General features: G+C 42.4%; 1 protein-coding gene across 1 annotated transcript; it reads right to left on the bottom strand.

Moving 5' to 3' along the window:
• Positions 1-12,004: 12,004 nt before the first annotated feature.
• LOC114649869 (stomatin-like) lies at positions 12,005-64,233 on the bottom strand. The gene is made up of 7 exons (XM_028799231.2): positions 64,004-64,233; positions 34,707-34,810; positions 28,684-28,756; positions 24,956-25,038; positions 22,287-22,490; positions 20,632-20,766; positions 12,005-15,641 (listed from the first exon to the last, which is right to left on the bottom strand). Exons 1-7 carry the CDS (start codon positions 64,095-64,097, stop codon positions 15,450-15,452), a joined length of 885 nt encoding a protein of 294 aa, XP_028655064.1. The 5' UTR covers positions 64,098-64,233; the 3' UTR covers positions 12,005-15,449.
• Between the last annotated feature and the right edge of the window lie 7,856 nt (positions 64,234-72,089).

Genomic DNA, 72,089 nt, shown 5'->3' with positions numbered 1-72,089 from the left:
GAGACAACCCCCAAAACAGGAATGGTTTAACAGGTGAAGGCCACTGACATTTTTTCCTCCTCATCTGCTTTGTCACTCGTTTTGCATTTGGCTATGGTCAATGTCACTACTGGTAGCATGAGGCCATACCTGGACCCTACAGAGGTGGCACAGGTAGTCCAACTTCTCTAGGATGGCACATCAATACGTGCCATTGCCAGAAGGTTGGCTGTGTCTCCCAGCACTGTCTCAAGAGCATGGATGAGTTTCCAGGAGACAGGCAGTTAATCTAGAAGAGCTGGACAGGACCGTAGAAGGTCCTTAACCCATCAACAGAACTGACTGGTATGTGCTCCTTTGGGCAAGGAGGAACAGGATGAGTACTGTCAGAGCTTACAAAATGACCTCCAGCAGGCAGGCCACTGATGTGAATGTCTCTGACCAAACAATCAGAAACAGACTTCAAGATGGTGTCCTGAGGGCCCAACATTCTCTAGTGGGCCCCATGCTCACTGCCCAGCACCGTGGAGCTCGATAAGCATTTGCCATAAAATACCAGAATTGGCAGGTCCACCACTGGCACAGGGCATGCTTTTCACAGATGAGAGCAGGTTCACCCTGAGCACATGTGACAGACGTGAAAGGGTCTGGAGAAGCCATGGAGAATGTTATGCTGCCTGTAACATCGTTCAGCAGAACCGGTTTGGTGGTGGGTCAGTGATGGTCTGGGGAGGCATATCCATGGAGGGACACACAGACCTCTACAGGCTAGACAGTGGACCTTGACTGCCATTAGGTATTGGGATGAAATCCTTAGACCCTTTGTCAGACTCTATGCTGGTGCAGTGGGTCTTGGGTTCCTCCTGGTGCACGACAATGCCCAGCCTTATGAGGCAAGAGTATGCAGACAGTTCCTGGAGGATGAAGGGATTGATACCATTGACTGACCCCCATGCTCGTCTGATCTCAATCCAATAGAGCACCTCTGGAGCATTATGTTTCAGTCCATCTGCCAGGTTACACCTCAGACTATCCAGGAGCTCAGTGATACCCTGGTCCATCCGTCATCTAATTAGGAGCATGCCCCCCCAGCCCACGACATTGTCAGGCATGCATACAAGCTACTGAGTACAATTTGGAGTTGCTGCAATGAAATTTCGGCAAAATGGACTAGCCTGCTGCATCATTTTTTCACTTTGATTTTTGGAGTGTCTTTGAATTCAGCCCTCTGTAGGTTGATCATTTTCATTTTCATCAAACGATGTGCCATCCTTTCATTCCTAACACATTACCATATCAGTCCATATTAGCAGAGATATCCAGCAGGATTTTTTTCCCATTGAGATCTGATGTGTTTCAAAGTGTTCCTGTAATTTTTTTGAAAAGGACTGGAGAGGTTAATTGGGGAAGAATGAGTTTGACAGTACCACACTGCTGATTTGTGTACTGAGAGCAGTGTGGATAGCTGGAGGAGTTCTGGGTGGTGGCTGTACTCACAGCAGAGCTGGCGAGAGGGAAAGAAGCCAAAGGAGTAAGCGGAAGGAAGGGGACCAGACGTGGCAGCATCCAAACAAAGGCATGGTGCCCAGGAAGGAGTTGGAGTGAAAGTCTGAGATGGTTGCTCGTGGTCCATGAAGGTGAGTGATGGTCCCAGCTGGCTCCATGCTCCCTGTTGCATTTGGGAGCCTCTTGAACCCCTAGCTGTCGATAGTCATGAACAGAGATGAGCCATGTAAATGAGGATACACACATACCAGCAAGAGGTAGATACAAAAAAATAAGAGTACTTTTATTGAAATCCCAAAGGCTGAGAAGGCTCTGAGAGAATGTTTTGGAACTACAGACTGGGATAATCTGCAGGGATTACATAGTGAGAACATTGAGGAAGTTGTTGACTGCACTACTGACTACATCAACTTCTGTATGGACATTGTAGTTCCAGTAAGAACTGTACGCTGCTATGCTAACAACAAGCCATGGATTACAAGTGGCATCAAGGGCCTTTTGAACCAGAAGAAAAGGGCTTTTAAAAGGCGTTGATCAGCATGAGCTCAAGCGCATGCAGAAGGAACTCCGAGTCCAGTTCAGGGTGGTGAAGGAGCAGTACAGGGGAAAGCTGGAGCAGAAGTTGCAGAATAACAGCATGAAGGAAGTGTGGGATGGGATGAAGATCATCACTGGCTGCAGCTCAAAGCGAGGTACCACCATCAAGAGAGACGTGGAGAGAGCAAACCAAATGAACAACTTCTTTAACAGGTTTGACCACCCTGACCCACTCTCACTCTCACCTCGGAGTACTGCACCCTCCACACATCCTTCTGCTGATACCAGCATAGGAGAGACATCCCCACCCATAATTACAACAGCACAAGTGAGCAGAGAGCTGAGGAGACTTCGTGCCAGCAAAGCAGCGGGTCCAGATGGAGTATCGCAACGACTGCTGAAGGTCTGTGCATCGGAGCTGAGGGGTCCTCTACAGCGCATCTTCAACCTGAGCCTGGAACAGGAGAGAGTCCCAAGGCTTTGGAAAACATCTTGCATCACCCCAGTCCCAAAGGTATCACGTCCTAGTGAGCTGAATGACTTCCGGCCTATTGCTCTGACATCACATGTGATGAAGACCATGGAGAGGCTGCTGCTTCACCACCTGAGGCCACAGGTTCAACACGCCCTCGACCCTCTGCAGTTTGCATATCAGGAGAAGGTGGGAGCGGAGGATGCCATCATCTATATGCTACACCGATCCCTCTCTCACTTGGACAGAGGCAGTGGTGCTGTAAGGATTATGTTTCTAGACTTCTCTAGTGCCTTCAACACCATCCAACCTCTGCTCCTTAGGGACAAGCTGACAGAGATGGGAGTAGATTCATACCTGGTGGCATGGATCGTGGACTATCTTAAAGACAGACCTCAGTATGTGCATCTTGGGAACTGCACGTCTGACATTGTGGTCAGCAACACAGAAGCGCCACAGGGGACTGTACTTTCTCCGGTCCTGTTCAGCCTATATACATCGAACTTCCAATATAACTCGGAGTCCTGCCACGTGCAAAGGTTCGCTGATGACACTGCTATCGTGGGCTGCATCAGGAGTGGGCAGGAAGAGGAGTATAGGAACCTAATCAATGACTTTGTTAAATGGTGCGACTCAAACCACCTACACCTGAACACCAGCAAAACCAAGGAGCTGGTGGTGGATTTTAGGAGGCCCAGACCCCTCATGGACCCCGTGATCATCAGAGGTGACTGTGTGCAGATGGTGCAGACCTATAAATACCTGGGAGTGCAGCTGGATGATAAATTAGACTGGACTGCCAATACTGATGCTCTGTTTAAGAAAGGACAGAGCCGGTTATACTTCCTTAGAAGGCTGGCGTCCTTCAACATGTGCAATAAGATGCTGCAGATGTTCAATCAGACAGTTGTGGTGAGCGCCCTCTTCTACGCAGTGGTGTGCTGGGGAGGCAGCATTAAGAGGAAAGACGCCTCACACCTGGACAAACTGGTGAGGAAGGCAGGCTCTATTGTTGGCATGGAGCTGGACAGTTTGACATCTGTGGCAGAGCGACGGGCGCTAAGCAGGCTCCTATCAATTATGGAAAATCCACTGCATCCACTGAACAGAGGAGCAGCTTCAGCGACAGACTGCTGTCAATGTCCTGCTCCACTGACAGACAGAGAAGATCGTTCCTCCCCCAAACTATGCGACTCTTCAATTCCACCCGGGGGGGTAAACGTTAACATTATATAAAGTTATTGTCTTTTTTTTTTTTTTTACCTGCATTATTATCAATCTTTAATTTAATATTGTTTTTTGTATCAGTAAGGTACTGCTGGAGTATGTGAATTTCCCCTTGGGATTAATAAAGTATCTATCTATCTATCTATCTATCTATCTATCTATCTATCTATCTATCTATCTATCTATCTATCTATCTATCTATCTATCTGTCTGTCTAAAAGAAAAACAGTGTAAATGGTTCCAAGAGTGTGGTGCAAGTTCAATCAAAGTCTCCAAAAAATAAATAAATCCAAAAATAAAGTGACCATGGAAGTTAAAATCAGTTCCATAAATACTAAAAGGTTAAAAATCCAGAGATAGTTCTTAAAAACTCATAAGTCCCATTGCTTCCCTTGAGACACAACATTTTTGGTCTTTGTTTCGCCTTATACAATTTCTTGTATTAGGAATTTGGTAGTTTTCGCATACCCCTTGGGGTCAGAGCGCAGGGTCAGCCATTGTACAGCGCCCCTGGAGCAATTACAGGTTAAGGGCCTTGCTCAAGGGCCCAGCAGAGCAGTGGCCTTTTTGGCAGTGACAGGGATTCGAACCGGCAACCTTCGGGATACCAGCGCAGATCCTTAGCCTCAGAGCCACCACTCCGCCCAAACATGTCCTCTGCTCACCCCGCATGGGATTCTGCAGCAAAGGAGACATCCTTCTGACAGGTGCAGTCATCCCTCAGTATCCTGGGGAACCACACTGAGCCACACTCACGTCTCCAGTCCCTCGGTGTCCGTGGGGCACACTGCATAACGGCTCACTCCTACTCCTCAGTATTACTCAATAGGAGCATCCCTTCAGCCCCAGCCTCCTCTCCTTGGGGTTCGCACTCAACCACCTGCCTCCGTTCCTCTAGCATGGGCTCCCTTGATCCTGCAACTCTCTCTCACCTCAACATAAGTCTGTCTTCTTTTATTTCTCTGTTCCTTTGTTTTTCTCTCTCTTTTCTTTCTCTTTTGTAGTCACCCACCTCTGCCATGCCGGCTCCTATTATGTTGTCTTAATTGGGCACAGATGTGTCCCTCAGCCATCTCCAAAATGAGAATGTGGCATGTAACTGATCTGCTCGCATTTGCATGTGAGTGTGCAATCCGATAAGCACTGCAATCAACCCCAGAGCAGCGTGATCATGCACACATCTGCACTCATTCTGAGCCTGCATGCTCTAGGGACTTGATTATCTCTTTATTACGTTAAAAAAGTTTTCTGTTGTGTTCACATTATTCAGCCTTGACCACTCCCCTCCACACCACTCATTGCTCGATCATTACTCCTACTGCGTACATCCTCTCTCTGTACCACCGCCTGACATTCACAGTGCTAACTTGCTCTTCAACACAGTCAGTTATAATGGCAAGGCAGAAAAGCAAATTATCTATTCAAGAACGTCAAGTTTTACATCACGATGGAAAAAGAGCAGCAGGAGTTGATAATGAATGGCGCTGATACTCTGTGTTAACGCACCCACCACATGACGAACCACCTCAGGATCCTAAATTAGTATCTGAGAGCAGCCATGCCTTGAGAGGAGCTGTTGTATTGTATGAGGAAGTCGGGAGTAGCAGAGAAGTACGTAAGAGTTGTACAGGATATGTACGAGGGTAGTGTGACAGTGGTGAGGTCTGCGGTAGGTGTGATTGATTCATTCAACGTGGAGATGGGATTACATTAGGGATCGGCTCTGAGCCCTTCCTTATTTGCAATGGTGATGGACAGGTTGACTGATGACAAAACCTCAGTCTGTGAGACTCAAGGTCTGTGTGAGCAACATTCGAGCTCCACAAGGAACAAGCCCATGTCATTTTCTCTTCAGTCTGTAGACCTCAGATTAAAAATACAGTATAACAGCAGGTCATGTCACTTGTAGAAATTCTCCTATGATTTTGCACTTATGGGATATATTGATAAAGTGGATGAGACAGAGGAGAGGAGTCAGTGAAGAAGTTTGTTTCTTGGAGCAAAGAGAATTCTCCACATCTTTTGCTGCACCAAGAGCCTCTATGTCCGCTCACCATTCAAGGAATGGATTTAGAGGTGGTCGGCTCCTACAAGGGCTTAAGGGTTCACATAAATGACTGGTTGAACTGGTCTTGGAAGAGCAGGCTCTTCTTCCTGAAGAGATTGCATTCCTTTAATATGGGAAGTGACATCTTTCACATCTTCTATAACTGTGATGACCAGTGAGATGTTCTATGTTGCAGTGTGCTGGGCTGAGAGGCCCATCAAGTTAACAATGCTGCACACAAAACTGAGGACTTTCAGACAATGAATCGTTCAGCAGACATGTGTCAAAAACGTGGCTGGGTGTCCTTTATACCAGCAGCAATACACCTGGGACTGGGACTTTTCTTTTAAAATTTTTCTTCCTTTTTAGTTATTCTGATGTTTGTTCAGACCATATTGTGAGTGTATATATATTTACTTATCTATTTATGTGTTTATCCATATTACTAACCGAGAATGCTAAACCGGATGATGGACGCAGGCACATCCGGCCATGGGCCGTAGCTGCAAAAAGACGTACTGCGCAGGCGCAAAAAGAGTCCGCGAGAGTCGGCTGAGGAGCCGAGAAAGGCGGACAAAAGAGGGCGAGAGAGGCGGATGAGGGGCCGCGAGAGGCGCAGGCGCAAAAAGAGTCCGCGAGAGTCGGAGAAAGGCGGAGAAAAGAGGGCGACAAAGGCGGATGAGGGGCCGCGAGTGGCGGACAAGACCACAGAAAAAAGGAGTGAGCACATACAAAAAGGAGAAATGAGGCGCAAAGTCAAACGCAGGAAAAGCACGAAACACATTGCACACGAAACTAGACCCGAAAAAAAAAAAAAAAGAGGCTCGCACACAACAGCAAGGCACACCCCCCCCCCCCCCCCCCCCCTACAGGCACCGGACGGGACACACACCAAGAGGGGGCTTCAACAAGCCCATGGAACACAAAAAAAAGAACACAAAACCACCCCACAGACCCTACAAGTGAGGGACGGGACACACACCAAGAGGGGGATTCAACAAGACACAGGAACACAAAAAGAAAGAAGACGCTCGCGCGACAACAATCCTCAACAACCCCCCCCCCCCCCACATCCATAAGAAGTCACACCCAAAGCCACATATTCTAAAGTGAACGTCAGCACCTTCACACTAGACAGCATAGGTGTCAGCATTGGTGGATCTCCTTACAATAAAGCACTATTAACCGTTCAACTGCAGAAAAGGAAACATATTGAAACAAGTCATGAATACACGGTCACGGGTACAAAACGAAAAGGAAAGGATAACAGGAACAAACACACGAACATGAAAGAAACAACAAAATAGACGGCTATGCAGCATAGGTGGATCTCATTACCATAAGGCACTATTAACCGTTCAACCGCAGAAAAGTCTCCATATTAACAGTGAGTGCAATACTTCTTATTACTTATCCATATTTCTAAAAGAAAAAATGTCTCGACTCCAAAAACGCAAAGCTCAACTACAGCTTCTAACTAACGATGTACCTAAAAGTAAAAACTTTATGAACTGCGTTAGATCCTACAATAGTTCATTTGCTTTTAGTAAATATCAGGCCACCAAAAGGCAATGGCCCATACTGCTTTCCCATATGTGCACAAATACTGCATCGCATTGGAACAGTGCACCCTGAAACAAATCAACAACGCAAATATGCACAAATCTACATCCTAGATCCACATTACGCAATCTATCAATCAAAGTGCTGCATCGCAACAGGCACGGATTCAAAACGAAACACCTCCCGTCTCAGACATACGTTAACGGCAAGGAAGGCTACAACGGGCGTCTCACACAGCACAGGCAAATCGATTACAGCTCCAAAACAACACGTCCCAAATACTACATATGCAACAACGCGCCTCTCAAACGGCACAAGCAAAACATACCCTGGAAAAATTCATTCCGATTAATGAATGTCATTTGCAATCATTGTCATTCAGTTCACTTCCCTGAAGAAACAACTGGCAATACAAGTAATTCATTTAGACGTTGTTGTCAAAAGGGTCAAATTAGACTGCCTTCTTTACATTTATATACTGAATATCTACAGAAGATTCTAACTGACGATGTACCTGAAAGTGAAATCTTTATCAACTGCATTAGATCCTACAAATCGGTATCCACTATGAACATTAACGGTGGGCACTGCACGTGACATCCGTCTTCAAAAAATGTTGTTTATTGATGAATGTACAATGGCATGAAGTCACTTACTCAACACCATTCATAAACTTCTACAAACGTTTATGAATAATAATATTCGATTTGGAGGAAAGGTACTTTTATTAGGAGGAGATTTTAAACAGTGATTAGCTATTCTTCCAGATGCCATGCACTCAGCTATTGTTCAGTGCACCTTAAAATACGCAGACAATTGACATTGCTTTCAAAAGATACAGTTAGTAAAAAAGATACGATGTCCAGAACCAGATCATAACAATTGCTTATTACAACTGAGAGATGGTACACTCACCAATACAGATGGACTTCAGCCACATATTATTACAATTCCTCAAGCCTTTATCTGCGACGACTTAGTTACAGACAGATTTGGAACAGCAATCTCATTAGACCAAATGCCCCTTTTAACACAACGCACTATATTATGTCCAAAAAATATTAATGTGGAAAACATAAATACCCAAGTCATTCCATTACTTCCTGGAGAGACACAACTCTTTCTAAGCTCTGACAAAGTTGACTCTGATCACGATAATGACCATCTTCATTGACCTTACAAGTTCTGACCTGGAATTACCTTTTACACTTAAACGGCGTGTACAAAGAAATTTTCCAATAAACCTTTACACTGTGCCACACACTTTATTGTTTGCTTTCTATTTGCATCATCTACACCGTCACACTATTCTATATCTCATTCATACATCACGCTCTTTGTCATTCCCAACACCAGGGGTTGGCGAGCGAAGCGAGCAGGGGGCGGAGCCCCCTAGTTTAAAGAGGTTATGTAAAAAGCCAAATATCACAAGGGGATAAATAAAGTGCTATCTATTATACAGTGCATTAAACATCTTCTTCTCTTCTTTCGGCTGCTCCTGTTAGGGGTTGCCAAATCAGATCATCTTGTTCCATCTCTTCCTGTCGTCTACATCTTGCTCTGTCACACCCATCACCTGCATGTCCTCTCTCACCACATCCATACACCTTCTCTTAGGCCTTCCTCTTTTCCTTTTGCCTGGCAGCTCTATCCTTAGCACCCTTCTCCCAATATACCCAGCATCTCTCCTCTGCACATGTCAAAACCAGTGCAATCTCACCTCTCTGACTTTGTCTCCCAACCGTCCAACTTGAGCTGACCCTCTAATGTCCTCATTTCTAAACCTGTCCATCCTCGTCACATCCAATGCAAATCTTAGCATCTTTAACTCTGCCACCTCCAGCTCTGTCTCCTGCTTTCTGGTCAGTGCCACCGTCTCCAACCCATATAACATAGCTGGTCTCACTACCATCCTGTAGACCTTCCCTTTCACTCTTGCTGATACCCGTCTGTCACAAATTACTCCTGACACTCCACCCATTCCACCCTGCCTGCACTCTTTTCTTCACCTCTTTTCCACAATCCCCATTACTCTGCACTGTTGATCCCAAGTATTTAAACTCATCCAACTTCGCCAACTCTACTCCCACCATCCTCACCATTCCACTGACCTCCCTCTCATTCACACACATGAATTCTGTCTTGTTCCTACTGACCTTCATTCCTCTCCGCTCGAGAGCATATCTCCACCTCTCTAAGGTCTCCTCAACTTGCTCCCTACTATTGCTACAGATCACAGTGTCAACAGCAAACATCATAGTCCACGGGGACTCCTGTCTAATCTCATCTGTCAGCCTGTCCATCACCATTGCAAATAAGAAAGGGCTCAGAGCCGATCCCTGATGTAATCCCACCTCCACATCGAATGTATCTGTCACTCCTACCACAGCCTCACCACTATCAACCCTTGCACATATGCTGTACAACTCTTACATACTTCTCTGCCACTCCTGACTTCCTCATACAATACCACAACTCCTCTCCAGGCACCCTGTCATATGCTTTCTCCAGGTCCACAAACACACAATGCAACTCCTTCTGGCCTTCTCTAAACTTCTCCATCAACACCCTCAGAGCAAACATTACATCTGTGGTGCTCTTTCTTGGCATAAAACCATACTTTTGCTCAGTAATCATCACCTCACTTCTTAACTGAGCTTCTACTACTCTTTCCGATAACTTCATGCTGTGGCTCATCAATTTTATCCCCCTGTAGTTACTACAGCTCTGCACATTCCCCTTATTCTTAAATATCGACACCAGTACACTTCTTCTCCACTCCTCAGGCATCCTCTCACTTTCCAAGGTTCGATTAAACAATCTGGTTAAAAACTCAACTGCCATCTCTCCTAAACACCTCCATGCTTTCACAGGTATATCATCTGGACCAACGGCCTTTCCATTCTTCATCCTCTTCATAGCTTTCCTTACTTCCTCCTTGCTAATCCGTTGCACTTCCTGATTCACTATCTCCACATCATCCAGCCTCTTCTCTCTCTTGTTCTCTTCATTCGTCAGCCTCTCAAAGTACTCTTTCCATCTGCTCAATACACTCTCCTCGCTTGAGAGTACGTTTCTATCTTTATCCTTTATCACCATAACCTGCTGCACATCTTTCCCAGCTCGGTCCCTCTCTGTAGCCCACTCGTCCTTTTCTCCCTCCTTAGTATCCAATCTCTCATACAACTCATCATACGCCTTTTTTTTAGCCTTCACCACCTCTCTCTTCACCTTATGCCTTATCTCCTTGTACTCTTGTCTACTTTCTGCATCTCTCTGACAATCCCACTTCTTCTTTGCCATCCTCTTCCTCTGTATACTCTCCTGTATTTCCTCATTCCACCACCAGGTTTCCTTTTCCTCCTTCCTCTGTCCAGATGTCACGCCAAGCACCCTTCTTGCTGTAATCCTTAGTACATCTGCTGTAGTTTCCCAGCTGTCTGGTAATTCTTCACTGCCACACAGTGCCTGTCTCACCTCCTCCCTAAACTCAATCTTGCAGTCTTCCTTTTTCAACTTCCACCATTTGATCCTTGGCTCTGCCTCACTCTCTTACTCTTCTTGATCTCCAAGGTCATCCTACAGACCACCATCCTATGCTGACTAACTACACTTTCCCCTGCCACCACTTTGCAGTCTTTAGTCTCCTTCAGATCGACTCTTCTGCATAGGATGTAATCTACCTGTGTGCATCTTCCTCCATTCTTATACGTCATCCTATGTTCCTCCCTCTTCTTAAAATATGTATTCACCAGAGACATGTCTATCCTTTTCACAAAATGCACAATCATCTGAACTTCTTTATTTTTCTCCTTGACACCATACCTTCCCATCACCTCCTCGTCTCCTCTATTCCCTTCACCAACATGTCCATTGAAATCTGCTCCAATCACCATTTTCTGTCCCTTGGGTACACTGTTCATCACTTCAACTCACTCCAGAAATATTCTTTCTCACCCATTGCACACCCAACTTCCAGGGCATATGCACTAACAACATTCATTATCACACCTCCAATTTCCAGCTTCATAATCATTACTCTGTCCGACACTCTTTTCACCTCTAAAACACTCTTGACATACTGTTCCTTCAGAATAACTCCTACCCCATTTCTCCTCCCATCTACACCATGATAGAACAATTTGAATCCACCCCCGATCCACCTGGCCTTACTCCCCTTCCATTTAGTCTCTTGCACGCTCAATATATCAACCTTCCTTCTCTCCATCATATCTGCTAACTCTCTCCCCTTACCAGTCATACTGCCAATGTTCAAAGTTCCTACCCTCAGTTCCACTCTCTTTACCTTCCTCCTCTCTTTCCTCCGGTCATATCTCTTCTTCTTCTTCAGCCAACAGTAGCCCAATTTCCACCAGCACCCTGTTCGCTAACAGTACTGGTGGCTCGACCGATCCGGTATGGAAATTTGTATTGTTTTCTGCATGTTGATCTGGCAAAAGTTTACACTGGATGCCCTTCCTGACGTAACCCTCCCAATTTATCCAGGCTTGGGACCGACATGAAGAAACACACTGATTTGTGCATCCCCTTGCATTAAACATCTATTGATCCATTACATACTGACTATCACAGCATAAACTGTCAATCGACACCAAGATGATGAATCGAAGGTCAGAGGTTTGCGAGTTTTTGTGTGACAGAAAGACAACTCGTTACAGTTTAAAATTTATAGATAAATCTCATTTCAATGTTCAAGGAGCTGGATGGGACTTCTCCTTCTTTGTTCATTCTTGATTTACTATACCAATTACCGTAATAGATTTTATTTTGAAATCACATTTTCATTTACTTCATTTTCTTTTAATAGCATGCAAAGAAAAAAAAATACATGAAATTTAGAAAAGAAAATTAGAAAAGAAAAACAATTTGATGTCTGCCAAAAAAAATAAAATACATTTTCAATACACATAGTAATAAAAGAAAGTAATTCATTTAAAAAACTAAAAAATAAACATTCAAACTTCTATATAGAGTATTAAAATCCCAGAGGTTATGAAATATGTTCATTTAACTCTATTGTAGTTCATATTTGTTACTGAAACATTCATAATATGTCACCACCGATTGATTTTTAAATTAACAAGATATTTACAATTCACAACTATTAGTCCTAACAATACAAACAAGCACTTTGTGTTCTTTAAAATGCCTAAATACAGAATACTCATATAAAGGCAAACTCTTTCATAATATATGGCATAGAGTGAATGAACACACAAGAATTATTTGACTTTCAGAATTAGCAATGGCATATTATTTGAAAATGAAAGGATACAATACTAATTGAAAATAAATCAATAACTATAAAAATAAAAAAATAAACATTCCTTCTTCATCCACGTTGTCATTCACTTTAATTAGCACATCCATAATGGCCACTTATTACAGATGGCTCCCTGCTTGTGGTTCTTATGAATTTGATGGCTCAGTGCAATTCAGTTAACATAACAAGAATATAAAAATTACGTGAGACCTGCATTACCAAAATGTTTCACATAAAGGCTGTTGCTCCATTCAGTGTGGATTCCTGAATGAAATCCACTGCTGCCAGGATAAGTTCTGGCACCTCATCATTTTGAACTACATTAAAGAACTTTGATAATGCATGCAATTAGAGGGTGACTTGATGGTGCCCGGAACCTCAGCTCAGTATCTCCAGTTATGGCTCTCCATATGATCCAACAAGTGTCTTTCCACAGCTGAACGACCCGCTGCAGATGGACTGGTCCAAGTGTGAAAGAGTGTGACGTAAGAAGGCCTTGCAAGGTAGAATGGCTGTGTGTGAATGATGGTGCTCCAAGATAGACAATCATCCATTTCAGCGTGCCTTAAGCTTTCTTTACCCAGAACCAGCTCAGGCTCCTTGCCACATCCTACTGGAAAATGTATGCAAGTACACTTGTCTAAAAAGCCTTCTCTCATTTAGAAAAAAATCAGTTTAGTATTTGGGGTCACTATGAACCCTGGTAGTATGATACCTACTGTATATAAGGAATAAGCAGAAAGGAGGCCACTAGAGCCACGGGAGGCTGTAATACGCTGTGCACGATACGTTGTTGGATGAACAAAGTCTGAGTTAGGGCTTATCTAGTTACTTAGGATGGGAACCCTGACATTTGAATTTAAGGATCGTATATGAAGTATGGAGTGGTGGCACAGTGAAAAGAGACCTGCGATAGAACTGCATCTTGTCCAAGATTCTGAACAGGAAAGGCAGACTGTATGAGTACGTAATGGTGATCAGTTAATGAAGACACAAAGAAGCATAGACACATGGAGTAAATTACCAAGTAGTGTGGTGAAGAGTAAGGCTTTAGGGAACCGGATGTTATTTTGGACAATTTAGGTGACTAAGACAGACCAGCTGGTTGGGCTGAATGGCTTTTTCACATTACAATTTTTCTAATGTTAGAACATTAGAACAATCTGGACTAGAACAGGCCATTCAACCCAACAAAGTTCGCCAGTCCTATCCGCTTAGCTTTTCCAAAAAGCATCAAATCGAGTTTTTGAAGTCCCTAAAGTCGAACTATCTACCACACTACTTGGTGTCTAAGTTCTACAGAGCTTCACCTAAAAAATGAGTCAGAAGTCAAAGCTCTCGATTTATCAGTTGATCTATGTCACTACCCTCACCTATGGTCAAGAGCTTCTGGTAATGAGTAAAAAAATGAGATTGCAAGTTGTGAAAGAAAATTTAACTGCTTGAAAACTACTAAGGGTTAAAAGCTGATAAAGCTGTTTTTCTCTAACGGCAGGTTGTACATACAGGCGTCTGTCATAAGACAGGGTGCAGTAAGCTGACTGAGGACAACTTCCTTTTTAGGAACGCGTCTGTTAGACACAGGACAGATGATCTATCCTTCTTTTGGGCTCCATCTGACACGTGCATAAAACAGAAACGGTTTGCCGATTTGTACAATATAAGATGAAATGCTTAGGTAAACGATATGATTTTTGAGAAGTAAGTGGAAGAGGTTGGGAAGAAAAAGGGAAATCTGCGCTCTTCTGCCTTGAAACGCATGAATCCTATGTACTCACCGGTGACTGAATAAGGACTAATTGATTGAACTATTCCTGTCTTCCTCGAGGGTTACTTCAACAGAGTACAAACGGCCGAACTGAGGTTTCTCTGCAAGGTGGCTGGGCTCTACCTTATAGATGAGAAGCACAGACATCGGAGACAGGCTTGGAGTAGAGCCACTGACCCTCCACCAATTGAGGTAATTCTCCCAGATGGCATGAGAACACCTTTGGATAGCCACAGTATGAGTTGACAAGTATGGCTGGGGAAAAGGACATATGGGCCACAGTACTACGACTGTTGCCCCCATGACCTGGTTGGAAAATTAATGAATATGCTTAAAGACCTAAATGTCTATGCAATGGCTATGGGTGAGCCACAGCAGAAGGCACATGTTAAAGACACCACTGATAATCTGAAATTGCGTCTAAGACAGTAAAAATTGGGTGCAAGCACGCAAAGCCATTGTAAAGTATACTTACACAGAGCAGATTTTTATTTTTGAAGTGGAAAACAGATCTTCTTCCATTATTTAAGATCATCCAACCAATCCCAGTTAGCTACTTCTCTCACTATTGACTTCACTATCGAATCACCCCTTCCTCCAAAACCCCCTCATCCTTCTCACCATCAGGTGATCTGCCACCTTTTGTCATCCTATACTGCCTACTACGCCAATGGGGCTTGCTAATCTTTTCGAAAACCTGTGAAAACAAGACAGCTGTTGCGGAAATAATCCAAATGGCCCGTACAAACTTAATGCTAACACGTGTGCCAGACGTAAACTACCACGTAATGTCACTTTTCTGGCTTTAATACATTTTTAGTTCGCTGATAGACTGGTATTGTTCAAACCAAGAACCCTAAACAAAGAAAGCCTATTATATCCATTATGTCCTTTTTTTTTTAATGCAATAGCTTTTCTTATAGTTTTACTAACCTGAATAGAGCTGATGCTCTTTTACACATTACAGAATTTACTTAAAAAGAACTCTTTATACAGTAAATCTTTATTCACATGTTTAATCTCAATATTCGTAGTTCCAGATTAATCGCTGATGCAGATTTCGCTCTCATTTATTTTTCATAAAGGATGCCATGAAGTCAATGGGAATTGGGAACACAATGGTGGAATTCCTTTCTGAGGCTATCTCCGTTAAAGTCTGCAGGTAGCGGAGCTGCAGGGACGAAGGTGCGTCGGCCATTACCATAGCAGCCTCTTTTAAGGCACGGGATGCATTCATTTCACCTTCTGCTGCGATCACCTTCAAAGGAGAGAAATGTTGGTTAGTAATCTGACTAAGGCCCCCTTATATTTGAATAAAAGAGATTGGTGATTCAAACTTGGCCCTAGTGTGTGCTTGGTGTGTGGGTGTGTTTGTGTGTGTCCTGCGGTGGGTTGGCACCCTGCCCAGGATTGGTTCCCTGCCTTGTGCCCTGTGTTGGCTGGGATTGGCTCCAGCAGACCCCCGTGACCCTGTGTTCGGATTCAGCGGGTTGGAAAATGGATGGATGGATGGAAGAGATTTCGTGGAGAATGCCCAAAGAACAGGAATAGTTATATACAAACAGACTTCTTCGATATGGTCTTTTAATAGAATTTCACACTTACCTGGTCCAGTGCCCGTATTCATCAAACATCTCAGAATTACTTCTAGGAATTGCACTAAAAGTCTGACAAGGGTAAGAATTCATCCTATCCCAGGGTAGGACATGTGAAGTAGCTACAGTGCTCTCCATGTTTGGGACAAAGACACATTTTTACTTTCTTGTATACGAAGTATAGGGATTAAGTATTGTAATCGTCCAAAAATTCAATTTCAAGATTTTAATGAATCTTGACGTTTTAGACATTCCCGAGTCGGAAAATACCATTTTTGGAATTATGTTTGTGTGTGTATGTAAACACGATAACTTGAGTATGCTTTCACTTCGGTCAACCAAATTTTGCATACAAGTATTAGGTACAAAACGTAGATTTCTATCAACTTTTGGGCTATTTCCACTAACCAGAGTGGTACTTTACCTTTTACTCATGCAAGCGCATAGTCCGAGTTATTCAACTTTACTTTTATAATAATTGCTCAATATATTATTGATTTGTTGTTGATGATTCTTTAATGTACATAATATAAAAATATAATCACTGTCTTGTGGTTTACTCCTCTAATATCCATCCCCATATCGGAGTATACAAGAAAGTCAAGGGGAGACCACTCCTGATTTTATTTCCTTGATTTTTCCTTCTGCTCCACTGATTAAAATTACAAATCAAACAATTCAGATGTGATTAACTCTTTCAGGGCGGGTGTCGACCTATGTTGACCCATAAGGTTGAGGCAGATGTCGACATTAATCAACATCTGGGGGTTAGAGGGTGGTTATCAGCTGTAAATGTTGCCATTGGCCCCTGTTAAGTTCGGCTCTATTTGCTAGCAGTATGTTGCTGGTTGCTGCATACTATACCACTGTCACCACCGGCTGTGCAAAGACAGCTGATCAAAGCCACTGCCAACTGACTTCGGCCTGCTGCCAGCTGCTTCAGCAGTCACAGTATGCAGCAACAGATGCCTGAAAGAGCGGCGCCAGTGTAACACATACTGCAAGCAGTGTAATGTGGCAATGCATGTCATGGGCTGCTTCTACTGTTACCAGGATTATGCTGTGTAATACAGTAGGTATGTGAATTCAGGTAGGGTAGAGGCTCATGGAACATAAAACACAGGGACATTTGTCATAAATAAATATTTTATGTTGATTTATCTCTGAAACCATTGCATTGTGTACTTTTCAGAAAACTACAATTTTTTAAAAAAAAATAAAAATATTCTACCTTGGGCCAAAATGGGGGGGAAAAATAAAATTAGCCCTGAATAAGTTAAAGTGCACATTGCAGACTTTCATTGAAGGGGATTTGCATACATTTTGCTCACACCGTGTAGAAATGATACTTTGTCTACACCAGGGGTGCCCAATGCGTCGATCGCGATCGACCGGTAGATCGGAAAGGTAGTGCAGGTAGATCGCGTTGCATTCAAAAAAATATTTTTTAAACGTTAGTCTATCATATATCCTTCCCTATGGCATTTGCCACTTGATTGAAATACAAGGTGGCCAGTCTGAGATCTCTTTTCTTCTAACACACTGGTCATCCCACACGCACGATCAGACGCGCGAGCTATTGCAAAACTCCAGCTGTGATCTAGTTAGCCTTCCAATTTATATTGACTAAAGATAAGATTTTAAAAAAAAATTGTTTGGGGAGGGTATGGGCTGGATATGGAACTGGAAGAGGATGTTTTATCTCACGATGTCACAATCGAAGTGCGTTTGTCTGATCTGTCAATCTATCATTGCTATTCCAAAGAAGGAAAATGTGGAAAGGCACTTTCGAACTGTTCATAAAAACTACGAAACTGACTTCCTTCTGAAAAGCGACCTGAGAAAGAGAAAGGAGAGGGAACTAAAATCGCAGTTAATCGGACAGCCGTCATTTTTCACTCGGCTGAATTCAAAAGCAAAGGCAGACACACCCGCATCAAAAATTGCAACACTGTTTCACCTAAAACTCCTCTGCAGTGGAGGATGAGATTTTGACACTACAGGATGACATTCAGCTGACGTCTGGGGCTCATGGACAGTTTTGGACCTTATTCACAGAGGAAAAGTACCCAAACATGAGGAAATGTGCTACCTCCTTGACTGCATTATTCGTCTCTACTTATTTATGCAAGTCAGCCTTTTCCCACATGAAGATTATTAAATCCAAATACTGTAGTGACCATAAATGTATTGAATTGTTATTGTGCCTTAAAGGTTATTCAGTTTTGCAAAGTACGACAACATATATTTTATGTATAAAGTATACTCAGTATACATATTGTGATATATGGCCGGCCATTCATCCCGGCCAACACCCTCAGGCCGCCAGATGGAGACCTCCCTGCAACATGGAGGTGCCCCGAAGACCAGCAGGGAATCCTGGACAATGGAGTTTTTATCCACAGCCCTGCTGGATACCATGGGGGCCGCTAGAGGACGCTGCAGAGTATTTTCTCTACGACCTGGAAGTGCGTCCTAAACACGTGGACAGAGGAAATGACATGCTTCCGGGTTGAAGAAAAGGAGTTTTTATCTGACCCGGAAGTGTTCCTAGTCACATGGACAGAGAGAGCGGAACACTTCCGGGTCACAGACTATAAAAGGACTATGGGAGATCCCAGAGATTGAGCTGAGTTGGGAGGCAGGGTGACTAAGCGTCTGGGAGTGGAGGATTATTGTATTGTGTATTATTATTGTTTATGAGTATTGTGGAGGGTGCTTGGTGCACATTATTATTATAAAATAAAGTCATATTGGACTTTTATCTGGCGTTTGATCTGAGGGTTCAAGGGAGCGAGAGTGCCCCCTATCTGTCACAATATATATAGCATTTTTAATGTTGGTAGATCATTTTGACCTGGTCATTTTAAAAGTAGCTCGCAAGCCGAAAAAGTGTGGGCACCCCTGGTCTACACGCTCCCCCTATTTTACGGCACCATAGTGATGTATGACACAGCAATGACAGGTCTGTTAAAACCATCATATTTAGGACTTTGTCACACATGCCCTGCATACAATTACTGCTTGGAAGTCTGCAGTTCATAGACATCACCAGGTACAGAGGATCTTCTCCGTTGATGCTCTGCTTGTCCTCTTAAGTTTTCTCTTCAGCATAATGGAAGGCCTGCTCAATTGGATTTAAATTGGCTTGACCATTCAAGAATTTTGCATTTTTTTTTAGCTTTGAAAGACTCCTGTGTTGCCTCAGCAGTATGTTTGGATCATTGTCTTGTGTGGGATGAAGTGCCGTCCAGTAAGTTGCAACTTGAGGAGATCAGATGTTTCTCTACCCCTCAGAAATTATTTTGCCACTGCACTGCCATCACCAATGAAGAGAAGTGTGCCAGAACCTGTGGCAGCCATACACGTCCAAGCAAAAACACACCAGCACCATGTTTAACAGATGAGGTGGTCTGCTTTGGCTCTCGGGCCGTTCCTTTTTGTCTGCATACTTTGTTCTCGCCACAACTCAGAGCAAGTTTATCTTTGTCTCATTTATCCACAAGACCTTTTCCGAAATTCTGCAGGCTCTGTTAATTACTTTTTAACAAAACTGTAATCTAGCCATCCTATTTTTTGTGGCTAACTAGTGGTGTGAACCTTTCAGTGAGGCCTTTGTAGTTCTGTTCATGAAGTCTTCTTCAGATGGCATCGTGCTTTTAAAAAAAAAAGACTCTCACTGAACATGCATCACTCAACCTTTCTGTTCTTGTATGGTCAATATTGAAATGAAATTGTTCCTGATATAAATCTTGCTCTATCACTGTTCCTACCAAATATTGGTCCAAAGTTTGATCCTTCTCAATTTAACTGAATTGGCAAGAAACCCTGCAATTACCATTCTGTTATAATCCGAGGTCTGAGATGGGTATCTTCCAGACCTGAAACTCTAAGACTGGGCCTACACCCTTAGGCCTATCTGGATCTTGCTTGACACTCAATTCTAATTGTCCCTCTTGACTTCCCATCAAATGCAGGCTTTCATTCCCTTGTTCTTGACACATTCTCCCCACCACCTTCTTAAAACTAAAATCTACTCTGTGATCCTCATATACCTTGAAAGAATTAGCACCAAATAGAGCAATGGTTAAGGTCTGGATGTGGATTGTTGCCCTTTGTGATTTGTCAGACCCGCTTCATTTAGTTATTTCCTCCATTTGTTTATTGTCACACGCATGCACATGAGAGACAGCTGCAGGGCTTTGGTGATGGGGACCAGAGGTTGGCACTGTATACTAATGCTTTCTGTTCTCCTCCCTCTGCAGAATGGAAGATTGACAGCCACTCCATCTCTGACATCACTTCCGCATCCATCCGCCTGGACCCTCCCCATCCTGGCCATTTGAACTCCTAACCTGGAAATCGTCCATCTTGTGTCAGTTCTTTTAGGAACTCACGTCTGTGAAGAAGTTTCCAGAATTGTTGCATGTTTTTTTTTTTTTGCTTTAAGCCTTTCGGTTATAAGGAGTCATCAATGTGGTGCCCCAGCTCTTTATCGTTGTTTGTGTCCTATTTTACACATATTACTATTTCTGACAGGATAGGGGTGGAAGGTGTTTTTTATCTTTTAATTGCAAAAATCATGATAGCTAATGTATTTAATTAGACAGTTGAATAAAAAGTTGATTGTTAAAAAAAAAACATATCCATTACCTTTGCTCTGGCATCTCGGGATGCTTCAGCCTCGGCTGCCATCGCTCTTTGCAAAGCTTCAGGGAGTTTGACATCCTTCAGCTCGACTCTCTCAACTTTTATTCCCCATTCCTTTGAGGCATCATACAGTATATGCTAAAGAGAAAAAAATTTAAATAAATAAATAGCAGAACATTTCAAAATCCCTTATCATCCCTTATCATGGTGTGGATGCAAAAAATTCTGAAAGCCACAACTAAAACCAAATTGGAGAAGTTTGATTATTTAATAATATATATATATATATATATATATATATATATATATATATATATATAATACTTTTTAAAAACCACACTTATATTAAGTTAAAAAGTGTGCTGAAAAGTAAAAAATAAGTCTCTCATACATCACTCGTAAAATAAAAGGTGGGTGCTTTTGCTAAGATTTTAAGAATTGTTTTTTGAATATTGATTGATGAAAAGTGCCCACGCTTTTATTTACTTTTACTTTTTAGTACACTTTTTAACTTAAAATAAGTGTAGTTTTTAAAAAGTATTTTTTTATATATCTATCTATATCTATCTATATATATTGTGAAGACTGGCTCGGACACAGACAGGCAGACACGTTCATGTCACCCAACACACGTTTATTATACATTAATATTTACAGTAAAGTGCACAATCCAGTGCCAAAGCACCAATCACCCTTTTATAAGTCCTGGCCACAACACAATGCCTTTTCTCTTCCTGGTCCGCCTCCACTCCTCTCCAACACACTTCGTCTTCTTCCTCCCGACTCTCGCCCTGACTGGAGGGAGGCGGCCCCTTTTATGTGCCCCGGATGGGCTCCAGGTGCATCATTAGGGCCTCCGTAGCCACACCACTGTGTGGCGGAAGCTCCCAAGGTGTTGCCGGAAGTCCACCGGGTGCCCTCAAGTTTCTTCCCCCCAGTACCTCCCGGTGTGGCAGGCCAACACTCCCAAGGCATTGGGGCGCCCCCTCGTGTCCTCCTCCTAGGCGTCCCGGCCGGGCATGGATGCCCGCCGGGCACCACAATATATATATATATATGTGTTCGGATTCAGCGGGTTGGAAAATGGATGGATGGATGGATATATATATATATATATATATATATATATATATATATATATATATAAATTTTCAACTTTTTAGTCTTGGGTTTGTTTTAGTATAATTTTGTAATCAATATTTTAACACTTCCTTTAATATTTCTATCCATTACTAGCGCCATCTATTGGTGAAATCTTGAAGTATTCTTCATATGAAAATTTCATTTCTTAATTAACATGGATTAATTGATCAATTAGTGAAACTGATTATTGATTCATGTATTGTCATCAGAAGTGAGTAAGTGTGCAAAATGTCAAGTCATTTGGACAATAGGAAGTGGGTTAAATATCAATTACAAGATTTGTACCAAACAACAAACAGGTGAAGTTAAAAGAAGCGTGGTAATAATAACAATAATAAAAAAGTTATGGCTGAGTCGTATTATATAATGGTAACCTAATATGCAGTTATTGAATCCACTTGGCCCACCTACGAGCCAAGGACTTGAGCTGTCAAATGAATGGAGTCCACTTGCCACACCACCATGGTGCCACTAATTTAAGTAATGTCAGCATATAACAGAAGAATTTTCCCTACCTCCATCTGATCTGCCATCTCTTCACGGTCTGTGAGGATTTCAGAAAGGTTCTTTGTCCCCAGCATGTTCCTCAGAGTCGTCTGTGCAAGCATGCGTGTAGCCATATCTGCATTCTCCACCTTTGTGATGGCTACTGTAGGATTGAATACACGATAGTACACAACAGCATCCACCATGATGGTAACAGAGTCTCTGGTTAATACCTGAATGGAAAAAATTTAATTTAATTGAAGGTGTTAATTTGTGCATCCATTCCTTTTAATAATTATCAAACTAATATCAAAATATATTGTAGATGCATTGCTAATGGACAATCTTCTTTTTTCGGCTGCTCCCATTAGGGGTTGCCACAGCGGATCAACTTCTTTCATATATTCCTGTCCTCTGCACTTGCTCTGTTACACCCACCACCTTCATGTCCACAGCTTAAATTGAAAAGGCCAGTTTTCAATAGACAATCGCCACACTCGCAGCTGAATGAGGGGGTGTGGTAGTGTGGCCAAAGCAGTTCATGGGCACTTCGTGATGCAGGCGGTCCACACTTAAGTGCACAGGTGAGGAGTTGTCCGCATCCGTAATTGATGCTAGGAGCTGCTAATCGCCACACCTGACCATTTTGCACATCCTGTCAAACAGATTTTGATACTCAATGTTTAAGGACAAAACTAAAGATCTGACATGGATGTAAGCAAAGGGTTGTAAAACCAAAATCGTTTGATCATTCGCCAAAATCCAACTTCATAAAAGGATAATTGTCTGTCTATGTGTCTGTATGCTTGGTGCATCACATTTTAGTAAAGAAAACCTTGCATTTGTCATTCCAACAGATGGTGTATCACAAACATTAACACCACTTTTACGAGCCCCATACCAAATGGTATACTACAGAGACCTATGCTTTGAATTTTGTCATTTCAACAGATGTCACATCAAAAACATACACACTACATGGTGCACTGAAAACATTAATGCTGAGGTCTACGTTGATTACTTAGATTTCAACCCGTCTCAGACAAACAGCAGAGCTAATACTACTTATATAAATATATCCACCTTAATGAAAGGATAAGCGTCTGTGTGTGTGTTTATGTTCCCATCTATACGTCCATCTGGTTGTCATGTTTCAATCATTCCAAAAGGTGGTGCACCACAGACATTTTTAGTAAAAAAAAAAAAAAAAAAAGGTATTGCATATGTCATTCCAACAGATGGTGCATCACAAACATTAACACTGCTTTTATGAACCCCATATTAAATGGTATATTATAGAGACATATGCATTGCATTTGTCATTTCAACAGCTGGCACATCACAAACATTAACACTGCTTTTACAAATCCCATACCAAATGGCATACACATAACAGAGACGTGCTGCAAACGTTAATGCTGAGGTCTACGTTGATTACTTAGATTTCAACCCATCTTAGACAGGTAGCAGAGCTAGTAGTATACATATAAATATATCCACCTTAATAGAAGGATAAGTGTCTGTGTGTCTGTCTACATGTCTGTCTGGCTGCTATGTCTCTGTCATTTCAAAAGATGGCACACCATAGACATTTTAGTAAAAAAAAAAAACAAAAGCACTGCATTTGTCATCCAACAGATGGCACATCACAAACAATGCTGCTTTTACGAATCCCATCCAAAATGGCATATCCCATATCACAGTGCCAGATGCATTGCATGTTGCGCTGCAAACATTAATGCAGAGGTCTATGTTGATTACTTGTCTAAGACGCATTGTAATCCAAGTAGAAGAGCTCGAGCTAGAACTATACATATAAGTATATACACCTTAATTAAAGAATAAGCATCTGTGTGTCTGTCTACATGTCTGCCCAGTTGCTATGTCTCTGAAAGATGACAAAATGCATTGTATTTGTCATTCCAACAAATGGCACATCACAAACATTAACACGGCTTTTACAGACTGCATTACAAATGGCATATGTACTGTATGGTGCACTACAAATGTTAACGCTGAAGTCTACGTTGATTATTTAGATGTCAGTCCATCTTAGGACAAGTAGCACCGCTATTTTTAAGAATAAAATGCAAGTTGACATCCTGGCAAAACAAAAGTCAAAACCAAGGTCTTTTCTTAAATTGTTTGCTCGAATGCTACACGCTTACATGGAATTTCCATTAATTGCATATCAGGGCTATGCTGATGATACACAGATGTCCCCATCATTCCCCCCTTCATGGCCACACAGTCTCAACCAGGAAGAAGGAGCACCATCTGCAACTCAACCTGGTAAAGACGGACTTTCTCGTTATCTATGTCTATTCAACACGCCATCTTCTGTTCAGCTCAGGGCACAACCTTGGGTTGGTAATCAATGACCGGCTGTCATTGTGACTGTGATGGACTGGTAGCACATTCAGAGATGGCCCCTGACTTGCACCTACTTGAAGATTTAGGATAAAACCTAGAGAAAAAACATGCAGACACATGAAGAAAAGAGCCAAGACACTGGATGAGTGAGGTGGCAGCTCTACCACTGCACTAACATGCCTCCCCAAGTTTATCCCACTATATTAAAATATGGTTATGGCACTTCTTATGATTGAAGATAATGAACCCCAAATAATGACAAATTGGTTGGGGGTAACAGCATAAGGAACCATGAAAAGGACTGGAAAAGTAAAATAAGAGATACCTCCTGAGGTGGGATATTGAATGATACAGTTCTCAGGTCAACACGGCGAAAGCTGTCAGTGCATGGAAGGATCCAAAATATACCTGCAAGGAAACAGATCAGGAAACACCAGATTAATAAAAAGATGGAACACTTCCACTTCTGGATACCTAGTCATCTACTGTATATATTTAAGTTTTGGAGTTGAAGGTAAGACCATGTTCTTTGACTTTTTCAGTGCTTTTAACACCATTCTGCCTCGCTGATTGGGGAAAATGCTCAAGGCTTTGAATCTTGATGTTCCCACAGTCTTAAGGATCATGGACTACCTGACCAACAGACAGCAGTTTATGAAGCTGAGGGACTGTGTGTCAGAAGTGGTGGTGTGTGACACTTGAGCACCTCAGGGAGCTGTTCATCTCCATTCCTGTTCACCGTCTACACAATGGACTTCCAGTACAATATGAGCGCTTGCCACCTAAAGAAATTTTCATATGACTCCTCCATCATAGGCTGCATTAATAATGGAGATGAGTCAGAGTACAGGAAGGTTATGGAAGACTTCATCTTCTGGTGCAGGGACAACAACCTGCGACTCAACATCAGAAAGACCAAAGAAGTGGTGGTGGACTTCCAGAGTGCCAAGGAGCCTCTGAGACCAGTTACCATCCAGGGGAAGGACATGAAGTGGTGTAGAGCTACAACAGCAAACTGTCCTGGTCTGACCACACAGTGGAGCTGGGCAAGAAAGGCCAGAGCAGACTGGAATTGCTAAGGAGACTCAGGTCTTTTGATGCATGCAGCAAGCGATTGGAAATGGTCTACCAGTCCATAGTAGCCAGTGTGGCGTTCTACGCTGCAGTCTCCTGGGGAAGCAACTTGACTTCAAAAGAAGCACATTGCCTGAACAAACTTATCAGGAAAGCCTGAACACACTAGAAGCTGTTGTGGAAAAGAAGATGGCGGATGCCATCATGAAAAATCCCCTACACCCCCAAGGAGATGATCTCTTGTAGCACTTTTAGCCACAGGCTCATTCCCTGGGGGTCTTTTCTGCCCATTACTATCAGGCGATTCAATGCTTCCTCTTGACATACTCTCACTTCATTTTGAAATCTGCACACAATTTACATTTATTTACTGACTGACTGGCTGTATTATCTGTGCTATGAGTTCGTATCCTTGGTTTTTTTATGTTTCTGCTGCCGTGGTCCAAATCTGATGCACGTGTGCCCATTTTAGGGCCTTTCAGTGGTCGACAGGGGTCAGCAGGGGCAGACCAATCAATCTGCAGCTACGCAGCAAGCTGTGTAAGGATTAGGGAATCCATTCCCGGGAGCTTGGAATTCCTGGACATTTCCATTCCCGCATTCCCGGGAGTGAAACTGCTGGAATTCCCGGCTGAACGGGAACCGCCAAGCTCGCATATATAGCGTGTAAAAATTGATCAAGAAATAACAAAGTTATAGTTGAAAATAATTAAGGTGGCACCATTGCTGCAGCTTGCACTTCATCAGACAACAGCTTTGAACAGCAACTTGAAATTGCAATGCGTCAGTCTGTTGCATCCGCATTATCTGTGCCAAGAAACTTGCCATCACAGAATGATGACAAGAAACTGGATGCATCAGTAAAAGCTGAAATGGCGGTGTTTCAGAGCAACGGGAAGCGCGGCCATTGTTTAGAACAAGTGTATCAGTATCTGATGACTGTGCCGCCTACTTCAGTGGAGGCAGAGCGTGCTTTCTCAGCGGCTGGCGTACTCTGCATGAAGGTGCGCTCTAGCGTGGACGACCGCACGCTTGACACGTTGTGCTTTCTGCTCTCTTATTACCGCAACTAACTAGACACATGTACTTATATGACAGCATGAACTGCTTGTAGATAAGGTTTGTCTTTTATTGGTGTCAACATATTGCAATAGTTTTATTAAAAATAAGTGTCGCTCGTTCTAAAACCGTTCACATGTGAGATGCCTGTGCACTGTGTCATTCCCGGGAGCCTGGGATTCCCAGGAATAACATACGGGATTCCCAAATTCCCGGAAATGGATAAACCCATCCGGGAATGGGTTCCCTAGTAAGGATGTCCTAAATCTGCAAATTTTGTAAACATGGCTCATTCCATTACAGGGCTCCATGGAGCCAAAGACAGCCTTAGCCATATCAGATAAAAGACAATACAGCCTTTAGATATACTTAGATGTACAGAGCCCAATGAAACAAACAAGTATCCACATGAGTGTGAACATCTACGTGGCGTGAAACAATCAGTTGTCCATGTGCTAGAATGTAATGTTATAAAGATGAGGTCAAGTTTCTGTTAGGGAGGTCTGTTCATGAAATCACCTACAGGGTGCGCACAAAGTCCGTACACCCCTATCTTTGGGAGGATTTTGAAAGCTAAAGGTTACCTCTTAGTAATCCAAAACATCTGTATGGGTCCCTCCATGATCTCTGCATAGCCAAATGCGCTGCCAGGTTCTCCTGCTCATGTTCTGCAACATTTGCGGGGTGAATAACGGCGCTTCCGCACGTCTTCTTTGATATACCCCAAGAGTGCATTATCTGGAGTTGTGAGATCAGGGCTTCTCGGAGGCCACGGAAGAGGTGCAGGATTGTTGTTTGATCCTCGTCCAATCCAACGATTCCCAAAAACATCGCTGAGGAGATCACGCACGGTGATTGCGAAATGGGCATGTGTCCCATCTTGTTGAAACCAAACACTGTCAAGGACGCCCTGGTTTCTCAGTTGCGGGATGAGCCAGCCATTCAGCATTTCCAGATAACTGATTTGGTTAACAGAACCGTCAAAAAAAAAGGGCCAAACAAATGCTGTGCTGTCATTCCGGCCCAGATCATCACGTGTGGTGGGCTATGCTCAATTTCTTCAAAGAAATGTGTATTTTCTTTTCCCCAGAAAAAACACGTTTCAATTGTGGGAGCTGCAATAAATCACGCACTCATCAGAGAACATAACCTTTTCCTTCTCAGCATTTGTTGGAAATTGGTGCAACATCAGATCACAAGCTTCCTGACTTGTGTCACCCATCGCTTTGTCTTGGAACAACCGCCACATTGTTGTAATTTCTTGAGCAGCAGCAGGTGGCAGCACCAGACGGGATGTTGGAAACACACCTCGAAATACCGGGAAGACTTGGGCTGATATCCACAGGAACCAAATTGTCATGGTTATTCCTGTAAATGCTCCTAAAGACAGGGGTATACGGACTTTGTGCGCACCTTGTACAGGCCACAGTGGGGTCTTAATCCGGTGTTGCTTTTTCCTTTCTGCCCCTTTCATCCTTCTCTTACCAAATCGGTACCTGGAATGGTCTGATGGCTGCAGGTTGAAGCCCGACTACCAGAATCACAAAAGAGTGAAGGAGCTCCTGGGGCCATTCTGACAGAACCTCTCCTAGCAGCCCCGTAAGTCCCTGCATTCCTGGACCCCAGGATTTCCAATCCATGGTCAGGCAACCCCTGGGCACTTGACTGTTATACAAGGGAGCAGAGAAACATATATGTCATCTAATGGGCATGATGATAATTGACTCTACTTAAGCCATCAAATAATCAACAGATTCACCCTGTGATGTACTGGTGCCCTACCCAAGGATCTTGTCCCTGCCCCAATGCTTGCTGGGATAGGATTCTAGCTTCCTCAGTACTATGTTTACAATAAAGCGGGTTTGGGAAATGGAAAGATGGTTAGACGATTCACAGATAATTGCAGTTTTGTTTTTTTACCTGGTCCTTTTGCTCCACCTTTTCCAATACGTCCAAGTCGAAAGATGACAGCCCTCTCGTATTCTTTTACAATCTGCAAATACAAACATATTTCATTGAGAAAGACACATTACAGATTGTGAGCTATACACAATAATTTGTGGATTTTGACTTGTCATTCATGACAGTTATAACATCATTTTATATTAGGTTATTAACACAAAAGATCCAGTCTAAGCAGCTCATTTAGTGGACCACCCCAGCCATAGGGTTCCATCTAACAAATTTTGCCATTCAGTAGCCCATAAAGAGGGTCTGTTTTCTAGCCCTTTAATACAACACCAATTCCAAAAAACGTTGGGACAGTATGGGGGGTTTGGGACAAACCACCTGGATTGGGACTCGAGTGCAGAAGGTGACAAATCAACACCACGGTGGAGCAGTGGGAGGTTTTTTACGATGACTAGAGTGCCAATCCTGCCACCAGCCCCCAAGTTTTCCTGGGGGACCTGCTTGCAGGGCTAGATGCAGATTAACATCATACCCAGGACGAAGCAATGGCAGGTGAAGGGCCTTACTCAAGGGCCCAACAGAGTAGAGTCACTTCTGGCAACCTTCCAATTGGCAGTGCAGATCTCTAGGCTCAGACCCACCACTCCGCCCAAATGCTAATAAAAACAAAAAGCAGTGATCTATAAATTCTGTTGACCCTATACTATATTGCAACAACACATAACTCGATGCTTCACCTTATGAATTGAATTGTTTTTGGAAAAAATAGTCATGTGAAATCTGATGACTGCAACACACTCCTAAGACGTTGTGACTCCCACTGTGTCACATCACTGTTTCTTTTACTAACACTTATTAAGCACTTGGGCAGTTCAGTTTAGCAGGTGGAATTTCCCCCCATTCATCCATTATGCAGGGTCTTCAGCTGTGCAACTGTATGGGAGCCTTTGTTGCTGTATTTTGGATTTCATAATGTGCCACGTGGGTTCGGACTGATTGGTAGTCTCGTACCCACACTCTTGCCATGCACCTGTAATCTGGGCAGAATGTGGCTTGGCATTGTCTGGCTGGAAATTGTAGGGATGTCCATGGAAAAGACAGCATCTGGATGGCAGTATATGTTTCTGCTTTAATGGTGCCCTCACATATACCATGGGCACTGACAAACCTCCATACCATGACAGATGCTGGCTTTTGGAACTCATGCTGATAACTGCTTAGATGGTCCTTTTCCTCTTAGGCCCATAAGAACACAATTGCTGGTTTTTTTTTCCAAAAACTATTTCAAATGTTGACTCGTCAGACCACAAAACATTATTTCACTGAGCTGTTGTTCTGGTGGTACTTCTGGACAGCGTTGGTGTATGGATTCTGCTTGTCACAGACATAATTTGCACTACAGTGGTAAATGGTGTTGACCGACAAAGGTTTACCAAAGTATTCCCGAGCTCTTTTCATGATATCCATTACAGCCAGTTTTTTTAAGTCTGACGTATTTGAGATCTTGTTAATTCAAAAGTCGTTTCTGGCCTTGTCCTTTATGCACTGATATTTGACCAGATTAATTATATTGTCTACTGTAGGGGATGAAAGGCCCAAAATCCTAGCCATCCTATTTGTTTTTAATAAACATTGTTCACAAAGTTCGAAATTGTGCGCATCGAGAGGAGCCAATTGAGGTGGTTCAGGCATCTGATACGGATCCCTCCTTGTGGAGGTTTTATTGGCATAACCAGTTGGGAGAAGATCCCAGGGAAGACCCCAGGGTTCACTAGGATTATTACCGTATATACTCGAATATAAGCCGAGTTTTTCAGCATCCAAAATGTGCTGAAAAACGAAACCCTCGACTTATATTCGAGTCAGATCCCGCTGCCCCCGCCAACCTGCATGTGCCTCCCTGTGCATTCACTGGCAGCGAGCGAGAGAGAGTGCGCGAGAGTGAGACACACATGCACGCACGAGAGAGACACGCACGCACGCACGCACAAGAGACACACGCGCGCGCGGAGCGAGCAAGCGATACCATATTGTTTTTGTTGACCCTCTTCTCCACTTACAGAGCTATTTTACTGTTTTTCTTTGAAATAAATACTCAAAAACATTTAACCTACCGATGCCTCAATTAATGTACGGTAATTTTATTGGCATTTATTTTGATTATTGAAACTTACCAGTAGCTGCTGCATTTCCCACCCTAGGCTTATACTTGAGTCAATAAGTTTTTCCAGTTTTTGTAGGTAAAATTAGGTACCTAGGCTTATATTCGGGTCAGCGAGTATATACGGTATATCTCTAATGGCCTGGGAACACCTTGGGATCCCACAAAATGAGTTGGCAACTCTGGCTGGGGAAAGAGATGTGTGGGCCTCACTGATAAGACTGTTGCCCCCAAGACCTGGCTTCAGAAAAACAGTGATAATGGATGGGTGGATGGATGTTCTCAAAGTGCTCTATTATTCACTAACACTTCTGTTGGCAAATTGGCAGGACTCACTCCATCCTTTTTCCTTGAAGGACTCTGCCTTTTTTGGAGGATCCTCATATACTAGAACATGACTGCCTCACTTGTTTCCCATCACCTTCTTAAATTTAACTTGTCACATCATTATTAATCCTAAACTACGCCTAAAAGACTACTGTATTTTCAAAATGCAATGCAATTGATTGTGTAATACATGAGGTACCATGTCTTCACGCTGCTTGTTTGAATAACGTCAGAGTAAATTTATAAATTACTCCTTTTAGTTTTTATTAGCATTTACTATACTGTCTCGACTTTTTTTACTTTCTCATATACAAAGTAATCGTCCAAAAATTCAACCTTGAGATTTTGATGAATCTCAATGTTTTAGACCTCCCAAAGTACAAAAATACCATTTTTGGAATTATGTCTGTCTGTGAGTCTGTGTCTGTAAACACGATAACTTGAGTACGCTTTCACTTAGGTCAACCAAATTTTGCATACAAGTATTAGGTAGAAAACGTAGATTTCTGTCAACTTTTGGGCTATTTCTGCTAACTGGAAGTGGTACTTTTTATTCATGCAGCAGTAGAGTCTGATTTATTCAATTTTACTTTTATAATAATTGTTCAATATAGCATTAATTTGATTTGACTTGTTGTTGATGGTTCTTTAATGTACATAATATAAAAATATAATCATTGTCTTAAGGTTTACACCTCAAATATCCATCCCCATATCTGAGTATACGAGAAAGTCGAGGGGAGACCACTCCCATTTTTTGGAATTGGAGTTGTAAAAGGCTGAGCTTCCGGATCGCAGGGCCTCTTGGAGCCACTAGGGGGAGTTCTAAGATGTCAACTACAGGAATTCCCCAGCTTCTTCCTGACCTTCACTTAGGTAGCTGGGCCTGACTTACCAAGGTCTGTTTGTCTATACATTAGATTTATTTGGAGTAGGGAGCTAGAATACAATGAATGGGAGGAGAAAGAAGAAATGAAGGAGGAATGAGCGGGAAGAGATTAATAAAGACCTGGCAAAGCAGCCCACCTGACTGGTAGACGTGGCGTCAGTTTTGTTTAGTTAGGCCAGAAGGCTGTTATGATTTATTACTTTGTCCCTTCGCTCTAAACCTAGTTGCCTTGTGTTTATTATATTTTCCCCTTTCTTTTATGTATATTTGTCCTCCTTGGATTTAATTCTCTTGTCTTCCTAGGGAGTCAAGTTTGGGGAGCTGTCAAAAAGCAGCACCTGTTAAAGCCCACTGAAGCATCACTTGTATGATTTTGAACAATACAAAAAATAAATTGTTGTTGTTGCAATTTGGATTTAGAGCCTACACGTTAGGGCCCCTTACAGGTCACACTTCGTCCATCTCTTCATCTTTCCCTCTTCTGTGTGGGGTTGAAATGCTTGATTAACCTTCTCCAGAAAACTCAAGCCTGTATCTCCTCCCCACCCAAATCCTTTTCCTTCACAACTTCTTTTCCTTTATCTATCCACCTTTGCTTCAGCCTCTCTCACTTTTTCTTCTCCTGTACTTCCATGCCATCCCTCTTTTGCCCACCTATTCATCATCTCTTCTCATCACACGTCCACATCACTTCAATCTAATGTCTTGTACTTTCTTATTTCTACCTCCAACTGTCTAATTTCTTGCTCTGTCCTCTTTTGAAACTCCACATATCCGTCTTATTTCTGCCACATCTAACTTCTTCTCCTGCTGTGCTCCCTTTATTACCCATGTCTCAGCTCCACACATCATCGCTGGTCTTACCACACTGTCTTAAAAACCACTATTTTAAATTCTTTAATCACACAACACCCCTGATGCCTTCTTCCAGTTGTTTCATCCATACTGCACTATGTGCGTTATCTCTGCATCTAATTCTCCATCTTACGCTACCACTGATTCCAGATATTTAGACTTATCTGTTCTATTCAATAGCTCCACAGGCTAACTTGTGAACCCTGATTATCACTTAACCTCTGTGGGATAAGGCCGGCCGTTCATCCCGTCCAATACCCCCAGGCCGCCAGATGGAGCCCTCCCTGAAACATGGAGGTGCCCCGAATTCCAGCAGGGCCTCATGGACATTGGAGTTTTAATGCACAGCCCTGCTGGATACCATGGGGGCCGCAAGGGGATGCTGCAGGGAGGCCCAGGGATTTTTATTTGCACTATAACCCGGAAGTACATCCTAGTCACAGGGACAGAAGAAATGACGTACTTCTGGGATGAAGAAAAGGAGTTTTCACCTGACCCAGAAGTGTTAAGAGTCACATGGACTGTGGGACAGAAACACTTCTGGGTCAAGAAGTATAAAAGGACGATGGGAAACCCCAGCAGATTGAGCTGAGTTGGGAGGCAGGGTGACTAAGTGTCTGGAGTGGAGGATTGTTATTCGATTATTGATTTGTATTGGAGTATTATGGAGTGGTGGTGCTTTGTGCACAGTATTGTCCTAATAAATATTATTATTGGACTTTTATCTGGCATCTGGCATCTGATCTGAGGCTTCAAGGGAGTGACAGTGCCCCCTATCTGTCACACCTCATATATTCGGTCTCCTTCCTGTTTATCTTCAGCCCTCTGTCATCCAAAGTCCTTTGCCATTTTTCAACTTCTCCACTTCTTTTCTGGTACTACACAATGTCATCAGCAAAAACCAGATTCAGGAGGATTGGTCTTTATCAGGTGAGTCAACACATCCATAACCAGATCAAAGAGGTAAGGACTTCAAGAAGACCCCCAGTACAGACCTACTGTAACTGGGATCTTGTCTGTTACCCCAACACTGCTTTTAACCCGAGTCCTCACTCCATTATACATATCCTGGACAATTTTCCCACACCCCTTTGGTCCTCTTTATTCTCTCAAACACCTCCAGATCTCTTCACGTAGCATTCTATCATAGGTCAGGTCAGGTCAGGTTGGGGAGCATGCACTGGTACGGTGCGTTGCTGCACCCACCGCATGATGAAAGAGCTCAAGATCCCAGTTGGCAACCCCCCAGGCTAACAGTTCCAGCCCCAAAGCCCGCAAATGACCATCCATCTGCCGCAGCCCGGTGTGACATGGGTGACCCCTTGGCCTGGTTCAGCCACTCGGGTCCTCAATAATGAGGGTCCTGCAAGCCAGATCACCCTTGGGGAATTGTGTCACATGGCCGTATTGCCGTTAACAGACGCTCCGTCACAATGCAGGTAATGTGCCTCATTCAGGACTCTAATCTATTCAATCATAAGCCTTATCCAAGTCAATAAACACCATATGCAACTGTATACGTTTAAATGATCAGTTCTCACTAAATTATTTTATTTATTCTTTTTTAGTCCAACTGGAACATTCATTTCTGTTCAAAGAACCTGCTGTGCCACTTAGCCCTTTAAATAACAGCTTGCTAATTTTAGCACCTTCCCGAATGTCGCAAGTAAAAATGAAAATTTGACAGTAAAATTACAAACACGCAATTCACTTTGCAGCTTTACTGAACACATGACACCTGCAAAGCAAATGAAGAGCTCAAAAGAACACCCAGAGTCAGACAATCAATAGCCGTCTTACCTTTATACAGAGCCATATTGATAATGGAAAAGTCACAAGGACGAAGATAAAGGAGAGGAATATCAAAATGATGCCACAGCACCCTACACCACTGCTTGCCGTATCTGTCCAAAGTAAAAACAAACAAAACAAACACAAACATTAGTTGTCCGGCATGAACATGAAATGGTTAGCAATTTAATGGAATAGCTTCTTCTTGCTTTGGCGGGTGTGAGTGGAGGCTCAGGACAGACCTATTAGGTTCAGAGACTCGAACGTCATCCCCTTCAGATTCTATTTATAACATGTAGTGAGCTTTAATTCCTTGAAATGGAGGAACAGAACAGACATGGCACGGCTGCAGGTCACTTTCTGTGCAGAGTTCACATGTTCTCTCCAAGTCTGCGCTGGTTCTGCTCTGGTTACTCCGGTTTTGCCCTTACATCTCAAACTCTTGCTTGTTAGGTTAAGTTTGGTATTTGTGTGCACTTCCCTCTCCTGTATTTATAGACGCTGCTACTTGTTTATAGCTTTTTAACATTGTGACCATGAAGTCAGCATGCCACCATTTTGTGGAGACCGTCCTTTGTTATGGATTGCCACTATTGTGTAGCACAGATTCATATATTCAGTCATCTTGTGTATTGGTCAGAGTTGGTCAATCCATTAGGTGATCAGGCAGTAGGACATTAGGGCATTGTCATCTGAGGGGTATTATTTATGGAAGTTAAGGGCATGTGCTCCGGACACCAAGGGGGACCTGCTCTCCCTGTTGTCATCAAACTGTGAGGATACAGAGTGGGCGCTGTGTATTAGTAATAGGTGTGAAGTGTGCCACTGTAATCTGTGAAATTTTATTCCAAACACATTATGTTATGAGGCCATAAAGCTGAATCCATTCCAGAGAGATGGACAGAAGCACGCAAAGGACACACAGGCTGGCTATTTCAGAAGTGCTGACGCTTGCTGACCATTAATATATGGTCAGGGCCACAGTCTGCACAAACCAGGAGTGATTAGAGCAAGTGCTATGGTGGTCTGAGAGGATCACAGCTCAGGCGGCAGTCACCCATAGTTGGCAAAATTTAAAAGCATTTGTCACATGGGAAATGGAGCCCATGCTGTAACCACTTGGCAGAGGACATGTGCAAACCCAAGATGGGCCACTGCAGAGAGAACGCAAAGTGCATCTCACATAATCCCTCCTTACAACACTAATTACAACAATTTTGGGGTTACTTATTGCTGTCTAAGGTACAGGAGCAACAGTCTCCACAACAAGCTTTCTTATTTTGACTGCCGAGAGGATCCATTGCTGGATGTAAACACCATTTCTGGGCAATCTCTCAGGCTTTAACAGTTTCAGGTTTAGAGATGTGCTGTGAAACTGCAGAACTGCTGATCAAACACCCCCATGACAGTTAATGTTGTAACGGCCGACCCCTTACCCAGCCGGCAACTACACCTCCAAGACCTGTGGCCTGGATAATTTACTGAGTATGAATCTAACTATCAAGCCGTACCTCTAACAAATTACACTTTTCCCCACAATTGACGGTGTAAATATAAACACACAAAAGCAGGTATGTAAAATTATACTGATTAAATTATTAAATGAAACAACAACAAGACAAATGCAAAAATAGAAAGAAACATATATAAATATAAATATCCCTCCACCACATCAACAATGAGACACCACCATATATAAATACAACAAAACCCTCCCTTGCCCCTGTAACATATAACACAACACGAATAACAAAAAATTATATACGGAATGATCGTGAACTTGAGTCCGGTTATAAAAACTGTCCTGAATACGGTTGACTGAACTAGCAATAAATGAGTCATTTGATTTTCCTGGAACAAAATGGAGCAGCCTCACCGTGAATCCTCGGTGCGTGGTGGATGATGAAGTCCGACCCCGGGATCTCTCTTGATGAGGGTATTAAAGTAAGTCCGGTGGATTGAAAAACAAACTGGATGAAAATGCGCGATGTGGAATACAGCAGGTACAGATGGCTCTTGGTCGTGAAAATGAAAAGTCTCCTTCTCTCCTCTCCTTTTTTTCCTTTCTCTTCCTGATTACTTAAATAGTCCTGTGACGGCTGTAATTGATTAATAATGAGCAGGTGTTTTCCAGGTTTGAGGCTGTGGTCTTCTTCCATCATCCGTCCCCCTTTACAGGGACGGCATTTATTGATAAACAGCAAACAGGACAATGGAACAAGACGCACTCAGTACTAACATTTGACAACACTAACTATGTAGCCCCGCTACAATGTCAATGTGGCACATTTAAAACAACATAAGAATGTTGTGGCCAAAGTGCTTTACAATAATAGAAGAAACAAAAACATAAAATTAATATAAATAACATAGATAAAAATTAAATAATAAATAGAAGTAATGTTACATAATCACAATGAGGAAACCATTAGTATTACTGAAGGTCACGGAATGCAAGTGAATAGAAATGAGTCTTTAATCTTGTTTTGAACAGTTCAATTGTAGACGACTCCTTTATGTGATGTGACAAAGAGTTCCACAGGCGAGGAGCAGCAGCTGCAAAAGCCCCGTCTGTCCCCCTTAGTTTTACACTTGGTACAACAAGAGACAACTGACCAGAAATTCTAAGCACTCTGGATGGCTGGTGTAAAGCTCACAATTCAGATAAATAGGCAGGAGCAAGCCCATGTAAATATTAAAAAACTAGCAACAAGATTTTAAAATCAATTCGAAAACTGACAGGCAGCCAGTGTACAGAAACTAATATTGGAGACAGACAGGAACTCCTTGACCCCAATTTAGGCTAGCTTGATGCCATTTAGCTTGCTTTATTTCTCCTGGATGATCACTTCACAGACTGTAGCAGTGTCTAGTAATTCCTGTCTACCAAAGGCGACGTGAGCTGTGTGCCACCACTGCACCATCATGTTTCCATGAGATTAAAGAAGAAAGAACACAGTCAGAGACCTGCAAATGTTTATTTCATCAAAACAAAGAGGAAATGCCGAAAATCATACTATACTGTCAGAAAAAGTACGTACAGTGATCCCTCGTTATATCGCGCTTCGACTTTCGCGGCTTCACTCCATCGCGGATTTTAAATGTAAGCATATTTAAATATATATCGCGGATTTTTTGCTGGTTCGTGGATTTCTGCGGACAATGGGGTCTTTTAATTTCTGGTACATGCTTCCTCAGTTGGTTTGCCCAGTTGATTTCATGCAAGGGACACTATTGGCAGATGGTTGAGAAGCTACCCAATCAGAGCGCGTATTACGTATTAAATAAAACTACTCAATGATATACGATATAATTCCCACACGGTGCTTTGCATACTGTACTTGAAAGCCCGAACAGCACGTATTGATTTTTGATTGTTTGCTTTTCTCTCTCTGTCTCTCTCACTCTCTCTGACATTCTCTGCTCCTGACGGAGAGGGTGTGAGCAGAGGGGCTGTTCGCACACTGGAGAGGATACGGACGCCCCTCTAAAAATTGCTAAAAGACTACCTTCACATTGCTCCCTTCCTTGCAGCTGCTTTGACCAGCAGTGCTTCGCATACTTAAAAGCCCGAACAGCCCTATTGATTTTTGATTGTTTGCTTTTCTCTCTCTCTGACATTCTCTGCTCCTGACGCAGTGCACTCCTTTGAAAAGGAAGATATGTTTGCATTCTTTTAATTGTGAGACGGAACTGTCATCTCTGTCTTGTCATGGAGCACAGTTTAAACTTTTGACAAAAGGGTGTTATTTCATGTCTAGAGGGCTCTAATAATGTTAAAAAACGTATTTAGAAGGCCGTAAACAGGTTTTCTATGCCCTAACTGTGAAAATATTCGATTTATAAATAAAGAATCCTACTTTGCAGAAATTCATTTATCGTGGTAGAGTCTAGAACAGATTAACTGTGATAAACAAGGGTTTACTGTAGGTCGTTTTATGTTGATTTATGTGAGAAATGGTTGCTTTGTGTGCTTTTCAGAAAACTGAGCTTTTTGGAAAAATATTCAGCCCTGGGAGAGAAGGAAAAAAAACAGCCCTAAAAGAGTTAAAAGCAGAATATTCAAAATGGCGCGCCATGATTGAAACTGCTGGCTCGTTCCGTTTTTTGAAGTCGCACTGAAGGCTCTCCAAACTGTCTGTGCTAATGCTTTGCACTTTTTCTTTTATCAAAAAGATAAAAACATCTTGTCTTTAGCTATTATTATTACATAGAGCCTTCTGTAATTGGAAGGGGAAGGTGGTGGCGTCAGGCTCTTTCAAGGTTTGTTTTCGTTCTCCACATGGCTAATTGTGCATGCACAGAGCATGTGCTTCCTTCTCTTATATTGATGTGGAACTTGAAGATCAACCTGCACATTTGGCAACAAGCAGATAGAACTTGTTATTTATGCTGTATGTGTTTCAGAAAAATAAAATTTGAGAACCTGCACTGCTTACTTATCTGTTGAGTTCCTTAAATTGAGTTCACCTACTATACACAGTATTAATGTACCTTTATGGCTTTACATTTTATAGCATTTGTCCATCCATCCATTTTCCAACCTGCTGAATCCGAACACAGGGTCATGGGGGTCTGCTGGAGCCAATCCCAGCCAACACAGGGCACAAGGCAGGGAACCAATCCTGGGCAGGGTGCCAACCCACCACAGGACACACACAAACACACCCACACACCAAGCACACACTAGGGCCAATTTAGAATCGCCAATCCACCTAACCTGCATGTCTTTGGACTGTGGGAGGAAACCGGAGCGCCCGGAGGAAACCCACGCAGACACGGGGAGAACATGCAAACTCCACGCAGGGCGGTCCCAGGAAGCGAACCCAGGTCCCCAGATCTCCCAACTGCAAGGCAGCAGCGCTACCCACTGCGCCACTGCGCCACCGTGCCGCCCTTATAGCATTTGTTTTTATGGAAAATGTAAAAAAACTGGTAGTTGTTCAGAAGCTGCCGTAGAAGTCTGCATATGCTGTTCATATCTGCATGGATTTTATCTGCTAACCCCGAGTTTCTCCCAGTGTTCAATTCTGCAATGTGTCGGCCAGTAGACTAGCGATACTAACTGTGAGCGCGATTGCGTGCTAATCATAGTGCCAACCAGTGCACGACTATGCCTTGTTGAGATCAAAAAAGAAAGAACGTAGTGAGAAATATGCAAGCTTTGTAACCAGTCAATAATGCAAATGATCAGCATTATATACCCTGAACGGTGGTCCCATTCAGTGTCGGCTATTACAGCTTCAGGGGGTGTCAGGCTGGCCTCACAAAGCATTATGGGAGACTGAAAAAAAAAGTTCTCCTAAACCAGCCGGATTATCAGTAAATAATTCAAAGAACAAGGGCAAATGCAAACGCAACAAATTCACTGCAAATAACAGAAGTGCAGAAGTAAGTGAAATATTGCGAGACAAGGGGTCGATCCATGGTAATAACACCTCTCTCTCTCTCTCTCTCTCTCTCTCTCTCTTCAGACAAAAAGAAGAAATATGAAATACCTATAGGGTAAGTTATGCAACTTTTAATGCAATGCAATGCAATAATTGCATAATTAGATCTGGACCACACTGTACAATACTTCTGGGTTCCCAAGATGGCGACCAATCATCATCACGTCCTCCTGTGACTCCCAAAGACAACGTCACTTGCGGTGCCCTCGTCATTACTAGATTTCTGGTGCCCTCGTCATGATGTCACTTCCGGTTCCAACCCGATAAATTCACTACCGATTTCACATCACTTCCGGCTTCCAAAGATTACGTAATCTCCTACCAATTCACTTCCGTCGGCCATATTTTCTTGTATATTAATACCATTTTCACATATGTAAAACTGTCAATTACTATACAGTATTTTGATTGCAAATTCTGGCTTTTTTCTCATTATTGTCCTTTGGACATTATACAGGGATGGTCCCCAACTCTTTTTGTGGTGTTGGAGTCTTCTGATTTATCACATCATCAATAACAGCAAGAGTACAGAAAATATGCTGAGCTTCAGTTCCTATGCAATGAATCAACAGGGCATGTCTACATTTATCCAATAGCAGCGTATCAGTAAGAGCTAGCACACAGTTCTCAACACCCTAATTTAGGAATTAAACAGTATTGGAGGCTCACCCAGAGTTTTGAGAACCGCGGGAGGTGGCGAGAGTCCAAAAGTTACCACCCTTGCCGACAATTTATTGTATAATTGTTCTTTTATCTTCTCTTTTATTCTCCTCTGTCTCTTCCTCCTCCTCTGGTTCACCTCTCTTCTAGGCCTGTGCTTTGTGGAGCTTTGCAGAGGTCTAATGTCATGTTTGGAACTCCATACCACAATACAGCCAGACAGGGAAATCTCATCCAAGGCCAAAGGTACAACACCTTCTTCTCAAATAAATTTGAATAAAAATCTCACCACTTTCCTGGATTACAGCTTTTTTTTAATCTAAGAGGACATCTTTTTGTCTCATTGTGGGCTGTGTTTTGCCATGCTGAATTCCAAAAGACAATTTTTCCTTCCGTTTATTTATACCCAGGCACCAACAGGGAATACTTCAATTAACTTTATATAAGAAGGAGTATTGTGGGGAACAAATAGTAATGATATTGTAAGAGCCAATATTAGAAAGTTAAAGTTTTGAGTTAAACTCATATTAATGTTTGCTTAATTTGAATAGAATATAATTTCTTCCATAGTCATAGAAAATGGTATAGTCTTTTCCCTCTATAAGTTAGTAAGAGATAGATATATCTCTCAGATATATCAGCTATAACTGAGAAACAGAGTGATAATAGATCTAGTTGTGTTTAGAACAGGTCCCAGTAAACAGGGACTTGAAAGACCCATTTTGAAGTTAGAAATGGGATAAGCATACAGTTTTCTGACTGTCTTGAAATGGTTCAGAAATGTTAAGTAAATAATAACAATTTAAGATGTAACAAGATTAAGCTTAGAACTGAACTTTTCTTATTATAAATTTTTCCCTTTTTTGTAATTTAATTTTCTTTTTTGTGTGAACTGTTTTATTTTGAAACACTTAAAAACGAAGATATTTTGTCTGTGGAATCATTTCTGCGCATCAGGCTTTTGTTGAATCCCATTTTTTAATTTAGAGCTTCTGAACTTTGGTAACTTTGAGAAAACGCAGCTAAAGATATCCTTCAAAAACCAATTAGTCACAATAAGTAAGCCTCTTAATTGGACAAGGTCAATATTCAAAAAAAAATTGAAAAATTTGGACGTGAGCGTTGTTGAGGATGAAATCAAGGATCAATATGCTTGTTATTGGTTTGCGAACTATTGACTACCGCATATACATGTGGATAAGTTCTCCCGCGGATAAGTTGAGGCTTGATTTTACTGTATAATTTCTGGTATTTTATAATGTCAGTCGTATAAATAGAATGTGGAAAACTCACGCTATTGGTCCAAGAGATTATGATATGCTAATGCCCACCTGAGAGAGTAACCACGGAGCACACAGCCTTTTTTTCTTTCTATGTATTGTGCCTACGTGACCACACGATAATACCCAAACTATTCCGAAGCAACGTTTGCACCAATTTGTGTTTTTTGTATTACACACCCTCATACACCTTTATCGTAAGAGCATCCCTTATCTATGATGGAGTGTTCGATCAGAAGAAAATATGAAGCTGGTTTTAAATTAAACGTCATTGAAGGAGCGAAAGAAATTGGTAACTGCGCTGCTGCAACAAAATTCGATGTGTCTGAGAAACTGTTGCGAGATTGGGGGAGGCAAGAAAAATTTAAGTGACGCATTTTTGAACAGGTCTGATTTTATGATCAATTTTTCAGGTTTCAAGACCCGAGTTATACGCGAGTATATACGGTATTTAAAGGAATTGCTTGACATCTTTTTTAACTGGCTTGGTCAGGCACTATTATTTTACAGGCCGCTGCTTTTGTTTTTAATGTGGCCTGCTTGCTTTTCACTTGCCTTGTTCTCTATGAACCATGGACGCTGTGTTTTTATGGAACTGAGTAAATAAGCTTTTGTTTTGGGACATGGCGACGCTGCTGGGCCTTTTGACTAACTTAACGAACAGACACCTTTCTGCAAACACTCAAGGCCCTTAAACTTAAAGAAAAACGAAGTAAGCTTGCACACTAGTACGTAAACACTTTAAACATATAAACATTTTTTAAATGGCATTTAATTTTATATTTTAAGGTTTATGAATATTCTAGATGATCAAATTAAAAGCAAGCTGTATTGTGTTACCTAAGATTGTGCTATACAGGAGTTCAAGTGTTGCCACCTGCACTCAGCTCCAGCAGCTTAGCCCTTATCAGTGAAGCTATGTGCTGCGCTTACCAATGATTTTAGACTTACTGGATGCTGGTGCAACAAGCAATTATTAATTGAACAGTTCAGTTTCTCATATGTGGGTCACCCTGGTTCCAACTTAATGATGAGGACTGATCAATTATAAGACCTCCAATTTTTATTAGTTTAAGATTAGGAATGCGATAATGTGAGAAATGTAAAACATGATCAGATGATGGTCATCTCAGGGCCAGGCAGCAAGCACGACCTTTGAGTCCTAATGATTGTTATGAAAAGATTGATGATTATTATGTGAAAGGAGTTTACAAGGCTACAGCACAAGGTTATTACTGGGAAGATAACATGTCAAGTGGATGACAAGAAATATGTATGAAATGGGGATGTTTTGTGATTAGAACTGAAATAAAAACGAGCCGCACCCAATCCACCGGGTTCATTTCATGAACTGAGACGACTTTATGTGCTCTTTAATTGTTTCCTGCGCTGTGCAATAAAGTATAATTTCTGACTACATTTCTAAAGACTTTGCTTGTTTTTTACTGAAGATTTCTCCACAAGGAATTAAGTTACCCAAACTATTCTCTAACATTTCAGTAATCATTTACCGCTCTGATGCTGAACTTTCTGATCATAAAACAGGTCATTACGTCAGCAACTGACGAAAAGAATTCATAATTAACTGCAGAATTTGAGGGTTCCTTTAGAGTGCCTCTTTCTCTTGCACGATTTGGCTCAAAAACTAATCCGCACATTGTCATCTCATAACAGGCTTAAGTTTCGAGTTTGGTATTTTTCTATCCAGCTGTTTTAGCTATAGACCATCTTTAAGAAACTTTGACACAGACAGTATAACAGACAGCCGGGGTCCATCCCGGACGGGACGCCTCTTCACTGAGAGGACCTGGGGAGCAAGCATGGCTAGAACCGTACCTCCCCCGGGGTGCTAGATGGCAGCTCCCATGGGTTACAGTGGTGCCTCGGACTCCCACAGGGCTTCATTGGAGATGGAGTTATCTACAACCCTGCTGGGATGTGAGGGTGTTGCCAGGGAGTGCTGCAGCTACTCCAGAGTCCATGTGGACGATTCCTCCGCCACACCCGGAAGTGCAGCCAGAAGTGGGGCAACGAGCACTGGGAGCACTTCTGGGTGGCTCATATAAAAGGAGCTAGCAGACACCACTCGGGGAGCCAGATCGGAAGGAAGGAGACGAAGTCTGCTGGGAGGAGTGGAGGAGACAAAAGAGACGAAGAGTATTGTGTGTTGTGATAGTGCTTGTTGGGACTGTGTTGGGACTGTCGCCTTCCCCGTTGCCCACAGGCGAAGAAGAGAAAATAAAACTTTTGTGTTTTATTAGAAGTTTGGAGAAGGCCAGAAGGAGTTGCATTGCATCTTTGTGGACCTGGAGAAAGCATAAGACAGGGTGCCTCAAGAGGAGCTGTGGTATTGTATGAGGAAGTCAGAAGTGGCAGAGAAGTACGTAAGAGTTGTACAGGATATGTACGAGGGAAGTGTGACAGTGGTGAGGTCTGCGGTAGGACCGACGGATGTATTCAACGTGGAGGTGGGATTACATCAGGGATCAGCTCTGAGCCCTTTCTTATTTGCAATGATGATGGAAAGGTTGACAGACGAGATTAGACAGGAGTCCCCATGGACTATGATGTTTGCTGATGACATTGTGATCTGTAGCGATAGTAGGAAGCAGGTTGAGGAGAGGTGGAGATCTTCTCTAGCGAGGAGAGGAATGAAGGTCAGTAGGAACAAGACAGAATACATGTGAGTAAATGATAGGGAGGTCAGTGGAATGGTGAGGATGCAGGGAGTAGAGTTGGCGAAGGTGGATGAGTTTAAATACTTGGGATCAACAGTACAGAGTAATGGGGATTGTGGAAGAGAGGTGAAAAAGACAGTGCAGGCTGGGTGGAGTGGGTGGAGAAGAGTGTCAAGAGTGATTTGTGACAGACGGGTACCAGCAAGAGTGAAAGGGAAGGTCTACAGGATGGTAGTGAGACCAACTATGTTATATGGATTGCAGACGGTGGCACTGACCAGAAAGCAGGAGACAGAGCTGGAGGTAGCAGAGTTAAAGATGCTAAGATTTGCATTGGGTGTGACGAAGATGGACAGGATTAGAAATGAGGACATTAGAGGGTCAGCTCAGGTTGGACGGTTGGAAGACAAAGTCAGAGAGGCGAGATTGCATTGGTTTGGACATGTGCAGAGGAGAGATGCTGGATATATTGGGAGAAGGATGTTAAGGATAGAACTGCCAGGGAAGAGGAACAGAGGAAGGCCTAAGAGAAGGTTTATGGATGTGGTGAGGGAGGACATGCAGGTGATGGGTGTAACAGAGCAAGATGCAGAGGACAGAAAGATATGGAAGAAGATGATCCGCTGTGGCAACCCCTAACGGGAGCAGCCAAAAGAAGAAGGAGAAGATAGACACATACAGACTCAGATCCATCATTGAGATATCAATGTTTTCAGTATTAGGGGACTCTAAAATGTAGAGATCCATCAAAAACCGGAGATCAAAATTTTTGACAAATTTAAACATTTCGCTTTTCCCCCATAGATGATAGGTTGTGATGCCCGAGGAGCACAAAGCAAAAATGGAACAATTCCTGATATAAACTTCATCTAAAACATAGCCCAGCTTTATTTATTCCTGTGTGCACAAAAGTCTCCTGCTTGTCCCCGGTAGTGGCTGGCCTCTTTGTCTCTGTAATCTAAGGCTACGTGACTTGCCTTACCTCCATCTAACAAACAAAGAGAAAAAAAATTAAATCTTGGATACATCAACACTAAAAAAGCTGTGCAAATATTTAAACTTCACAGGCCGCTCTATCCTTAATGCACAGGCACAAGCTTTAGTGAATAAGGATCCATCACACAGCCACCATACAATTTAAAAAGAGGCCTGGCACGGCTTTGCTCCAGGCCACATAATTCATCAAGTCATTTCCCAGCTCTCAGCTCATCAGAATGACTCCCATTCATTTAGAAACAATTTTCTCCAAGCAATAAAATGCTGCCTTGAATTTCTGAACTTGATTAAAGAAATTGGTAGTCACAAGGCTGGATGAAGCAGGTTCCCAAAAATGGATGTATATATTTTACTATATAACCTAATCTGTCCATTTTTAAACTTGTTATTCCAGTTCAGGGCACAAGCAATCATATCTTCTCCTAGCATCATGAGGAGTAAAGCAGGAGTCAGGCTTTATGGTCACGTTTATGGTCACATGTACAGAGTGCGCTCAGTTTTTTGCAGAATGTTGGTATCTCATGGACCTCAACTAACAATACCAGTCAACCTAAGATGTACACTTCCGGTCAAAAGTTTTAAAACACCTCATTTTTTTCAGGTTTTATGAAAATGCATGCAGTTGAATCATCTTAATGTTTCATTAAATCAAGGCATAGAAGAAATAAACAAGTCAAGCAATCATTAAGTATACAAAATTGTATTCAGATTTTTGATTCATCAAAGTAGCCCCCTTTTGCTTATAACAGCCAAACTGTGGTAACCCTTTTAATTCTTTGAGGGCTGAATATTTATTTCAAAAAAAATAGTTTCCGAAAGTAATGGTTTCACACATAAATCAACATAAAACGTCTGTTGCTGCATGCTGTGGCTGCCAGTTTGCTAAAAATGTGCGGCAGGCTTGCTACCAGGCTGTCTTTGTGTGGCTGGGACAAAGTTGCGGTGCATTGCAATGTGGTTTCTACCACTTAACAATGATAAGTGACAGAAATCCCTGACGAACATTGTCAGTATAACGATTAGCTGGGGACCAATCAGCTGAAGCTGGAACCTCACACTCGTTTTCAATCACTTGTATCAAAATCGGTCTCCGAAACTCATAGTCCAGTTCAGAGATAACAGACGAAACATCATCCATGGAGTATTTTGCTTTACACATTCGCTTTGATCTCTCACCAAATGTCAGTGCCATTTTTGCCGTTGTTTGCGCCTTGCTACTCACGCGAGTGCAGAAAATCTCGGTCAAACCAATGAATCTAATTTCCTTCAGGCAACGAGAGTTCAACTAAAACATAACGGTTGGTTTTGTCACAGTTTACAATCGATTACCCTCGTCAACTCCTCCTTTTGACAAAAGTCGACATCAGCCCTGAAAGAGTTAATTCAGAATGCCAGTCACCAACTCTGCCTCCAGTAAAAGAACCCCAGACCATCACAGTTCCTCCTCCATGTTTGACAGTTAGTGTCACACGCTGAGGGACCTTCACATCACCAACTCGACAGCATACAAATACCCTGCGTGATGAACTGAATATTTCAAATTTGGATTCCTCAGTCTGTAAGATTTTCTTCCAGTCTGCAGTCATCCACAGCCGGTATTTCAAGGCCTTGTTTTGTCCTTTAAGGAATGGCTGCCCTGTCAAACCTGAAGAACAAAGTCTCCTCTTCACAGCACAAACTGATACACGCTTAGTCGACCTGTACTGTTAAGTTGTTGTGCTGTGAGGCGCCTGTGACCACGCAAGTTGGTGACCCTCAGAAACTTGTCTTCTGATTGGTTTGTGACTTTGGCTCTGCCAGATCTCATCCTGTCGGAGTTTCTTCCAATTTCCAATTGCCTTTAGATAGTGGAGGACACCACTGGACTCACTGACACTTTAATTTCACTGCACAACAATTTTTTTGAAAAGTCTTGCTTCCTGAAAAGATTTTGCTGATTGTGACAGGTACCTACTGGGTATGCACAAATATAGTTTTAGTTTTACTGCGTCACATAGGAACTCTGAGAAATAGACATTTATATGTTTACTAACAATAACGTATTTAGTCACGTTTATGTTTCACATAAGTTATTAAATTCAACAGAATTATAAGTGTTTTGCTCCTGATTTTCTTTTGTATTTAATGTCTGGTGCATCACGTTGCAGTGTCCAACAGTAGTCAGCAAGCATTGACGGATTCCAGTTGCCCTGGTATTGTTTCTCCATCATAGCAATGTCCTGGTGAAACCTTTCACTGTGTTCGTCACTGACAGCACCAAGTTTTGCGGGGAAGAAGTCCAAGTGTGAGTGGAGGAAATGAATCTTGAGTGACATGTTGCACTTCATTGTCTTGTATGCTTTGAGAAGTTTGTCTACCAGCTGAATGGAGTTTGGGGCTCTGTAATTGCCCAGAAAATTGTCAACAACCTCTTTGAAGGCTTTCCAGGCAATTTTTTCTGGCCCAGCTAACAGATCTTCAAACCGCTTGTCACTCATAACATGTCTGATCTGGGGGCCAAACAAAAATGCCCTCTTTGATCTTGGCGTCAGTTATTCTTGGGAACATCTGTCTTAAATAATGGAAACCTTCGCTTTCCTTGTTCAGTGCTTTCACAAAATTCTTCATGAGTCCCAGTTTTATGTGAAGAGGAGGCAAAAATATCTTTGCCGGGTCGACAAGCGATTCATGTGCCACATTTTTCTGTCCTGGAACTAACTTTTTACGGAGTGGCCAGTTCTGTCAAGAATAGTGCGACTGTTTGGCACAGCTGTCCCATTCACAGATGAAACAACAGTACATTGTATAGCCGAGCTACAGTCCTAGTAACAGAGCAACGACTTTAAGATCTCCACAGATATTCCAGTTGTACCTGCTATATTGGACGTGCTTCAGCAACAGTTCCATATTCTCATATGTTTCTTTCATGTGTGCTGCACAGCCAACAGGTACTGAAGGATAAACGTTGCCATTATGTAGCAGAACAGCTTTTACGCTTAAAAATGACGAATCAATGAAGAGATGCCACTCTTCCGGGTTGTGATCACAACCCAAGGCCGAGAACAATCCTTCAATGTCACAACAGAAACAGAGACTGTCGTCTTGTGCAAAAAACTTGGTTATATCATAATGTCGGCCTCAAAACACAGAAATTTTCGTACCTGGTGACAGCAAACACCATTCCTGCAGTCTCGAACCCAGCAGCTCGGCTTTTGCTTTTGACAGACCCAAATCTCTGACCAAATCGTTCAATTCGGACTGTGTTATCAGATGTAGATCGCCTGATGAGCACGGTTCAAAATCCGGGTCAATGTCACTGTCAGTACCCTGCATTTCAGTTTCTTCATCTGGTTCATCTAAGGTCCAATCCTCTGGTGGTTTCAGAATTGGAAGACTGTCGTCATGTGGCATGGGTCTCATTGCTGAAGCCAGATTAGGATATTCAATTGAGTTCTTGTTTTTGGCAGAGAAACCAGATACATTAGTTAAACAGAAGTAACAGTCCGTCACATGGTCTTTCTGTTCTTGTCATATCATCGGAACAGCAAACGGCATCGTCTTTCGAGTGCCTCTGAGCCAGGCTCTCATACTGATAGCACATGTCGCACAGCAAATGTGAGGCGCCCATTCCTTGTCTTGATCACCAGCCGAAATACAGATGATAAGCTTTCTTCACAAGAGCAGTTATCCAATGTCTCTGAGGCGCAAGTGTATATTTGCCACAGACATAGCAGAATGTATCGCGGCTGTTACGACATTGACGAGACATATCGCCCGACACCAAAATGTCTATAGCATCAAGCTTACTTACTGTTATATTGCTACAGGTACTATACTTTAATATACTGATACTATACACACACACTGAATATCTAGATTAACCAAATGAGCAGGATCGGTGTATGTAAGCCACCTTTATAGCATGCCGAGACAGAGTCAAGCTCCTTCAGACCTGCCCTGGATGTCAACTTCCACAGAACAGCTTCCAACCTGACCTGATTCCATGTCTGGTCATGCCCAGGCTGCACAAACCGTTATTGATAAGTCACTCACGGGAGTGAAAATGTTTGGATACAATACAAGAAAAAAATCGTGACAAAACTGAAATGGTACATGATGGGTAAATTTTGATATGATATTCATGATCAGCACCCAAAAATCTATAAGAAACACCCAGCAGTGTTCAAGAAGCAAAAACTTTGTTGTGCAGTGTTTTTATTACAATCTCTCTAAGTGAAAGGCCTACACTTCTAAGGGTAATAATGATCGGTCTCATTTCATTTGTTAATTGCCGTTTCTTGCCATTATCACTTTCTTATTGTCCAAGTAGGACTTCAGAGAGTCAAGTAACACAGTAGTTGTTCCAACTCTGCCTGAAGACACACAGAGGGTTTTTAAGTAATCAACAGAAGTTGGGACACCGGTGGAAATTGTGTGCAAAGCTTCATTTACTTGAATTGCTGCAGGACATCCGTAGGTTGTCACCTATGAGTTGTTCCCCGAAGAAGGCCCATTTGTAATATTCTGAAACCGGTAATGGCGTACTGCACGATAATGTGCAGTGAATACGCTTGACTTGACCACTTATAGTTTTCATCCTCTTTCTCCGTACATTTAGCATTTGTTTGCTCAGAGGTTGATATACTTGCTCCTTCCTGAGCAGCTCTTCTTTTCTCCACCCTAGTGGCCCGCTTCTTCTCTTCTTTCTTCAGCATCTTTTCGCGTTAAAACTGATTAAGTCAGTGTTTATGTTGCAGTTTCTTAGTACGTTTTTCTTAATTTTTCACTTAAGCTGGCAAATAAGTGTTCAATCTGCCTCAAGAATGATTTACGATATGAGGAGATAGAAGAAGTGACGGTAAAGATGGTAGGGATGAGAACGGCGCCCGTACACGTGCCGCACGGCTGCCCTGCTGTGCACTGCACTGAGTTGATTCTACAATAAAATAAATTAAAGAGTAATAAAAATCATCACCCCAAAAGCGGACAGTAGACGTCACGTAGTATATGTGTACCAAATTTCAGGTCAGTAGGTCACACAGTTTGCGATCTACAGGTGATTCAAAATCCTGGACAGACAAACGGACAGCCATGGTAGCGTATTATATAAGAAGATTTCCTTTTTTCAGTTTTTGCTAACCTAAACTTTACATTTAAACATCTGACACTTTAATGCTTACCTTTTCACCATTTTAGGTTATTCATTGCATTTCAACTGATTAAATTTGAAGAAAAACTAAGGTGTTCTAAAACTTTTTCCCAGTAGTGTACATCAAAGAAAGGCCCATTTAGACACTGGGAGGTCCATACAGAAGATGAAAAGACCAGGATTTGAACCCGGTCTCCTGAAACTCTGAGGCAGCATCACTAAACAATGCATGGTCCTAGATTAGAACAATTTATATACACATAAAATGCTATGGTCTGTCTGCCACGCGTTAACTCGCAAACTACTAGGGCTAAAAGCTTGATGTTTGTCTTAATCGAAAGCATAAGAGCTTATGCATTCTGGAAAATCAAAAAAAAAAAAATGTAGTCAGAGGCAATTTGGTGGCCATAAAGGGCAGTAAAGTGACCTGTGGTTGTCTGTTTACGGGGACGTGATCGAAAACTCATGTGATTACCACCATAACGGCAAAAAGAAAAAGAAGAGCAGTAACATTCAGAAAACCACATAAAGTGATTAAGTGATGAAGAACAGCACCACAGAATAACAGGACGCTGACACCCACAAACAATCCAGAAGTAATCCTCAATATAGCCTGATATGTTCTAGAAATTCAAAAAATGTCAGATTGTGGCATCCTGGTGACCACTTTACTAATAACCAGAAAAGTTTGTTGTATTAAAAGCACAGCTCACCTATTGATAGTCCCTCAAGATACTGTACATACTTCTTCAGAATTTAAAATAAAACTTAAGCATTGTGCTTATTCAACATAAATAAAGGACGGCAATGGACCATGGAAGGACCAAGGTAGAGAGTATTATCAAGACCGTTTCTCCTCAGAACAGGCAGAGGGCAGCCCTCTTAGCTTCCAACAGGGACACGGGTCATGAGCATGGAAGCTCCACCCTGCTGGGGCCCCTGGCCACCGCCAGATGGCACCTGGACACTTGCAGGGCCCTATGTGACAGCACTTCTGCCACCCCAGGAATGCTGCCTGAAGAAGCTTGTTGAGCACCTGGACTCCTTCCGGGTGCCCTATAAAAGGAGCCAGTCACCACCACTCAATATCCAGAGTTGGGAGGAAGTGGATAAAACTCGTGAGGAGGACTAGCTGAGAGAAGGGACTGTGTTGGTGCTTGCCTTGTGTGCTGTGGAAGGCAAACTCTGTAAATAAATCACGTGTTGTGTGCTAAACCTGTGTCCTGCCTGACTGTGTCAGTGTTAGGGAGGCTGTACACGCCTGGGCATCACACACCAAAATGGGAAAAAGAAAACGAAGAGCGGTGACATCTGCTAAGCGTCAACCAAATTGAATTAAGTGACAAAGAACAAGACAAAAAGACAAAAGAAGTAATTGTGAATATAACTTGATATGTTCTCAAATATTTTTGGGATTTCCAGGTCACAGTAACCTGGTGGCCACTTTATTAATAACCAGAAAAGTTTATTGTAAAAAAAAAAAACACTGTCTACCTATCGATAATCCCTCAGAATACTGTACATACATGTTCAAAATTCATAATAAAATGTAAGTATTGTGTTTATTCAACATAAATAAAGGACAGCAATGGACCATCAAAGGACCGGGGGAGAGAGTATTATCAAGGCCGTTTCTCCCCCAGACAGGCAGAGGGCAGCCCTCTTAGCTTCCAACAGGGACACAGGTCATGAGTATGGAAGCTCAACCCTGCTGGCCACCACCAGGGAGCACCTGGACGCTTGTAGGGCCCTATTTGGCAGCACTTCCGCCACACCAGGGTTAGGGTGGCTGTACTCGCCTGGGTATCACACACCAACATGGGAAAAAGAAAATGAAGAGCGGCAACATCTGGTAAGCATCAAGCAAATTGCATTAAGTGACAAAGAACAAGACAGAATAAGAAGACAAAATAAGTAATCGTGAATATAGCCTGATATGTTCTGAAATGATTTTTGGATTTCCAGGTCACAGTAACCTGGTGGCCACTTTACTAATAACCAGAAGAGTTTATTGTAATAAAAACACTGTCCATCTATTGATAATCCATCAGAATACTGTACTGTTCAGATTTCATAATAAAATGTAAGTATTGTGTTTATTCATCTTTGAACTTTATAGAATGTAACTACGGGATGGCAAAGTTACCTATGGTTTTGTGATTAAGGCAAAGTGATCAAGAAACAAGTAATATTTGGAAAAAATCAAATTCCCTCTTAGAGAATCTGGCAGGATCTAATCAATAACATTTTAGAATAAGCATTTCTTTCCCTCTTTACTACTCTCAAAGTTTTCCTCTAGCTGTTGGCCTTCCTCTCTCTCTCATGGGTGGCGGTTGAATTGCATTTAGTTCTCTTAAGTTTGACTTGGTTGTATGGAACGTTACATGCTTTTCATAAATTCAATAAAAGATTAAAAAAAAGAAAAACAAGTAATAAACCTCCATAATGGCAAAAAGAAAACGAAGAGTGGCAACATCTGCTGAGTGTCAGCATATCGCAGAAGATAATTAAGTGATGAACGATGAGAAGGAATAAGAAGAAAACCAAGAAGTAATCCTGAATATGAAGCAAGGGAGCAGCGCACAAACACAATGGCTCAATGGCATGTATTAGTGAACTCCTCGGTTCACTGAACTATGATTAACATGGCACAGTGGTTCCTGCTTTCTATGGGTTTGCCTTCTTCATCTCTTCCAGTCAATTCAAACTGTGCCTGGATATGGACAAGCACTCTGTGTAGGGCTGTGCAGCAGGTGCTGGGTGGTCTTTAACATAGAGCTGTGCAGCAGGTGCCAGGTGGTCTTTTACCTAAGGCTGGGCAGCAGGTGCTTGGCGGTCTTTTACAAAAGAAATTTGACAAACAAGAGGAGACCATTTAGTCCATCAAGCCCGTTTGTTTAGCTAATAGCTAAGCTGTCCCAAAACCTGATCCAGATTCTTCTTAAAGGTTTATTAAGTCTCCTGCTTCAACTCCATGGCTCGGTAGTTAGTTCCAGAGTCCCATAACTCTTTACGCAAATTAGTGATTTCTGGCTTCAGTCCTAAAACCTACTTCTCCTTGGTTTCCACAGGTGTCCCCCGAGTATACAATTCACTGGTAAGCCTAAAGAATTCCACTGATTCTACTTCATTAATGCTTCTGGAGATTTTGAGGTCCTGGATTAGGTCGTCCCGTGGTCTACACTCCTTGAGACTAAACAGGTTGAATTCTCTGTCTGTTTGTTACAGTAGGACATGTCATTAAGTCCTGGGATGGGCCAGACTGATGTCCTCTGCACAGCTTCAAGTGCTGTTATGTCTTTTGTGTAACGTGGTGACCTCTCACAAGTGCATTACAGTCTCAGTTTTGTGGGTTGCCCCTGATGAATGCAGCTTCTAGTTTTGGGCTTGGTACCCCATCAAAAGTTTTCTCTAGATCCTCACTGGCTGAACTTTTTATTTTACTATCTATCCTGGCCATCTGACTATAGTATCGGACATACTTATATACATACATGTTTATTTCATCCTATTTACTGTACTTGCCCCTTTTATTGTTTCTGATTCAGAACTTTGACTTTCATGTATTTATGATCCATCCATCCATTTTCGAAACCCACTATATATCCTGAGCAGGGTCAGTGGGAAACTGGAGCCAACTCCAGAAAACACAAGGCACAAAGCAGGAACGGTCCCAGGACAGAGCACAGCAGGGCAAACACACATACGCACACACCACAGCCAATTTAGCATCACCAATCCACCTAACTTGCATGCATTGGGAGGAAACCTACACTGAGCATACGTAACTTCCATACTGGGTGAACCCAGGACATAAACCCCGGCTTCCTTATTAGGAGGGAGAACCCATGACGTCAACCCCAGTCTCCTTATTATGAGGGAGAAGCCAAGATGTGAACCACAGTCTTCTTATTACAAGGGAGAAGCCAGGACATGAACCAAAGTCCCCTTATTACAATGGAAAAGCCAAGATGTGAACCCCAGTCTATTTATTACGTAGGAGATCCAAGGATATGAACCTTGGCCTTCTAATTAGGAGGAAGAACCCAGGCCATCAACCCTGGTCTGCTGATTAAAAGGGAGAAGCCAAGATGTGAACCTCAGTCTCCTTCTTACAAGGAAGAAGCCAGGAAGTCAATCCCAGTCTCCTTATTACAGGGCAGCAGCACTACCACTGTGCCACCATGCCGCCCCATTTAGTTATTATATGGCATTCAATGTTTGTACCCAATGTTATTAATGTCATCCTTGTTTTTATTCCTAGTTGATTCCTTTGAATATTTGTGAAGCTCTTTCAGCATGTGAAAGGTACTGAATAAATAAATTGTAATACTTATGATTCTTCTTCTTATTATTATTATTACTTTATAATCACTACAAGTAAGCCCGCGATTCGCTAGCGAATCGGAAATCCAAGAATGGCAATCAGTTTCTGTTCCGTCCGATATTTGGATGGACGACATACAGTGGTGTGAAAAACTATTTGCCCCCTTCCTGATTTCTTATTCTTTTGCATGTTTGTCACACAAAATGTTTCTGATCATCAAACACATTTAACCATTAGTCAAATATAACACACGTAAACACAAAATGCAGTTTGTAAATGGTGGTTTTTATTATTTAGGGAGAAAAAAAAATCCAAACCTAGATGGCCCTGTGTGAAAAAGTAATTGCCCCCTGAACCTAATAACTGGTTGGGCCACCCTTAGCAGCAATAACTGCAATCAAGCGTTTGCGATAACTTGCAATGAGTCTTTTACAGCGCTCTGGAGGAATTTTGGCCCACTCATCTTTGCAAAATTGTTGTAATTCAGCTTTATTTGAGGGTTTTCTAGCATGAACCGCCTTTTTAAGGTCATGCCATAGCATCTCAATTGGATTCAGGTCAGGACTTTGACTAGGCCACTCCAAAGTCTTTGTTTTGTTTTTCTTCAGCCATTCAGAGGTGGATTTGCTGGTGTGTTTTGGGTCATTGTCCTGTTGCAGCACCCAAGATCGCTTCAGCTTGAGTTGACGAACAGATGGCCGGACATTCTCCTTCAGGATTTTTTGGTAGACAGTAGAATTCATGGTTCCATCTATCACAGCAAGCCTTCCAGGTCCTGAAGCAGCAAAACAACCCCAGACCATCACACTACCACCACCATATTTTACTGTTGGTATGATGTTCTTTTTCTGAAATGCTGTGTTCCTTTTACGCCAGATGTAACAGGACATTTGCCTTCCAAAAAGTTCAACTTTTGACTCATCAGTCCACAAGGTATTTTCCCAAAAGTCTTGGCAATCATTGAGATGTTTCTTAGCAAAATTGAGACGAGCCCTAATGTTCTTTTTGCTTAACAGTGGTTTGCGTCTTGGAAATCTGCCATGCAGGCCGTTTTTGCCCAGTCTCTTTCTTATGGTGGAGTCGTGAACGCTGACCTTAATTGAGGCAAGTGAGGCCTGCAGTTCTTTAGACGTTGTCCTGGGGTCTTTTGTGAGGGTCTCTCGGATGAGTCGTCTCTGCGCTCTTGGGGTAATTTTGGTCGGCCGGCCACTCCTGGGAAGGTTCACCACTGTTCCATGTTTTTGCCATTTGTGGATAATGGCTCTCACTGTGGTTCGCTGGAGTCCCAAAGCTTTAGAAATGGCTTTATAACCTTTACCAGACTGATAGATCTCAATTACTTCTGTTCTCATTTGTTCCTGAATTTCTTTGGATCTTGGCATGATGTCTAGCTTTTGAGGTGCTTTTGGTCTACTTCTCTGTGTCAGGCAGCTCCTATTTAAGTGATTTCTTGATTGAAACAGGTGTGGCAGTAATCAGGCCTGGGGGTGGCTACGGAAATTGAACTCAGGTGTGATACACCACAGTTAGGTTATTTTTTAACAAGGGGGCAATTACTTTTTCACACAGGGCCATGTAGGTTTGGATTTTTTTCTCCCTAAATAATAAACACCATCATTTAAAAACTGCATTTTGTGTTTACTTGTGTTATATTTGACTAATGGTTAAATTTTTTTTTATGATCAGAAACATTTTGTGTGACAAACATGCAAAAGAATAAGAAAACAGGAAGGGGGCAAATAGTTTTTCACACCACTGTATCATGGAGGGTGGGTGTGTCTGGGGAAATGTCATTTAATTAAATAAGCATATCTGAACTAAAGCGGTTTCGTTTTGTGGAGACGTGATTTCGTTGCCTTTGCTGACACCGACTGCTGGCAGAGTGGAGAACACAGCAAGTTTAGTGTACAGGTTGTGGTGTTCGTGTGCCAGCCACCGAGTCTGGGAAGCTGCTGGGTTAGAGTCTGTGACCGTCATTGTAGCCGTGACTCCTTTGCGTGTGTTGTTTCAGAGGCGCGTTGTAGGCGCCTGCGTTCATTGTTTCTACCCATACGGGCTCGTTTTTGTATTTCCGTTACTTGAGGTGTTTCGGTTTGGAGCCGTGAGTTCTTTGCCTCTGATGTGTGTGAAGCGCGTTGAAGGAGCCTCCGTTTATTGTGTTTATCCATGGGGTCTTGTTTTTGTTTGTGTGTTACTGAATGACACTAGACAGGTTTCCATCCAAGGAGTTTTTGCGAAAAAATATTTAGCGCTTCAAATTTTTTTACCGATATAGCTGATGGAAATGCTAATTATCGATAAAATGTTGTACATGTCGACATAATATTTTTCCGTTTAACTTTAGCGCATAAATTCAATATCGATACTTCAGATGTCGCAAAAACTACATTGGAAACAGTTTTTGTCGGAAAAAAGGGCTTTAACGCAAATAAATGTGTCACATTTTCATCACGTGCAATCAAAACGAGAATGGCGGAGCGTTTCGCATGGTCTGATGAAGAGAGTTTTTTTTTTTGATTAAACGTCGTTATTTTGTATTCATTGAAATTTCAGTTTTAATTAAAAACCTTAAGGGAAGCAGGTTAATTCAGTTGTTATCGCTCTGTGAAGGGATGTTGAAAGGTAGGCTCACCTGTACAGATCCAATGCTGCAAACACAGCTGTATCATGGGCACTTCCAGGAGTGCCAACGCAAATGTCTCGTATCATGCACCTGTCATCAACAAGGGCCTGGAGAACAATAGATGGCCACCCTTTGCGATTAATGTAATCGCGGTAGCCTTCCGTCGGGGGAAGAATAGGCACATGCGTGCCATCCAGCGCACCGCAAATCTGTGGCACAAGATGCACCAAGGAATTGCGGTATGCAATTTCATTGGCCTCCGCTACAGTCGGAAGTCTGATATAACGGCGCATTAATTTTTCTTTAATAGCGGTGCACACAGCATATACACATCGATGGACGGTAGTTTTACTAACCCCGAAAGATTCTCCAACTACTCTATACTCGGCACAGGTTGCCAGCTTGTAAAGGGCGATGGCAATCCGCTTTTGGGTTGGAACCGGTGGTCGATGGCAACCTGTGATGGGCGCAACATCAGGACTGATGAATCCACACAACATCTCAAACGTCGGCCGTGTCATTATAAAATGTTGCAGCCAGAGATTTTCTGTGAAGTGTCTCTCCACCACCTCCTCCCAGAAGGTCTTATTCCGTCGTCTCTCCCATACCCGTGGGTTTCGTCACACTGGGGTACTTTCTTCGAGCTCTAGGGCTATCAGACAAGCAACTGCTTCATTCTGCTTTCGTCTTCGGATATTATGTACAATTCCAATTATTTGTGAAACTGAAATAACAGTAAGCTGGCAAATTTCAAAAAACTGTCTGAATAATCTCTCCATTTCTTTGTTTCTTTGTTTAGTGGAGGGGGTATAACGTGGAAAACAAAAGGTAGATAATTTGCGACATACACAAAATTATGTATGGAAACGGCTCAAGGGCAGATTTTTTTCGCGATACAACAAAAGTTATGCTACAGTTCATTTTGGGGGGGGGGGGATGACGTCATCACGCACACCATTTTATCGATAAAAAGCCAGTTTGATGGAAACAGACTGGAGACAGCAAATTTCGCACATTTTTTTTACGTATATTCTGTTTGTCGATAACAAAACGTCGCAAAAAACTGGATGGAAATTTAGCTAGTTATGTGATGTATATTACTAGCACAGTGGATTAGAGCAAGTGTAGTTTACAGGTGGTGTTGTTTGGGCGCCACCTACTGACTCTGGGAATCGGACGCTTTTTGGGACGCCGCTGCGTTTGAGTGTGTCATTTGGGCGCCACATACTGACTCTGGGAAGCCGACGCGTCTTGGGAAGCCGCCGCGTTTGACTCTGGGGCGGGCGCCAATAGTACGCATGCGCCTCGTCTGTGCGCCCTAGTACGCATGCGCCTCGGTGCGTCCGCCGTGCATATATTAACTGTGGTTTAGTAAGATAGATAAACTTAAAAAAAAATGTAACAATTTAATTTAATTAAGGACTCCACTTCATCAGCTGCATATCTGTTTTGTGAAAATTCATATTGATTTATTCTTTTTTTTTTTATTATTGACTTTAATTAGAGGCAGATAACATTCCATACAATGAAGTCAAACTTGACAAAATCAAGCAAAGCCAAATTCAGCCCCAGCCAAGAAAAAGAGAGGAGAGCCAGCAACCAAAGCTACTCTATAAAAGCAACAAGAAAGGAAGAGCATCCTTTTCCACGTAATGGAAGCTTATTGTAAAATGTTATTGATTAGATCCTGACATGTTTTTAAAAAGTTTTGAAAAGATCCTGTAAGTGAGAATCTGATTTTTTTCCAGTTTCAAATAGAACATCAGTTACCCACTGACTTAAAAGTGCACGGTGGGAGCTGAGTGAGACAAGTCCTGTGCTAGTATTGCAGTTGCAGTTTGTTTGTCCTTCTCCACTCAATCCGTATGGATTTATTCTTATTTAATATTTTTAGTGCTTCATTTATTTATGGATTTATATACTCTTATTACTAATTTTTAATTTTTATTTGCATTGTTTTCGTGTAAAGAAAAACTTTGACCGACATATTTTTAATTAAAGTGGTCAATGCTGCCAAAATAGGCTCCGTTATGTTATTAGCAATCTGTATTCTGAAAAAGGGAAAACAAAGTTAGATAAGAGTAAAAGTCGGGTCTCTGACCTTTCTGTTTTTTCTTTCTCAAATGCACACAGACAGCGCCCTTCGCGAACTCCGTACGGCTGTGTTGTCCACTGCGTTATGGAAGTCGCCGATTATTTCTACATCTGCTCAGGACGTGTCTTTGTAGGTGTGTTGGTTTATGTAGAATTTCATTTATTACAGAAATGCATAGATTTTTCTATTTCTATGTCATTTGCCTTGTACATGGATTATTCACAACTTTGTTGATTAACAAATTAATTCATTATTGACACCGCTGATAAGCACAGCCCACCCCGCCCCTTGCTGCCTGCGGTCTCCTGATTTCTTCGCACGTCTGCATCTGCACCCGCTCGCTGTCTGCCGTGTTTGACTGTGTTTATTCACAGCACTAGCCGATCGGCGACACGCACACTACGACGTCGCGGGCTCCTCGCCGTTTACTCCTGACGGCTTAGTCACCGGATTGTCTGTAACGGCCATGGATCGCTGAAACACGAATTTTAACTACCGAACTGCTTATTAGTGTACTGTATGCTAAACGTGGTTTGACATTTATCGACTTGCAGGAAAACTGAAGCCGTAAAACCGCACAACACTGAACAAAGCAAAGCAGGCTGCACAGCATTGATCTGCTAATGCATTGATCTGATAATGTTATCAATAAAAACATCCATCCATTATCCAACCCGCTATATCCTAACACAGGGTCACGGGGGTCTGCTGGAACTAATCCCAGCCAACACAGGGCGCAAGGCAGGAAACAAACCCCGGTCAGGGCGCAATAAAAACATATTGTAATAATATTAATAATACATTTTATTTATATAGCACATTTCCCATGCTCAAGGCGCTTAAAATAATTTGATAATAATTAGAAGGATGAATAACTGGACAAACGGCCGATCTGTGAATAAACCTGCGCCTATTATGACTATAAGATGTAAATCAATGGGATGGCCAACCCCGACTGAAAGCTGCTTATCTGTCCATCTTATGTCAGGCAGTCACATTCTAACCCGCCTATTCCTGAAAAGAGTCGCCGTAGGGGTGGCACTGGAGCCTAACCCAGCTAGCACAGGACGCAAGTGCCGGTGCTAGCTTATTTTGCGCCATAGGCCAATCTCATTAGTGAGCCAACCAACTGTTCGGTAGCTAATCCGTGAGACTGGGTTCTCCCCCAAGGTTCCTAACCTACGCCCCCGGCCCCATTATTATCTGCGCCTTGGGCGAATGCCTAATACGCCTTAATAGTGGCGCCGGCCCTGTACACACCCTAACCATACAGCGGGGCAACGTGTTTCTTATCAACCTATCCAATAAATGTGACTTTTTTGCATAAATTCCCGGTCTCACTCTCTCTCTTATGGGGCCTTTTATATCTATTTAAGTCAGTAAGCCAGTAAGGAAAAAAACGATCTTGACAAGTGACTTTTTATCTAAATACAGGTATTTATCCATACATAGCGTTTCTTTGATCCATATAGCACTCTTTATATCATCTATCTATGTCTGTATCTTACATACTGACTTTCATGTGGGTTTACATCAGCAAGTCAGTGGAGAAAAACGATCATCTGACTAATATGTATAGTGCCCTTTGGTCTACTATATGTATCTGTCCGTACACAGCGCATATCGTATCCATATAGCACCTTTTATATTCCCTATCTTTTTATGTATCAGATTAACTAGAGTTTTACGTACAGTATGTTTATGTCAGCAAGTCAGTGGGGGAAACTCTCATCTGTCTGTATATGTATGTGCGTATTTTTGTCTAGATATTTATCCATAACCATTCATCTATCACCTATCTATTTATGTATAGATGCTAACATTCATTTGTATTTACGTCAGCAAGTTAGTGGGGGAAAACTGTCATCTGTCTTATATGTATAGTGTCTTTTTGTCTACATATCTACACATTTCAAATTTCATATCCATACAGCACCTTTTACATCATCTATTACTTTGTGTATCTTATATACTCACTTTTATAGTATATTTACATCAGAAAGTCAATGGTTAAAACGCATTTCAAAGAAAGGTTCTCTGCCCATCTTGTGTGAATCTATAATATGTTGAGTGCCTTTTTGTCTTTATATTTATCTATACATTGCATCTTTCATATCCATATAACGCCGTACATATCTCCTATCTATTTATACACCTTATATGCCGACTTTCAGGTGTTGTTACGTCAGCAAGTCCATGGGGAAAAACTGTCGTCTCTCCAATTTGTATAGTGCCTTTTTATCTACATATCTATACATAGCGGATTTCATATTCATATAGTTCCTTATATACTTTACAGTCAGCAAATCAGTGGCCAAAAATGAGTCTGAAGGAAAGGTTCTCGGTCAATCTACAGTACCTAATAGCTATAGCGCCTTTTTGGCTATACAGTATATCTATAAATTGCATTTTTTTTATATATCCTAGCGCCTTTGATATCCCCTATCTGTTTAAATATCTATCTGACTCTGTAGTTTATTTATATCATTCTGTATAATTATTTATATGTGAATTTCCCCTTGGAATTATAAAGTATCTATCTATCTATCAGCAAGTCAGTGGGGAAAACGTGTTTGAAAAAAGGTTCTCTGTCTAATATTTCATATGTACAGTATAGTGCCTTTTTTTGACTAAATGGTTCTATCTAATATTTATAGTGCCTTTTTGGGGCGTCTAAATTTTGTATGGTGCCTACTATACTTACGTCAGTAAACCAATGTACAAAAATGGGAGTGCAAGCCAGCTTGTCTGTCTGTCTATCAATTGCGGAGCGATTTTCATTTCTACTTATGATACACATGTATTATATAGTGCCTTTCAAATCCGTTTATTAGTGCCAGTTTACCAATGGACAAAATGCGACTGAAAACAAGCTTATGTGCCTGAATGATGAAGTTTCTTTCTCTTTATGGTTTATATGCAGTGCCTTTCCTGTTAATTTTATAGTACTAGGGTATTGTACCGTGTTAGCAAAATGACACCTTTTATTGGCAAACTAAAAAAATTACAATATGCAAGCTTTCGAGGCAGTTGTCCATCCATCCATCCATTGTCCAACCCGCTGAATCCGAATACAGGGTCACGGGGGTCTGCCGGAGCTAATCCCAGCCAACACAGGGCACAAGGCAGGAACCAATCCTGGGCAGGGTGCCAACCTACCGCAGGACACACACAAACACACCAAGCACACACTAGGGCCAATTTAGAATCGCCAATCCACCTAACCTGCATGTCTTTGGACTGTGGGAGGAAACCGGAGCGCCCGGAGGAAACCCACGCACACACGGGGAGAACATGCAAACTCGAGGCAGTTGTGCCTTACATATTGTCTATTGTTGTTCCTGCCTTGAGCCCGATGCTTACTGACATAAGACTCCAGCTGCCCCGCGACAAAGCCATACATTAGCTGGTAAGAAGATGGCTTTTATAAGCGTCCCTCGTATATGTCTCAATATTATACCAAGTCTCTAAATAACCAATCGAATATATAATGTCAACGACAGAGCTGTCGATTCACATTCAGTCCCCGTTTTTCCAATTAAAAAGGCACGGAGAATCAGGATCTCAACGTAACAAGTTCTGGACGGGACGCCGGTGGATTTTATAGGCACGCTCTTAAGATACCATCTCTGATATGGTGGACCACAGCAAAGCCACCAACACTAACGCTCTGGAAAGAAAGAGATGAAGATTTCTAGACGAAAGTGGATAATTCTAGGCGCATGCCGCTCACACGCATTCTGGACATATACAAAGCCTGTTGATCAATCTAGCTGTGTCTTAAGATGCCCATCTCGATCGACGCGAGTAGACTGTGTGGTTCTTTCCCCATAAATTATGGCCCCTCAATCCACCTGTAGCAGGTTTTTCTCCGACGTTTGGACAGTATATTTCGGATCAGTTGTACGCTCAAGTAAACCGATTACGTGTATTTTGAAAGCCAGTCGAATCAGCCCACTGCTGCGTCCATCGGTGTTCATCACGTAACGTATTGGCTGCCGACTTCAACAACCAACAGGTGCGTGAACTACAACAACAATATAAAATAAAATAAACAGGAGGTGCCTACCCTGTGGATCTTCGATTTTTGGTTTGCCGTCTTCTGCCTCTCTCCCTCTCCCGTGCTGTCTTTCCATCGCTGGCTCGATCTTATTACCTGACATTCACCACTGACGCTTTGTGCTCCGACTCCTAGAGGGCACTCGTTTATAGAAAAATGCAGACTCGCCGTCACCACCCACTGGCGCTTGCTGTCTACACACGCTAAGCTCCCGCTGCAGAGTGACGGCCTAAAAAAACAAGCGGCACGCCCCTCACGTGCTCTGTGAAAAAAAAAATTGCTAGGCAACAGTAGAGCGTCCCATTCTCCGATTCCGCTGTTTTATAAAAGGGGACATCGTGGAGCGCCCAGCCTTACGAAATGGGGCCGGCTAAGAATCGCATGAATACAGAGCGCTTTCTTCGATACCATCGTCACATGATGTAAACATTACGTGACGAACCGGTTTGTTCACTTGCCTCAGAGTTCACACAGTGTGGGCCACGCCTGGAAAAATCAACGAGTGCTATTTTTGTTTTAATTACCCGAAGGTGCCTGACGTTATTTGCAGAAAGGGAAGTCCATTTTTAAAACAATAAGTAGGAATTTATTGTAATAATTGAAAAATGCAGTCACGATGGCAGTTTTACTTCAAGGAAAAGACGCGAAGTACTGTCAAAATTTTAGGACGTTCGGCATAGTTTTACGGCAACAAATCTTCAGTTTTTCCAGTCAAGGTACCTTTATTAAAACACTATTCGGAAAACAAAATACTTTATTACTGAAGAAGTTACGTGAGCCTCCGCAACGGATTAAGACAGTACAGAAAATGGTTGGATGGATAAAAGAAAGAGGAATCGTTGGGCTAATTTGATTTGGAAAGTAATTCAATAATATAATCTTTATATATAACTAGTCATTTAGCCTGTTACAATAACGGTGATGTTTGCACTGATTTGTGTTTTTTGTATCTCACACCTTCACACACCTTTATCATAAGAGCATCCCTTATCTAGGGATATATGGAGTGTTCGATCAGAAGACAATATGAAGCTGGTTTTAAATTAAAAGTCACACCAGCACTTCTTTGGACGCTGACAGTCTCTCGTGTACCCCAAAAGGTAAAAAATAGGTAGGCAGGCCGTGTGGTGTAGGGGTTAAGGCTTTGGATTTCAGACCATGAGGTGGTGGGTTTAAATCCCACTACTGACACCGTGTAACTATGAGTAAAGTCACTTGACTGGCCGGTGCTTCAATTGGAAAAACCAAAAAGAAATGTAACCACTGGTATCATAAAGTCTGTAAATCACTTTGGGTAAGATGAAGTCATAAAAACTGAAATCCATCCATCAGTGGAGAGCTGCTGCAAGTCCAGAAGACTACGGGGACAATGCTAGAATCCACACCCACCATGAGGTGGGTCATGAAGTGAATGTGACGGCAGAAAACAACCAAAGAGCCTTTCATTGATGTTCCAGCAAGCCTAACAGAAGAAATCTTCAAAGAATGCTTCAATGATATGAAGAACAGACAACTTTTAACATTTAATCATTTCCATAATCAAATTCTCTTTGATATTAGTGTTAATAATGTCGTAAATCTGAAACTTTGTATAAAATAAGAGAATGAAAGCCTTGTTTAATTATTTATTTTGTTATTATTAATTGATAAGTCAGAATAAAACCATTTACTTCTAGATGTGGCCACCTTCACCTTATATTGGAGAATGAAGTGTGTAGGATTTTGTTGATCTACTCTGCCAACTCATCATTCCTGAGCAACACTAAATGGACTCGTTGCTACCAGATAGGAAGAGAAAGATGAATGGAACAGAAGCCATCTTACCATGTAGAGCGAGCAGTCATGGAACTCTTTTCACAGAATGTCACAGTAAGACACAGGAAACATCAAAGGTTTGGGGCGGCCACCCATATAATATCCCTGGCTGCAAAATGGGTATGTTTTTGCATGAGTTGTGTATGGTACAATCACCTTGGGATTAATAAAGTATCTATCTATCTATCTATCTATCTATCTATCTATCTGTCTGTCTGTCTGTCTGTCTGTCTGTCTGTCTGTATATCTATCTACAATGTCCAAAACAGAACTGAAAGGCATGACCACGGGGGGGGTGCTGGGGTGGGCACTGCCCCCCCAGAGACAAGCCATGCCCCCCCTGCGAAATGCTTTGTCTGTCCAATAAAAACTCCGGAGAAGAATAACATTTGATTTTCAAAACTGAGTTGCTTTCCAATCAGACCGTTTGAATTTGGGGCGTATCCGTCAGTGTCTCCTCCACTAGACAGGCACCGTGCTGCTCACAGTTCACTTCGCCGCACATTTTGCAGCACGTTTTGAACCTGCTGACCACATTCTTTAATTAAAACAGTGTATACGTTCCATTCTTCTTTTATTTTCTGGTTGGTAACACCAAAGGCTATGCATAGGTGGCTTATTAAAAAGCAGACATCTTCAACCTCTGTCCCTCCGCAAGCTGCTGGCTCCATGGTTGAGCCCAGCACCGCTGCTACCAACACGGAGCACAGCGCACCCACGTCGGGAACTGAAACTCCAAAAGATGTAGATAAGCCTACACAATCCTCCAGCTCTGCGCCCGTGTCGAGTACTCCAAACCTCTGCCTTCAACAAAATATACAGTCCGGTCTGCCTGACTTAAATATGGATAGCCCATCCCAGCCCATTTTAATTAATTATCCCAAGTGCGCATTCGGAAAGACACTCAGATGTTTTAGTGCAAGCTGGTATCAGTCTCGACCATGGCTTGAATTTTCTGTTGTCCATGATGGCAGCTTTTGCTTTGCCTGCCACAAACTTAGTGTTTTCAATTCGGACCGCGAGGACATATTCACCAAACACGGCTACACTAATTGGAAAAAAGCTCAAGAAAAAGATGGTGGTGGCTTCCACAAACACGCGTCTAGTATCCCGCACGTCAGAGCCATGTCTGCATCACAGCACTCATCATTGGTGTGTCTTCAGCTGCATGCGAAAGCTCTTTCTCTACTTTGAACCGCATTCTCAGTCCACTCCGCCGAACAATGCTGCATTTAAGGAAGAGAAATTTAGTCATTCTGGCACATGAGAAAAACATCACAGAAAATCTAGACATGAATGAATTTATTTCAGAATTTGCCAAGAGTAACCGCAGACTGGTCCTGTAGATAATATCCAGGATAAACACTGGAGACTGATGTCCTAGAGCCTCCCATGACTACAATAAGCCACGTTACTGTTCTTGCTCTCATATGTTGTATACATTTGACTTTATTGATATTTACCTTGTAGATGTAGTTCTATATTTGTTTTAATTTTATTGAACAGTATGTTATGATATATGCCACAATTTTTGGTTTTATATGTTATATAAAACAATGTTGTTATTATTATTTGACCCCCCTACAAAAATGGGGATGGATGGATGGATGGATGGATGGATGGATGGATGGATATTTTTTGCCCCCCCCAGACAAGCCAAATGCCCACCCACACATGATGTTCTGGTCACACCGCTGACAGAACTGACTTAGGTGAAGTAAAATGGCGGTTCTAAAGGTCATGACAGGAAATGACGTAATCTGGACCAGAATCAGAAGTGATGTCACTTGGGACCGGACGTGACATCATCTGGCATGCCAGAACCGGAAGTGACAGCTCCAGGGTAAGGAAGTGGCCTCATCGATGGTGCCGGAAGTGACGTTATCAGTGGCACCAGTACCAGAAGTGACATCATCAAAAGTGCCGTCACCTAGTGGGATTTCCTGAGGATAATCTGCAGAGGACAGAGACAGAGAGTTAGCGCAGCTCTCCACCCCCTGGTCTGGCACAGTATTACTATTATTTAAGCCCTCTAGCAGCCTCCCATGTGCACATGTGTGACATGAAGAATCCCCTAACTTAAACATCTGGCCTCTCTGTGTGAAAAAGTTGGAGGGTGAGGTTGTGATATGCCATGTAGTGGGAAGTGGCCCCAGCCTACACTCTGGACAGCTGATAGTTTATGAACCGAACAGGTTCAGTGGAGAGATGAGACACAGACAAAAATTGACAGGTGAATGGTACAAGTTTATTTACAAGAGTGCTGTACAACAAAAAGGCAGTAGTGTCAGGTGGGCTTTGAGACACAGTCCTTCAGCACTGACACTTCTTCAAAAATAAATAAAATCAAAAAAAGGAAAAATATAGTGTATTTAAAAAACAGTGCACTCCTACAAAAACTACACACACACACTCCAACAATGAAGGTTGTCTTCCTTTATCTCTGGGTCAAGACGCTCCTCCAGCAGGAAAGAAAAAAAAAAGCACAAGAACAAAAACAAGTGTGTGTGTGTGTGTGTGTGTGTGTGTGTGTGTGTGTGTGTGTGTGTGTGTGTGTGTGTGTGTGTATACAAAAACAATTGCACCAAACCCAAAATCAAAATTATCCCAGCACCAAATAAGTATATACAGTGCATCCGGAAAGTATTCACAGCGCATCACTTTTTCCACATTTTGTTATGTCACAGCCTTATTCCAAAATGGACTAAATTCATTTTTTTCCTCAGAATTCTACACACAACACCCCATAATGACAACGTGAAAAAAGTTTACTTGAGGTTTTAGCAAATTTATTAAAAATAAAAAATTGAGAAAGCACATGTACATAAGTATTCACAGCCTTTGCCATGAAGCCGCAAAATTGAGCTCAGGTCCATCCTGTTTCCCCTGATCATCCTTGAGATGTTTCTGCAGCTTCATTGGAGTCCACCTGTGGTAAATTCAGTTGGTTGGACATGATTTGGAAAGGCACACACCTGTCTGTATAAGGTCCCACAGTTGACAGTTCATGTCAGAGCACAAATCAAGCATGAAGTCAAAGGAATTGTCTGTAGACCTCCGAGACAGGATTGTTTCGAGGCACAAATCTGAGGAAGGTTACAGAAAAATTTCTGCTGCTTTGAAGGTCCCAATGAGCACAGTGGCCTCCATCATCCATAAGTGGAAGAAGTTCGAAACCACCAGGACTCTTCCTAGAGCTGACCGGCCATCTAAACTGAGCAATCAGGGGAGAAGGGCCTTAGTCAGGGAGGTGACCAAGAACCCGATGGTTACTCTGTCAGAGCTCCAGAGGTCCTCTGTGGAGAGAGGCTTGCTGCTGTTGTGACAATCGTTGCACAAAATCATTTCACTTTTATGCTTAGGATTTCATATATAGAGAGTAGATTAATCCTCTTCATGCCAATAGGCACATAAGGTGTTAACGATTTGTCTGGTCCTGTCTTGAGCTACATGTTCTGCTTCACCCCATGTTTGGTCCATCTCCTTCAGCTCATTTATCACAGTTCATTGCCAGGTTGTTTTAGGCCAGCCTTGTTTGAGCTTCCCAGGTGGTGGCCATCTCAGAGCAACCTTCATCACGTTGATGACCTGTGCTGTTTTCAGTGTTTCAAACATAGTACAGACATTGGGCCCAAGAACATTATCTGTCATACCTCTGACCTCCAGCTGCAGGCTTTCATCAGATATACAGTATAGTAGTCCTACTGGCAGCTATTAAGCTCATGTCCACTACTGGGTCCATAATTGTAGGAAGTTTTGAAACGGGCTTGTCTATCTATGATATTCAGCAATTCAAGTATTTCACAAAAATATTTTTGGTGCAAAAACACAATATATAAATATTAGATAGAAAAAGCCTTCAGGTCTAGAGATAGAGATAGAGATGAAATAAAGTGGGTGCATTCAGACTTGAAGAAGCAGCTCTGAAAAGGGAAAGCCCGCTACTGAGACAAACTTGAGAACAAGTTAAAACAAAACAACATGAAGACATTGTAGAATGTGTTGAGTACTATCACCGAAGGCAACAAGAGCAGAGCTAATGAACGGAACCAGTTCTTTAAAGGGTTTGACTTCTTCTTTTCAGTACAGCTCTCCCCCAGCACTGCTAGCCTCTGTGAGCGAGCTGAGGAAGTTCTAGAATCCCAACAGCCATCTGCACCCTGTGCAAACTTCCCCCACAATGACATCACACCTGGAGATCCCCTACACTCTCTGGACTTTGTGTCTCTGCTCATAAAGTAAGGAGAGAGCTGGGAAAACTCTGCATTAACAAGGTTCCATGGCCAGATGGAGTCAGCCCCAGAGTGCTGAAAACATGTGCTAGCCAGCTCTCTGGGGTCGTACAACACCTGTTCCCCCTTTCCCTGAATCTGTAGAAGGTTCCCCAGATGTAGAAAACATCCTGTGTGCTCCCAGTGCCAAAGAAAGCTCATTCCAGTGATCCCAAGGACTTCAGAACAGTAGCTCTCACTTCAAACATCATGAAGCCCTGGTGCTAAAACAGCAATGACCGCTTTTTTCAGAGCATCTGGATCCTCAGAAGTTTGCCTGTCAGACACATATTGATGTGGAAGGTGCACTGATCTATAGCACATGCTCCACAAAGCCAACTTCCACTTGGACAAAGCTGGCACCACAGTCAGGCTCCTGGATCATAGTCCCTCAGCCTCATAAAGTGCTGAGTCCATGTGTCAGAAATGGTGGTGTGTAATACCGCAGCACCTCAGGGAACCATCCTGTCTCCCTTCCAGTTTATCCTCTACATAAAAGAATTTCAGCACAATACCAGCACTTGCCATCTACAGAAATTTTCAGGTGACTCATCCATAATAGGCTGCATTAATACTGGAGATGAGTCAGAGTACAGGAAGGTTTTGGAGGACTTCATCTTGCAGTGCAGGGACAACAACTTGCAACTCAGCATCAGCAATACAAAAGAGGTGACAGTATGCCAAGGAGCCTCTGAGACCAGTCAACATTCAGAGGTATGTGGAAATGGTGCTGAGGTACAAGTACCAGCAAACTGGACTGGTTTGACAACACAGTGGCACTCAACATGAAGAGCCAGAGCACATTGGACTTCCTAAGGAGACTCACGTCTCTTGGTGTGTGCAGTAAGCTGCTGGAAATGTTCTATCAGTCCATAGTAGCCAGTGTGGCATTCTACGCTTTGGTCTCCTGGGGAAGTAACTTGAGCTGAAAAGAAGCACAATGACCTGAACAAAATTATCAGGAAAGCCTGCACCATCACAGCACCAACCTAGTAGAAGCTGTTGTAGAAACTAGGATGATGGGAAATTCGGATGCCATCATGAAAATTCCCCTCCTTCCCAACCAGGAGGTGCTCGCTGGAAGCACATTTAGGCACAGGCTCATTCCACCATAGTGTGCTAAGAAGTGCTTCTGGGGGACATTTCTGCCCAGTGCTATCAGGCAATTCAGTGCTTCTTCCCAGGGTATTCATTAAGTTTATTTTGAAATACAATTTTGAAATATCTGAATAATATTTAGTTATTTATTTGTATTTTTATTTGCATATAATTTGATTGATTGGATGTATTATTTGTCCTATGAATCTGTATCCTTTGTGGCGGCCGGCTGGGACGCCTCTTCTGTATATGGTCCGGGGGAACACACATGGGCTGCACAATACATCCATCGGGTTGCGGGATGGCAGCCCCCCTGGGTTGCAGTGGTGCCTCTGACTCCCACAGGGCTTCATGGGAGTTGGAGTTATCTACAGCCCTGTTGGGATCCGAGGGTGCCACCAGGGAGTGCTGTAACAACTGCTGAGCCCTCTTGGGTGGGGTTTCTGCCACCCCTGGAAGTGCTGCCAGAAGTAGGTCAATGAACACCTGGAGCACTTCTGGAGGTGTTATAAAAGGAGCCAGCAGTCTTTACTCCAGGAGCCAGAGTCGGGAAGAGGGAGACAAAGCTGCCAGAGAGGAGTGGAGGAAAGAAGAAGGAGAAGAAGAAGAATTTACATTGTGTTTGTGCTTTGTGCTTTAGTGTGGGACTGTGTTGTGCCTGATGGACATGGGGAAGACATGGCCCCCAGGTGAAGAAAAATAAAAGTTTGTTCATTTTTACGCGTGCCTCCAGTGTCAGTCTGTGTCAGGTCGGCGCTGATATAGCGCCTTTGTCACACCTTGTTTTTATGTATCTGCTGCTGTATGCATGCGACTTTCACCTTTGGATTAATAAAGTTTATCTAATCTAATCTGTGTATCAGAATAAGTAGAGAACCACACACACATGAAATAATCTACCAGGTTGTGTG

This window comes from Erpetoichthys calabaricus, chromosome 4 (genome assembly GCF_900747795.2).
Source record: "Erpetoichthys calabaricus chromosome 4, fErpCal1.3, whole genome shotgun sequence".
In the NCBI taxonomy this organism is placed as follows: domain Eukaryota; kingdom Metazoa; phylum Chordata; class Cladistia; order Polypteriformes; family Polypteridae; genus Erpetoichthys; species Erpetoichthys calabaricus.
The sequence above is the reverse complement of the archived record's forward strand: the minus strand, read 5'-3'. Positions and strand labels throughout refer to the sequence as shown.

What these genes read in the sequence shown, in the direction of transcription:
- LOC114649869 (XM_028799231.2), bottom strand. Translation starts at nt 64,097, where the DNA reads ATGTCAGGTAATAAGATCGAGCCAGCGATGGAAAGACAGCACGGGAGA. An exon ending in AGATGGCAGATCAGATGGAG is followed by an intron (nt 20,767 to 22,286) that starts GTAGGGAAAATT and finishes TTTTCTCTTTAG; the next exon opens with CATATACTGTATGATGCCTC. An exon ending in CCCGAGATGCCAGAGCAAAG is followed by an intron (nt 15,642 to 20,631) that starts GTAATGGATATG and finishes TCTCCTTTGAAG; the next exon opens with GTGATCGCAGCAGAAGGTGA.